The sequence below is a fragment of the Ascaphus truei genome, chromosome 3 (genome assembly GCF_040206685.1).
Source record: "Ascaphus truei isolate aAscTru1 chromosome 3, aAscTru1.hap1, whole genome shotgun sequence".
Lineage (NCBI taxonomy): Eukaryota > Metazoa > Chordata > Amphibia > Anura > Ascaphidae > Ascaphus > Ascaphus truei.
In genome coordinates, this window is record NC_134485.1 from 317,075,742 (window position 1) to 317,147,830 (window position 72,089).

At 44.1% G+C, this 72,089-nt stretch overlaps 2 protein-coding genes and 4 non-coding genes across 6 annotated transcripts in view; 1 reads left to right on the forward strand and 5 right to left on the reverse strand.

Annotated features, from left to right (window-relative positions):
- Positions 1–2,039, forward strand: part of GTF2F2 (general transcription factor IIF subunit 2) — a 196,372-nt gene extending 194,333 nt beyond the window's left edge. The window contains exon 9 of the mRNA XM_075591111.1: positions 69–2,039. Within this exon, the coding sequence (XP_075447226.1) occupies positions 69–188 (120 nt within the window). The 3' untranslated portion in view covers positions 189–2,039. The remainder of the gene's footprint in view (positions 1–68) is intronic.
- Positions 2,040–31,532: 29,493 nt separating this feature from the next.
- Positions 31,533–37,049, reverse strand: TPT1 (tumor protein, translationally-controlled 1). Its single transcript, XM_075591113.1, has 6 exons — positions 36,890–37,049; positions 35,521–35,594; positions 34,347–34,534; positions 33,269–33,374; positions 32,873–32,989; positions 31,533–32,251 (listed from the first exon to the last, which is right to left on the reverse strand). The coding sequence occupies exons 1-6, from the start codon at positions 36,915–36,917 to the stop codon at positions 32,249–32,251; spliced, it is 516 nt and encodes a 171-aa protein (XP_075447228.1). The 5' UTR covers positions 36,918–37,049; the 3' UTR covers positions 31,533–32,248.
- Positions 32,326–32,457, reverse strand: LOC142491778 (small nucleolar RNA SNORA31). Its single transcript, XR_012800529.1, has one exon. It is a non-coding gene; the product is annotated as a small nucleolar RNA SNORA31 (small nucleolar RNA).
- On the reverse strand, positions 33,056–33,127 carry LOC142491768 (small nucleolar RNA SNORD58). The gene has a single exon (XR_012800520.1). It is a non-coding gene; the product is annotated as a small nucleolar RNA SNORD58 (small nucleolar RNA).
- On the reverse strand, positions 33,489–33,560 carry LOC142491769 (small nucleolar RNA SNORD58). The gene has a single exon (XR_012800521.1). It is a non-coding gene; the product is annotated as a small nucleolar RNA SNORD58 (small nucleolar RNA).
- On the reverse strand, positions 35,001–35,132 carry LOC142491779 (small nucleolar RNA SNORA31). Its single transcript, XR_012800530.1, has one exon. It is a non-coding gene; the product is annotated as a small nucleolar RNA SNORA31 (small nucleolar RNA).
- Positions 37,050–72,089: the final 35,040 nt, after the last annotated feature.

Consider the following 72,089-nt stretch of genomic DNA (forward strand, 5'->3'; position numbering starts at 1 on the left):
TAACGTCTTATTTGTTTATTAAATCTGCTGGGTTCTAATTGAACTTTTACTGTTTTTGTTTTTTCCAGACATACCTAAAAGAAATTTTGAGAGACATTGGCATCTACAATGTTAAAGGAACTCACAAGAACACATGGGAGCTGAAACCAGAATACAGACATTACCAGGGAGGAGAGAAGAGTGACTAGCAGTAATAACTCGCATGTAACCTGGAGAACTGGCCATGCAACTGCAAATAAAATGGACATACCGTAGATTACAGACTTTTTATTTCCAACACCTCTTTCACTGTCAGAGGGGCCTGCAACACACTGAAACCAAAACCAATGCATTGCAGGTGCCTGTGCCAGCGAAGATGTTAGACCATTTGAGTATAAGAAGCTTCGTCTTTGCTAAAGATCAACATTTTGGCAATTTGTTTGCAGGGTTTCAACAGCCATTCTTCTCTTTTTTTTTTTTTTAATTTAAGATTGTATAAGATTTCATGTTACAAAAGCCAGTTTTAGTAAACCTTCCGTAAATTCATAGATCTCTTCTGCTAGCATGTTTTTTTTACACCGTTGCCCCATTTTCATTGGCTGGTCCTGAAAATACGTGGATAGTTCTTGTGATTTTGATCCACCACTCCATCGTTACAGCGATTGTATGCATTTCTTCACTTATTTAGAACTCTTACATTTGGTTCAGGTAGGAGCAATATAACCGGTGTAGAATGGTGGCGGATATTCTTTACCCCATTATACCTGATTGTACAGCATTGAATCCAGCTTAAATTAAAACAAGTTTGTTTTGTTTCCCATCTTTCCCTTCTTTCCCTTCTCCAACCGCACAAAAACATGGCAGGATATATAACATTGACACCTTTGCTACCAGAGTGGCTAGCAATGCATTGCTCTACCTCTGGAAGAGAGAGAGGAGAATTGTCCACTTTCGGCCTTCCCAGAAACCTACTAGCAAGAATGGGTGCTTTGCAGAAATGTGTTTTGTTCTTTCATTACGAATTGCTTTGGGGTATTAAAAATGCATAATAAGTTATGAGTAGTCACTGCAGTGTGTTTATATTCCCACTCCAACCTGAACCGATCCTTTTGAATGAAATCCTTTACTGTTATCTCTTAGTGCTCCAAAAAGTTAGATGAAAGTGCAATGCAATTCACTGTACATTTCAAATATATACTAATATGCTGGGGTAACTCCTTTTTTAAATCTTCATGCTTTAATATTTTGTTTTTTTAAATATGGTTTCAATGTGACTGTAAATATTTTTCTATTGCATAATGTTTTTTTGTTTGTTTTTTTGTATTATACCCGTTTTGGGTACAAAAGAATATAAAAATGTTGGTAGAAAAAAAAATTACAAAACTGAGTAGTCATGAAACAAGCTGCACTGTTATATTATAATTATTTCTTAATGAGGAAAAAAGTACATGTAAACATTCAGACGTAAAAATGGCATGCAATTATGTCCCTGAGAAAAGTGCAGTATAAGTGCAGTATAACAAAGCCAGGGATCACCGCAGAAAGCATAAAAACGTTCATTCAATGGAGACATAACATAATTTTTTTTTACATTTTATAGCGCTTCAGTGGTTGCAGCTTTAAGTATCTTTTTGTCTTTACATTTATAGTAGCTGTGACCTTTCCTGTTCATAACAATCCATTTTGAAGTATTACAGCTTTGCTTAATGATAAAAAAAAAACCATAGAAACATAAGATAAAAAAACACAATTATGCAATACAACAGATTTTTTTTTGTGAATTTATTGTATAAATGAATGGTTAAAAAAAAATCTTAACTGTAAATACTTTCTACACCCAGCGATGTCCTTCTGATGACCTAAAACAATCAGAAAGAAAGATATTTGTATTAAATAATGTTTTCTCAGTGAACAATTGTTTTTATATGTAGTAAAGTCATGTAACAACTTCATTAGGCTATCAATGTGCTCACTCTTCAGGAGCAAGGGACTCATAAAAAAAAGTACATTCACTTTTTGTCAAGGTCAAAACTATTCTAATAAAATCTTTCTTAACTTGGTTCTGTCTTTTTCTCAATCTCCTCTTTTCCAATGGTCTCATAGTTTTCCTTGCCTTAGCTCCCATCGCTCTTGAAAACTGGATTACTGTGAATCATATTGCTCAATTTATTTCTACCTGGTGATTTAGAGCCATTAGTTGGGGAAGAATATGAGCAAGGAAGAGTGTAACAGAAAAGGAATATGCTATGGGAAGAGTAATGATCTAGGAAAAGGTCATCGATTAAGCAGCGAAAGAGAGAAATGCACATGGGAGATGGAAATATCCAAAACAGCATGCAGTCTAAGAAAATGGGAAAGGAGAAATTAGAATATTAAAGAGAATCAAACCGTAATCATACAGAATGGCACTCATTAAAAGCACTTGCTATTTTTATATTTCCATGCACTGGGACACAATGGGTGCAAATATCACCACTTTTTTTTTAATGCACTGGTGTATATCCCGTGATGTTTTGGAAAAGTGGGGGAATCAAAAATCTATGAAACTGGTTCATTAGAGGTATACCACCACCATAGTGTCCGATGCTAATTAATGCTTAAATAGTGCATATTTGTGCATGTAGAATTGTTAGCAACAACAGAAAATTGTGAACGTTGGTTCTTACAGTAATGGAAATTATTCCTCATTTAACAATGTGTAGTGAACAGTGGTCACGTATTTATATACAATGAAAACCTGTGTACATATGGAAGGCTACAGAAGTATAAATGGTAGCCATATAACACCAGTCAGTACAGTATTTGTTGAGTGGAGTCACAAAGGATGTTACAGAACGTTCTGTACAAAAAAATAGAGAGAAACAAGACGTTTGAAGCGAAAGATGTGTAACACCAGTTTATTTGTTGAGGAGTTGCAAAGGTGCTTATAAGACATTAACTGGAGATGGCAATAAGTATAGACAAGCTGTGTTAGAGGATAAGAGGCTTTTCAGTATTGGTCTAGATGAGGTATAAAGTACCCTTCAATATATCTCCATTGAAACTACAGCTGGTACTTTGGTGTTACTGTTTTCAAACTGCAGTAACATTGCCCATGTTAAATATCAGAATCATTTGCAGATCGCATCAGTGTCCAAGTAGCCAGTAATTTGATTGTAAAAGCTGTCAGGCTAGCTGTAGGTGTAGCTCAGAATAAATTAATTTTAAGGTCTTTGCAAGGTTGACTGTCGCACCATACAGAACAGAGTTAAACCTTAAAATGTGGCAACACCACAAAATTACACCAGACCGACAGCGCATGTGGTGAAGGTAAAAAAAGACAAAAAAAATAAATAGAAGAAATGAACCCAATAATCTTGCAGAGAGGGGGAGTGGGTGACGAGACCTCAAATTGCAAAGTTAGAATCAATATAAAAAGATAAACAAATATAGTAACAACAAATATGCTTGGCTGGCCCCTTTTTTTTCAGTAAAGTGATACAAACCTCATTACGGCTTTAGGTGAATAATAAAGTGCAACCTACAACTTAGCGAGAAATCTTTTCATAATAATATCTAAAAGAAAACGAATTTAAGAAGAGAGTCTGAGAACATTGTGATAAACAAAAGCACAACTGGGTAAAGACATTGTTAGGGGAAGTATATAACGGGATAATCAAACAAAAAGAAGAATATAAATCATTCTAATAAAGTAATGCAGAAAAAAATGATGTAGCAAAACACTGTGTTGATAGGGACAGAGTTCATTTGACATTGCAGTTATATACTGAGGCACAATTCAAACGTCATGAAGAGGTTTTTTTTTCCCTCTATCGTAAAACCATCAATCTCATAGCTGATTTACGACAAAGGGTGGATTTATGTGGTTTACATGGGAAGGGAATATTTAAATCTGGGAAAAGATTATGTAAATCCGATCTCATCAGAGGTGTATTTGGGACCAAACACATGCGACCTCATCTTCTGTACCAGTGACCTCTCTGAGAGAAAACCTACAACATTTGGTATTGTACTTTATAAGGATTTCTATTCGATATTTTATCCTTTTATTTTAAGAAGCTGTTCTGCATTTATTTTTAACTGTCTGTTTCTTGTAATCCTTTTTTGTGTAACCTAAGCACTGTATTTTTTTATATATAGATATATACAGTGCTCGACAAATTCAATCGCCCAGTCGCCAACGACGATCGTATTTAGCCTCCTGGCGTCTTACAATTCCCCTGCTCGGAAAAAAAAATCCCCCTGCCTGATTGGCTGACACGTGTTGGCGCGCTGTCAGGACTTTTTTTTTTTTTGCGTGCAGCCAGCCCTCTTGAGCTGAGCAGTCAAGCCCGCCCTTTTCTGCACAGAGGTACCGGTAAGTACTCTCTCCCTGCCACCCGGCGCACGGCGCTCCCTTGCATCCCGGCGCTCCCTTGCCTCCCATGGGCACACCGCCTGGGTTGCGGAGGGGGGGTTGTGTTGCCCGCTCCATGCGGGCGGCGCATGGCTGTGCACATGTGGGGTGGTGGTGGTTCCCATGCTTGCCCGCTCCATGTGGGCGGACTGTGAGGGGGAAGCTGGTGAGGGACGAGTTTTGGTGCTTCCCCCCCGTACTGCAGTGTGTGTGTGTGTGTGTGTGTGTGTGTGTGTGTGTGTGTGTGTCACCAGAAGTAGTCAGTCAGTCACCCACCCAGGCTCTGTGTCTGTCTCTCACACTCTCAGTGCGGGAATGAGGGTACCTGGATATTGAGGGACTGCGGATCAGGAAAAGATCCCAGGCGGGATTGCTGCTTTAGATATTGTGAAGCGGGGGGGCTTCCAGGCACTGGTTAAGGAGTTCAGGAAACTAGTCATTCACATCTGGCTTTTTTTTTTTTCTAGATCCGACATTTACACACGCACACTTGCACACACGCACACGTAATTATGTAACAAGGACTAATTGTAGTAAAGTATAAATGTAATACAATAAATAAACTGTTATGTCAAAAACGAATGTTATTAGTTCTTACTGGGAATTTTCAATTAGTTTTTTTTTAAAGCGGGGCTAGGTGGCGAGTAGATTTTTTTGGTTCGGTGAGTAGATTTTTGGGTGATTTGTGAAGCACTGGATAGATATATAGACTGTGTTCGACAATCCTATACATTTACACGCCCGGGGCGGGTGGATTTAACCTCCGGGCGAGTAAATATTGGCCCAAGCAGCACATGTGTTTGTTTTTTTAAATTGCCCTGCTCACTGGCTGAAAAAAAAAACTCCCCCTACCTGACAGCTGATTAGCGCGGGCTCCAAGGCTTTGTGGGCGCGTGGCCAGGCTCTATATGAGCCCGCCCCCAACGAGCGGCCATTCTTTCTGGCCGGAGATCTGTTGGAGAGTAAGTACTCTCCAATCCTCCATCTTGCGGCCCCTCTGTTCCTTCCCTGCAAGCCCCCTTACTCCCCGCGCAGGGCAGGAGATGGTAGTGGGGGTGTTCCCCCCTTCTCTCCCTGTCCTCGCTTGCACCGACTTCCCGCCGATCCCCGTGGGGGGCAGGAGATGGTCACGGAGGGGGGGGCAGTGGTGGTGCTCGGTCGCGCGTCCTTTCCTCTTCTTCCCCCTGTCGTGTGTGTGTGTATGCGTGGGTTTGTGTGTGTGTGTGTGTGTGTGTGTGTGTGTGTGTGTGTGTGTGTGTGTGTGTATATGCATGCATGGGTGTGTATGTGTATGCATGTGTGTGTATGTATGGGTGTGTGTGTGTGTGTGTGTATGTATGGGTGTGTGTGTGTGCATGGGAGAGTGTGCCTCCCCCCCACCCTGCCGCCTCCCCCCCACCCTGCCGCCTCCCCAAAGATTACACTAAGCCCAGCTATCTTCATGACGGCGCAGCCGCCACATGAGGTGTGGGGGGGGGGGTGATGCCGGTCTGCCCGCCCGACCACTAGCTTCATGCCGTGCGGGACATGCCGGCGAGGGGAGCAGGTCAGTGGCGGCCACGGCAGGGCTGACTGTCCCCTGGGGCGCCCGCTGGGGGACACCTCGCCACGTAAGCCACCTCCCCAAAGCTTCCACTATGCCCGTGTCTGTGTGTCTCTCTCTCTCTCTCTGTCTCTCTCTGTGTGTGTCTCACCCACACTCTCTCACACTCTGGATCTCTTATTTACCCTATATATCTTAACTGCCCTATACTACACCGAAATAACCTATACTGCTTTCTTCCAGATCTGACTCAAGCTTCACACGGAAGACATCGGAATCCCCCCTAACCCAGAAGACAGGTAGGGTGTGTGTGTGTGTGTGTGTGTGTGTGTGTGTGTGTGTGTGTGTGTGTGTGTGTGTGTGTGTGTGTGTATAAATTTGTAAAGAGCCCACAGTGTATACATCGCTTTACAAAAGTATGTGTGGAGTGAGAGTGTATGTCTATGATGTGGGTAGGTGAGGAAGTGTAAGAGGGTGCAGCATTACTCAGTGTGTGTAGATACTATGTGGTCCCAATTGGTATATAGGGATGGAATTACATAGAGTATTTGTATGTGTAAGAGAATAAAAATACAAACCAGCGCCCACAGTGTAAGATAATGTCCAATACAGTAAGTCCAATGGGGGGAAAAGTCCAATGGGTCCAATAGGATGTGGAAATTCCAATCAATGGGTCTGTCACGGGAGACTCCTGTGGCGGGTAGGATCTCAGTGGCCGGAACAGCAGGAGCGTAGTAGGGGTCACAAGCAGAGATCAGAGGTAGGCAGCAGATAGCGAAGTCAGGTAACAAGCAGAGGTCGGCAACGAGGAGACTGGAACAGGACAGGCGAGCAGGGACAGGACAGGTGAGCAGGGACAGGTCTGGAAGCAGGGACTGAGAACGGGAACAAACAGGGACAAGCCAGATTACCAGCAAGGGCTTTTACTGTGAACAGACTCAAATACAGGTACAGGAACAGATCAGGATCAGAGGCATGTGCATAGGAGTCTGACTTGAAACAGAGGCAAGGGAGGAACAGGAAAGGGAGATTTATATATGCAGGCTGAGAGGTGGAGCACAGGTGCAGAGGTGTCAGGTATCAGAGTCTGGAATGTTCCTTAGTTTAGCAGCAGCAATCCCGGTGGACAAGTAGAGGTACTGCAGGCTAGAACAAGACATTGAGAGTGGCAGCAGTCCCGGTGGCCAAGCATGGGTACAGCAGGCTAGAGAAAATGACATTACTCCCCCCTCCCAAGAGCGTTCTCCGGACGATCCTTGCTAGGCTTTTCTGGATATCGTCGGAACAGATTCTCTGCCTTCCTGCTTCAGCAGACCCCATCCGCTTGGAGGAAGATAAGTACTTTTTTTTGTTTTTTGAAATCCCAGTTGGGATCCTGAAGTTTTGTTGCTGCAAAGGTTTCTGCAGGGTTTTTTGTGCCACTTTCTCCCTGAGAAGAATTCCCTTTTACAAAAAAAAAACCCTCCCTGCAGTACCTGTTTTTGCCATTTTCAGACTTTCATTACCTGGACAAGAATTGTCTCTGCATTGTGGGTGGGCCACTGCAGATTTTCAGACTCACATTTCTATTTAAGACGGTTACCTTGATTTACTGCTTTCCCTGGTTTGAAAACTGCTGTTCAGAGGGTCCCCATTTCAAAAGACAAAAGTGCTCCCATTATTTTGTTACTGCATGCTGTGATTTTTCCTGCAATCTGTAGTTCTTCCTATGATGGCTCTAAGGTTTCAGGTTTACCTGCAAGTTCCCCTAAAGTTTGTTTCTCTGCAACCTGTGATATCCCTACGCCTGATATCAAAAGTTTCAGATTTAACTGCAGGGTTCTCTTTCTGATATCCCTATGTCTGATGTCAAAAGTTTCAGATCTAACTGCAAGTTTTCTCTGTAGTAGTTTCCTGCTGTCTATGATATTTATATGTATCCAAAGCCAGGGTGTGCAGCGCACAGCAGTAATGAAAGAGCAGGTCTTGCAGAAAAATGAGTCTTTTATTAACAATTCATAATGGTGTGGGACAGCAGCAAACCTTCAACGCGTTTCGTTCAAAGGAACCCACCCCAACCTTCAGGGTACCTTATGCCCTCTTAAGGCTCAGTACTAATCATTTATTTGTGGATTACCCAGTTATTGCTCCCTTCCTTTAAATACAGTCCCAGCACTTTTTGAGCACCATTCCAAACACAGATATTTATATGCCTGATTTCTATAGTTTCAGATTTAACTGCAGGGTTCTCTGTCTGATATCCCTACGCCTGATATCTAAAGTTTCAGAATTAACTGCAGGTTTCTGTTTATTTTATTTTTTTCCCCTTGCATTTATGATATCTCCGTGACTGATGCTAAGGTCTCAAAAGGGTCAGCTCTCCTATTTTGTCTCTCTGTGTCTAATATTTCTCTTGTTCATTCTTGTGCTTCTGCTTTAAAGACACATTTCCTCTTTACTGGTTTCTTGGGAAGTGTGGTTTCCCCATGTCTGAAATTATGGCTCCCACTCAAAAAACAGCCTTGAGCAGTAAATGTGAACACAGTACCACTGATTCTTCAGAACTTCTCAAAGCAAGGAAGAATAAGAAAAAGAAGGGAGGTATTACTGTGGAAGTTGAAATTAAGGATGAACCTTTAACCCCAGAGTCTGCATTTGATGAAAGAGATACGTTGCAGTTTAAGGCAACTCACAGACTTATCCCAAGAATAGTGGAAGAAAAGAACGATGTATTTAATCCAGGAAAAGATGCCCTAACTCAGACACTTCAATCTGCACGAAAAGAGATTGATTGTCTTCATGGACGTTTAGATAAAGCGCAAGAAGCTAAGGCTGCACTACAGAGCTGTCTATCCTCAGCAATTGCTAAGTGTGTTCTCAGGAAAAAGAAAAGCACCAGTTTGAGAGTGACCTGGATGTCATGTCAGGTGAGCTGGAGAGGGCATATGCTGATGCTGCTGAGGATCAGCGCCTCGCTTCTAAAAGTAACGAATTCCTGGAAATCTCTATGAAGGAAATTGACAGGCTTAATACAGAGCTTAAAGTCTCCCAGGAGGAGATTTGCTACTTCAAAAAAGAGATGGAAGTCGTTCGGGAGGAGAGATGCTACTTGAAAACAGAGATACATTCTATGAGAGACGCCTTCGAAGAGTTAAATAGTAGGTTTGAAACTATAAACCAAATGAGTAAGAACTTCTCTGTCCAAGCCAGTGAAGGAGATAAAAGACTCCATGAATCAGAAGAGGAGAAGAGACTATTGATTGAAGAAAAGTCAAGGATGCAATTAGCACTGGAAAAAGTAGAGGGTGACTGGGAAAAAGAAAAATATCAGTTGGAGAATGACAGGGTGATCTTGTCAAGTAAGCTGGAGAAGGCCTACGCTGATTCTGCCCAGTACCAGACTTTCATGGCTCAAGTTGACGTAGCACTGGAAGCATCTCAGAAAGAGGTTCACAGGCTTACTACAGAGCTGGAAGCCTCTAAGAAGAAGAGTTGCCACTTCAATACAGAACTATGTTCATTGAGAGAAATCTTCAAAGGGTTAAATATCAGTTTTGAAACTGTAACCCAAGAGTGCAAGAATCTCTATGTCCAAGTCAGTGAAGGAGATAAGAAACTCCATGAATTAGGAGAGGAGAAGAAACAGTTGGCCCGGGAAAAAATAGACGTGCAGACAGCACTGTAGGATGCAGAGAGAGTTCTGCAAGAAGAACGTGTCTCCCTGGAGCAGCGCACACAAGCAGAAAATATGCTATAGAGTCAGCTGCAAGAACTGCATACACATCTACAGGACACGAAAGAGAAATGGGTGAATGCTGAGGAAAAGCAGCGAGTTCTGCAGGAAGAAAGTTTCCAGACTGCCTACAAGGTAAAAATGCTGCAAGAGTATCTGAATACCCAGTGTGTCCCCAAAGAGCAGCATGAGGAGCTGAAGGCCACACTGAGCATAACCAGAGCCTTTCTGGAGGAGGAGCTTAGAGCCCAGGTAACCCTGTTTGAGAGGGAGCACAAGGCGGTCCAGAAACTGAAGCAAGACTTAGAGGAGCAGAGACACTGCTCCATCCCTAACAGCCAGTACACCCAAGAGAAAGAGACCTGGAAAAGACAAGCTGCTGAGATCATAGCAAAGGAATTTGCAGAGCTCCAAGATGTGATGAGGGATGCATGGAAGCGAGTTCAAAATGATCTCAGTGAAGAGATGAAAGTCCTGGGAAGAGAATTGCAGTATGCACTTAACCAGGGATCTCTCACTGAGGAGTGGAAATTGTAACAATACCTAAAAAAGGAAGAGCTAAAGCTGACAGCTGAACACACATCACAGCATCTCACAGCGCTGCTGATCGCTGAGCTCAAGACACAGCTTGCCAAAAATGAGAGGGAGGAGGTGTCTGTCCGTCAAATGGTTGGCCTGACACTGCTCTATCAGGTCAAGATGGCTGAGGCCTGCAAAGTGTCGAATCACACAGCCCATGAGAAGACCCGGCTGCAGCTGGAGCTGGACAAGGTCTGGGAGGAGTACCGGCAGCTACAAGTCAGAAATAAAGAAAACGAAATACATTTAAGCTTTGTTCTAAGTCAGCTGGGAGATATGGAGTCGCGACTCAACTCCAAAGAAGCTGAACTGACAACTGCTTTGAGTGGGAAAAGAAGTGCAGAAGGACAGCTTCAAGAGCCGAAAACTCAAATACCTGGTCTTTCATTCGGTGATGCCACGAAACGGCAGTCGCAAGAGGAGACCATGGAGAGCGAACTCTGTGTCCCCACTGAGTCATGTGGAAAGGCTGCACCCGTCCTTGATGCCCACGTTCCTGATGTCTCTGCCCCTGCTTTTGGGTTGAGCGCACCCATTCGGAGGTTCCCTGCAGCACTCAATGTACCTGTGGAGTACCCTCTGCCCGCTGACAAACCACCAGAGGTGGGTCACCTTGAGTCCACTTTTCATCAAGGCCTCTGTTTTCTGTCACGGGAGACTCCTGTGGCGGGTAGGATCTCAGTGGCCGGAACAGTAGGAGCGTAGTAGGGGTCACAAGCAGAGATCAGAGGTAGGCGGCAGATAGCGAAGTCAGGTAATAAGCAGGGGTCCGAGGCAGGCGGCAGGTAGCGAAGTCAGGTAACAAGCAGAGGTCGGCAACGAGGAGACTGGAACAGGACAGGCGAGCAGGGACAGGACAGGTGAGCAGGGACAGGTCTGGAAGCAGGGACTGAGAACAGGAACAAACAGGGACAAGCCAGATTACCAGCAAGGGCCTTTACTGCGAACAGACTCAAATACAGGTACAGGAACAGATCAGGATCAGAGGCATGTGCATAGGAGTCTGACTTGAAACAGAGGCAAGGGAGGAACAGGAAAGGGAGGTTTATATATGCAGGCTGAGAGGTGGAGCACAGGTGCAGAGGTGTCAGGTGTCAGAGTCTGGAATGTTCTTTAGTTTAGCAGCAGCAATCCCGGTGGACAAGTATAGGTACTGCAGGCTAGAACAAGACATTGAGAGTGGCAGCAGTCCCGGTGGCCAAGCATGGGTACAGCAGGCTAGAGAATATGACAGGGTCCATGACATGTGGACAGATAAAAAGAAAAATATCATAGTGTATACTGTTAATCATAAACTACATACAATATATACAACATGGAAGACAGACAACATGAAACTACATATAATACAGAAGCTGAAAAATAAACTATTTATTAAAACAAAAGGAGCCTGCTGCAGCGGGTCATCAAGGGGTTAAAACCCCAAACCCTACTTACAGCAGGGCCAGAAAACATGCGCGTCTGAGACCAAACAGGGGCGGTTGTTAGGTGCAGATTAAGTCTTCCGTCGACGCTCTGATGCATGGAACGGTGTCTCACAGCTCCCTCCGACTCCAGGGGATTCCCAGCTGAATTGAGGGGATGCGGAGCTAGACAGCTACTCGGCTGCACAGCAGAGTGAGGGGGACCTCTCGCACGATGACGTCACTTCCTGTAGGGGTGATCGGAAACGCAACACGTGGCCAGCTTATTCCAAAGGCGCCGTGACCTCTGACCTACGCGTTTCGTGATTACGTCACTTCCTCTGGATAATTTGGTGGAGGTGAAACCACAATATATACACCTCTCTCGGCACTGATTGGACCAGTTAGTAATCATAGTCCAATGTAGTTTAAAGGAACAGCTTCTGACAGAGACACACTTACAAACAATTCAACAGTAAAAACAAAACCTAAAAATAATCAAATAGCATAATACAGTATTATATAATGACCTAAAATATTTATTATAAAACACAACAGATAACTAGAAGATGGATCACTAGAAAGCATTGATGTTAGACACATATTGTAATCCGATACATTTAGCTTATTAGGATAGGAGGAGGGGAAAAAAGCAGTACAGAGGAACTAGTTTGTACCATGAATCATAAAAATTATGATTGGCAATACAGTCTATTCCTATTTGGTTAAAAAGACCCCTAGATCAAAGTCCAGATTTAAACCATTTGGAGAGAGGGTCCTAAGCTCATAGATCCAGAAAGCTTCCCGTCTGCTGATCTGATTGAGCCTATCGCCCCCCCCCCCCCTCCAACTGGTAGCGGCAGATTCAATTGCCTGACATCGGAGCCACTTGGGGTCCTGATTATGACACATTAAAAAATTATGGGAAACACTATGTGTTGTTAAGCCTTTCTTAATATTGTATGCATGCTCATACACTCTTATTTGAAAGGACCTCCCAGTCTGCCCTACGTATTGTAGGCCACAGGGGCAGGTAAGTAAATAAACTAGATCAAAGATGGGTGTACTTTGTTGTCTGGACAAAGTACACTAGGAGAGGTCCCTAATTATGGCACACTGCAGACCAGATTTATAGTATAATAAGGTCAAAAATACAGCTGAATATTAACAGTTAAAATAAATTTTATTAATCATCTTAGTGTAGTAATAAAAATAGATATAGCATTTATATCTATGGAAGGAATCCCTAAATACATATTATATCAACAGTAAGACCACAAAGTTCACATTTACCATTAAAAGGAATGGCTTTTCACTTACATCTCCTCCAGGAGCGATATCTGTGAACACCATAACATCCATGCGCAAGACACCCGATACAGAAGATAATGCGCATGCGCAGATCAATTCACTGGACTATGTATTAAACATACGAGAACAAGGTCTCACTGAACTGTATACTAAAAACTGATAGAGAGGGTAACCCTAAACAGACTACTACCTACATTTTCTCATGCCAATTTGATCTGTTTCAATATTTCAATAAACTGCTAACACATTGGCGATTTCAGTTTTGAGAATAAGATACATAAGATGTTACAACACCTACCAGCTACAGTCTGATTTAATATATCCCTGGAAGCATTAATCCTCTTCTCTATATAGGTACAAGCAAGCAATAGAAACATGATTAGATTATATTGAAGACACTATCTAATCATCTGATATATACTCAACGATTTAGGCACTCCTAAACACTCTGGGTGTCCTAATCACTTACCACATACGGATCTCCATCTTTAGGGATTCCTTCCATAGATATAGCATTTATATCTATTTTTATTACTACACTAAGATGATTAATAAAATTTATTTTAACTGTTAATATTCAGCTGTATTTTACCTTATTATACTATAAATCTGGTCTGCAGTGCGCCATAACTAGGGACCTCTCCTAGTGTACTTTGTCCAGGCAACAAAGTACACCCATCTTTGATCTACCCATTCCCAGGCAGCACACAGCTATCCTCATCAGGGGTTTTGAGCGAGGTTCCTGTCCTCTTTTCAAGTAAATAAACTACATACATTGAGTGGCAGTTGATAAAGGATTTTACTGAATAAACCTTAGAAGTGACATTTGATTTAAATGTTGTTCCTGCCTTGCCATAGGCACAGGCAGTACATCTTGTACACGTAAAGAAGCCTTTTACTGCAACAGATGAATGAGATTTCTTTCTGGACAGAGGACAGCTTGGTGCTACCAAAGATTTCAAATTATTAGCTTTAGTAAAGATAATATTCGGAGTGGGGGTAAGTACCTGTGCCAGAGTGTTATCTCTTAACAGAATAGGCCAATACTTCTTTATAGTATGTCTAATACATGGTGCCATTTGATTATATTGAGTAACAAAGGCTATATGATCATCCCCACTGGATCTAGATTTTTTATGATACTCCAAGAGGGCAGATCTGTCGATTAAATCCACCTGTCCCATAACATGATCGAGTTGGCCAACAGAATATTTTCTCTGAATAAATTTTTGTTTCAGCTCTTCCGCCTGACACGCAAAGGTCTGAGGATCGGAACAGTTGAGTTTCAGGCGGACAAACTGCCCCTTGGGTATATTTCTGATCCACTGGGGATTATGATGGCTATCTGCCATTAGATAGTTATTGGCCGGGACAGGTTTAAAGAAGGTCTTTGTTTGAATTATATCGTTTACAATATATAGATTCAGATCTAGAAAATTGATCTGTTGTTCATCAGAATGACATGTAAATTTAAAATTTCTGTCGTCGTTAAGATATAAGATGAACTCATCTAGTATTTGAAAACCCCCAGACCAAATAAACACCACATCGTCGATGTAGCGACGCCATAGCACTAAATTTGCACCAAGTGGGCAGTTGTTCCATATATAATCCTCTTCTCACATGCCCATGAAGAGGTTGGCCTAACTTGGTGCAAATTTCATGCCCATAGCCGTCCCACATACCTGTAGAAAAATTTGTGAATCAAAACAAAAATAGTTGTGGGTGAGGATGTGACGAATACTTTCTAACAAAAACTGTTTCAAACCTGGTGTCTGTGTATTTGTATGTGTAAGAGACAGCTGTGTGTGCATACATGTAGCGCAGTATGTACAGATATTTCGATTTGAAATTAAATGTTAATTTTTATCCCACTTCTACCAAACTATTCATTGACTGAGTGCAGCATACAGTGCTTTTTTCTTTTGTTGCTTTATACATTATCCCTGTTTATTGCACCGTCAATTAGTAAATTGCTAATATTTATTACTGTACTACTAACTAGCTGAGCTTGGAGAGCTTCCCTTATGTTATATAAAAGTGTTGAAGAATATTAATTTGTATGCCTTAAATGTATTCAATATTACATTATCATTCACTTGTGGACATTCTGCCACATTTTGTTCTGCACCTGTACTGTTGGAAAACTGGTTGAAGAGCTCTGCTCTAACTGTTTAAAGCCACATACATATAGCTAAAGGGAACTGTTGGCAGTAACATCTTATCGGTTAAATGTAGGTGATTGGTACTTATATAAATACATAATTTAAGTATTTTTCAATGTTTAGGTGCTTTCAAATTGTTTGGATCTTTCTTTAGTGTCTTTCATGATAAGACTGTGTTGTGTCTTTGTTAAATAGTCAATACCGTCGTTTGTTTCTGCTCTTTGTAAAGTAGAATGCATTTATTAGTTAACTGTGAGGCAAAATAAATATCTGGTATTCATTTCCTAGGACCCCGCCCAAAATGAGATTTGTTCACAGGAAACATATACGTAAATGTTTTATTTTAATAGTGACGGCATTTCGTAGATAGTCATTTAAAAATGTATGCCTGTTACTTGGAACTGCCCTATTAGATACACTTGGCCGAGTGCTTTCATTTTGCTTTGCAACCGCTATAAACAATATCACACTTGCACATATGTACTTGTCTGCGTAGTGAAGAGCATTGATAACAAACTACTGTAGAGATAGCGGCGAGGCAATGTTTGTTGGTATGGAGATCATTATTCCTTCTGCTTTCAGTGGACACCAGACTGAAAAGTCAATAGATACATTCAGTAGAGGATTCTGTGCTTAGTGCTGAAGGGAAATTGTTAGCAGAGGCTATATACAGTACTGTAGCACTAGACTGAAAAGAATATGCGATAATGAATGAGACAGAAACAATGAGACGTGGAAGCAACAGAAAACTCTCAGGCCTCGGATATAGTGCAGGCGCGTGACGTTACGCGCGTCAGTACTAGGAGCGATCTGTGGCCTGCAGGGTTGGCAGGTGGGGGGCGTGGCAAGGGTGTGCCAGGGGGCGTGCCTGTGACGTCAAGTGAACGGTCCGCCCTCATTGGCTGAATCGCGCACGTGACCCGGCCGTTGCACGGCAAATTCAAACAAATTTGTCTCGCCACACATCGGCCGCCGCGGCGGCGCTCACGTGCATGCGCGGTCTATGGCCATGCGCATTGCTTCCTGTCTTTTGTAGCTCTTACTATGGCACGGCCTTAAAGAGGCAAAATGTAAGTGAGAAAATAAGATTTCTGCAGTTTTCCACCATCTCATTGGTTTATGCCCAACTGTACATACCCTAACACCCGCATTATGTCTGTGAGTGGTTGTGGCCCTCCTATAGTGGAATGTGAACTATTTTCAGCGGGTGATTTATTATTGGGTATGGGTTGTTCGAACACAGAGAGAACAGAACCCCACTGGAGAGCACTCAAACATAAATCACAGCAGACGTGAAATGGATAGGTATGTATGTAAGGTGAAGAGTGAGTGGATTAAAATAATTTAATGGGAGTAGTTACTCAACTAAAATAGGTAGAACACTAAGTTCCCAGAAATAATTAGACTCAGTAATGAGCCACAAAAGCGCAGCGAAATAAAATTACTTGTAATATATAGGATGCAGCCATATAGATATATGCCGAGGTAGCCTATGTCTGATAGATATAACACAGGTACATCCACTCTGAGGTAGCTGTGACAGATAGAGCAAGGTAAGGGTACTCTCACTCAGGTAAGTATAAGTGAGTCAGCCTACCCATGTAATCTTGTGGCAAATACAGACAGATAGAACACTGCAAGTGTCAGTGTCAGTAGCTATCAAGGAAACCGCAATCTCAGCAGTGTGTAACAAAGTACCCACACTGGATTAATCACTGAGGTTTGGAGAACCCCTGATTACATCCCCTCCACATCAAACCTACTGACCTCCTCAAAACATTCATTGATGGACTGAACAAGAACTCTAACAATCTGAAACTAACGTACGAAATTGGTCCTGACAAAATCAACTTTCTCGATCTCACCATACAAATTGAACCTACAGGGATGATCAGTACCACCATTTATAGGAAGAGTACTGCTACTAAAAGCATCCTTAAGGCTACAAGCCATCACCCACCCAACCTTATCAAAGGCATCCCTGTAGGCCAGTTTCTGCGAATAAAGCGAAACTGTACTAACAATCTAGAGTTCGAGAAACAGGCCTCGCTCATGAGGGATAGATTTCTGGCGCGAGGTTACAGTAGAAACATGGTTCAGAAGGCTTATAAGAGAGCTAAAAACACCCCGAGAATAGATCTACTCAAAGAGAGAGTAGAGAATAGACCTACCAACACGATTAGGTTTATCGGCACTTACAATGAACAATGGAACCAAGCTAGGTATGCCTTCAATAAACATTGGCACATCCTCAGAGCCGATGAGGATCTGAAGGAAGTACTTAAGCCGTATCCTGAGATGACCAGCAGTAGGTCTAAGAACCTACGTGACCGGTTGGTGAGGAGCCATTTTGAGGCTCCCGTCAACAAAACCTGGCTTCCAAATAAACCACCAGGCTACTTCAGCTGCCATAATTGCAAAGCTTGTTCTGTCATAATTAACGCAAAAACATTTAAAAATTGGGACAACACACGCACGTTTGATATACGAAAGTTTATTAACTGCAGAACCTCAGGCGTTATATATATGGCAGAATGCATTTGCACTAAGAAATATATAGGGAAGACAAGACGCCCTTTTGGGACACGTGTCCTTGAACATCTGGGCAGCATTAGAAATGGCCTGGACACTCCGGTAGCCAGGCATGTGAATGACAACCACCGGGGTGACCACACTGTACTTACCTTCAAAGGCATAGACCAGCTCTCTATGGGCATCAGAAAGGGGAACTCGGATCAGGATCTATTAAAAATAGAGTCCCGTTGGATTTATACACTCCAAACCCTATCCCCTAATGGCTTGAATGAGGGATTTCTTTTTAGCCCCTTTATTAAGCCATGTTCCATTTAGCCTATTAGTGCTTTACACTTACCATCAATGGGTCTCTGTGACCTCGTGCCACCTATTGCGCTATCCCCATTGCTTCTCCCTAGTTCAATGCAACTTGCTGTCAACCCTTAAGTTTGCATTGGGTGTTCATGTGCAGCTCTGTGGTTATACCTAACATGAACACTACCCACGCTGTTTGCTTATCTTCAGTCCTTGAATAGGACACATACCAACCAATCAGAGCTCACGCTCTCTGTCAAATACTGGGGGCTGTACACACGCTCCTACCCAGCCTTGAGAAAGCATACCTTGCGAAACGTACGTCGGCAGTGACGTCATCACGTCAAAGGGGCGGGACTAGCGCTCGTGATCGGAGCGCGACTGCCTCACACTAGCTCCCTGCACGGAACTATGTATATGCACTAAGCAAGTTCATTTTTAATCATAGCAGTACCCGTGGCATACTTTAAAGCACCCAGCAATAGCAAGTAGGTGCATAGCTAATAAGCGCTACCATAGGGTCTGCTACTATTTTGCCGGATATTTGTTTTGTTTTTACCTACCGAGGTGTAAGTAGACACTACTTGTGTACTACTGTTCAGTGTTCTCTACCTACCTATCCTGGCAACAGCCACCTCCTGTGTCTGTAACAGCTCCAAACCTCAGTGATTTATCCAGTGTGGGTACTTTGTTACACACTGCTGAGACTGCGGTTTCCTTGATAGCTACTGACACTTGCAGTGTTCTATCTGTCTGTATTTGCCACAAGATTACATGGGTAGGCTGACTCACTTATACTTACCTGAGTGAGAGTACCCTTACCTTGCTCTATCTGTCACAGCTACCTCAGAATGGATGAACCTGTGTTATATCTATCAGACATAGGCTACCTTGGCATATATCTATATGGCTGCATCCTATATATTACAAGGATGGTAGCCCACATTCTATGCCCAATATCCGGCTAATTTTATTTCACTGCGCTTTTGTGGCTCATTACTGAGTCTAATTATTTCTGGGAACTTAGTGTTCTACCTATTTTAGTTGAGTACCTACTCCCATTAAAATATTTTAATCCACTCACTCCTCACCCTACATACATTCTTATCCATTTCACGTCTGCTGTGATTTATGTTTGAGTGCTCTCCAGTGGGGTTCTGTTCTCTCTGTGTTCTTTCTATATTATCACCCCAGATAGCAGCACCACATAATAATACTCTAGCAGCAGCGAGGGTTCCCTTCCCTACCCTCCCCCCCCCCACACCCCCTCTCCCCAGAGTTCGCTATGGGTTGTTCGGTAATGTTTTTGAGGGAGAAAAGGCTGATCCCTTGGTAAATAAATAGTCCAAGGGGACTTTGAATTTGGTGAACAGGGATAATGCAAATACCAGACGGGATGTTTTATTAGATAGACTAATTGTCCAGCCTGTAGCTTGGGGTCGAGTGTCCCTTCATTATAAGTATTTGTTATGAATGTAACAGGAATGTAAGCATCTGGGGGAATAGACCTAAGAATGAATGTTTGTCATTCATTTGGAGGAGAGCCACATTGGTCCTGGAGAAATGTAAATTCATTGTAGGTTGTGATGCATTTTAGAGGAGCAACTTAACGGTTTTTCATAGATATTTATCAAATGTTTTACCAGGAAGTAATACATTGAGAGTTACGTCTCGTTTTCAAGTATGTCCTGGGCATAGAGTTATGATGGCAAAATACATGGTTACAAATACATAGTTACATTAAGTGAACAGGGTTATACATTATATACAAGAGTCAAGATGTACTTATAATGTGCATAACGTTTTGTGCAACGGCAAAAAAATCTGAGGTTTAAATCTGTATAATTGAATCTATGAAGAATCCTTCTGTTGTTCCCCTAAAAGGTATCACAATCTACATAAAATGTATCAAAAAGAATCCAAACAAGGGGATGTGAAAGGAGCTATGTTGTCTTAAAGCTGCAGTTCAGTCTTTTTTTTATTTATTTTTTTACTTCAATAGTTTCATGTGTGCAATCTCTAATTACCTAAAGAACTGTATAGCTGCAGGTCAATTCATTCTCCATGTATTGATAGGCGAAATTTGGTGACATAATTAGAGCTGGCATATGTTTATATTCTGCCTCTGTCAGTCAGTGGAAGCTCATGAATATTCATGAGCACTCCTGCACTGACATGTACTAGAGGGAGGGCAGGGCTGACAAAGGGGTGTGCCAGAGCTTATGGCTGTTAAAATAGAATACAAGAAAATTGGTCTTTCAAAGTCGTTTTTTTAAAAACAGAAAATGCTAAAAGTATTTTTTCTTACTACAGAACTGATTTATTAAAAAAACCACACATGCAGGATATTGCCTGAACTGCAGCTTTAACACGGTTGGCTTGTTACACAAATCGCATGCTGCACATAAAAAGAGGTAGTCATTGCTTGTCGTCTTTGTAAAATAAAATATAGATCCACGGCGAGTCACCCAGGTTGCTAAAGCTGCCAAATGTTGCTCAGTCGGAAATGCTTCCAACAAGCGGAGTAAGCATATCAGTCATTCTGCATTAATCTCCCTGCTTCACTAGAGAATCAGCCGATCTATTTGCTGGCATTTTTAATGTCTACAACAAGACAAAACTCCATCTTTGTGGAAAGAGGACGGAAACAGATTAGGACAAACAAAAAAAAAGGAAATAGCCTTTGCATTTTCATAGAATACCTGTCTGACTACAGCAAACAGCTCTGCAAATGCAAGAATGCTTAACTAATTCAGTGCCAAACGGCCCTGCAACATAATGCGTTGCCGGCCCCAAAAGCATTTGAAGGGGTTAGAGGAATGTTTCTCCTTGGTAAGTTTAAAAATATACATTTATGTTAATGTCAATTTTTTTTTAACAAGCCATTTTATGCTTTGATACAGAGACGAGACCTGTGTGATGATCTGCTTATTTGAGGATTTTTGAGGACTGTTGAGAATAAATACAAAACAATATGAACTTCATATATTGAAAGTGCTTCAATTTTTACTTTCCCCAATTGTGTTTGGTGAACCAATTAGCGACATAATTACGTGGAAGAGGAAGGCGACAACCATTCAAGAAATATTGGGAAACAATTTCCACATCAATATATCTTTCCTAAAATGTTTGGAAGCAAAATAATTAGTATACAGTTTTTCAGCCTTTCAAGAGCTGTGGATCCCTTACAACATTTTTTTTTTATAATTTTTTCCATGTAACACCTGAAAATAAAAATGCATTGTGACTTAAAATAAATGAGCAGATTTTACTTTATGTAGAAAACATGGTAAGCCGTAAAATGATAAAATTATTGCGTCTTAATGTCCACCATTACCAAAAAATTTTTCTCAGGGATGCCTTAGTTACTTCCTGCAGAACCAGAACAGAACCCAGCTTGAAAAGCACAGTGTGTACCACATTCAGTTTATAACCAGACAAGCTCAGAGCAGTGCATTCCCACAGGCCAATCCTCCCCGTGTTTGAGGTACCCTTCCTCATAATTTGCTGAAAATGTATAATTCTTTCAATTTGTGCATGAGACAATGTTCCCCAGTCTATTAAAAGTGAATAGAACATGAAGACATCTGCTATGTCTTTTCCGGTTCACATTGGTGGAAGTGCATCAGCAAATTACAATACACAGTGACCTCTCCCTCCTTGTACCTCACTCCTCCTGTAACTGCTGGGGCATGTTTATATTGCAGGGAAGTGGCTGAAGGTTTCATGCACAATGTTATCTCCATTTTTCTTCAATGTAATGCTCTGCTGGCATTTACAGTAGAAAAGGCTTTCATCACTTTGTTTCAGATGTGTGGCTGTACTAATGTAACAAATTGTGTCCACGATTCACACAATCGGCAACACTCACACTTGGGTGTTTGACAGTATTTATATCCGCACAGTTCACACATTGTACTGCATAATGCGATGCCTGATGAAGATACAGTACTAAAACCAGATACATTCAATAATTAAATGACTCATTATTTCATGATATATGATGTGCCAAGCTTCTACTGGCTAGTTCATTGTATAAAGCACAGCACGTTTGCAGTGGATTCAATTAGGTCAGTTTGTGTTGCACAGAATTACAATATAAGGACACTGAGTGACAGATTTCAGAAGTGAAATGTCACCTTTGGCCCCGTGTTTCATAGTATTCTATTAAATGATATACTCTAATAAATGAATTCACAAGTGTTGTGTAGTTTTGATTGTGTAACATTTCTTTGCTGTTCAAGAGAACGCCACTAAACTCCGTGTATCCATCTTGCACTGAACCACAAGAGATGCCCATGCTCGTGGTGTCTGCGCAATGTAGCTGCATCATGCTCTCGTTTCAAAGCTTCGAGAGCCTTTGATTTACATCGGCCATGAGGTTGCCTGGCAACATCTTGAGATCTGCTGCATAACACATGAACCCAGTCATCCGTGTGCCTGAAATTCTCTCTATAGAGACTATATGGAACGAAGCACCACAGTAATTAGCCAAATACTTGGCAGCTTGTGCATTGTAATGTGGTGTGTGGCACTTCCCACCCATTTATTATTTCTTACTAAATTAAAGCAGGTACTCTCAGCATTTGTACAAAAGGAGTAAATTTACAGTTCACTCTACCTAATGCAACAGCCATCATCAATACACTCAGACAATCACTGTTAAGGCATCAGTACAATACCTTCCCCATTTCCTCCTTAAATCCCTTTCCTAGCTCCCCATCAAGTTCAGGTCACCTAAAAAGTTATCCTCCAGAGTTAAGCAAATGGAAGTTGACAGCATGGTTGCGGAGTGGAAAATCCTAACAGCTCACAGGTTCTATGCAAGAGTTAGGCCAAGTCCATAGTGCAGGTGTGCGACAGAGCGCATGGCGTTGCGCGCACCTGTCACCCGAGCAATCTGTTGGCTTCAGATCGCTCGCGATGGGGGGCGTAGCCGTGACATCACAAGGCTGGTTCACTCTCATTGGCTGAACCGCCCAAGTGATGCAGTCATCACTCAGCCACAGCGCCAAAATGCAAAAATCTTGCCTTCTGGAAATCCTGCGGCCCTATCGCACTTCATCGCGTGCACTATGGGCGGCCTCATAGAGGAGCCGTCTCTTGTTCACGCCGAGCATGCGTGGTCACTATGGACAAGGCCTTACTGACATTTAATACACTGCCAGAAGTGTCTCAACTAGAGGAGCCTACACCTCGGCTTGGAAATGTTTATGCACTTACCAGTAGTGCTCTAGCCCCATCAACTTCAAGTAATCACAAAATAGAATCCGACATTTAAACGATTTTGATTGTGGTAAACACATCTGCTGGAATGATGAGCGGCTTGCAGGCACTTTCTATACAGGAACCATACAAGATCTTCCAGGAAAACAAGGTGGTTCTGAGACACACCCCAAGCTTCACTACCAAGGTTAAGACATTATTCCATTAAACCAAGAAATCGCTATCATAATTGTGCCCAAAGCCATCCAATTCTTAGGAGGCAAAGTTAAACAATTTGGATTTTGTCTGGTTGAAGAAGACTAGCAGTTTTAGGAAGATGGAGAAGCTGTTTTTGTTCACTTTGGAAGGCACAAGAAAGGTCATTGTGCTTCTAATCAGACAGATAAAATGGCCAAGATTGGTAATTACGGATATTTACCAGGTTCAAGGGAAGATTAAGAGACTATGGCCCACTCAGCATTGCAGCTTCATGAACAGAGGTCATGCATCAGCAGCAATGACCTTAGTCAACACGGTCATTAAACATTAGACTGGATGTGATGGCATCAGCTGATGTTTCCTTTGGGTTGCAGATTTTACAAGGCATCGCAACCTCTTAATCTCGTTAATTTAGTACTGCTGTGATATATATATTCCACAAATGTACACATTGTATGAAACTGTACATAATACCGCGCTCCTCCCTATAGAAGTTTGCTGCAGGTAAAAAGATAGGCCTTGCATATAGAAAAACAAAAAGAACGATTCCTGCGCTCCTACCAGTTAGGCTAAGATAAAATAATATTCTCATGAAAAAGTGTATTTGGTTAAACCCTTTGGCCAAAGCATTTGTAAGCCTGCATGCCACGTCCAGGCAACCCGTTTAATGCAGGTACCTACACTATACTGTATATATATATATATATATGTAATAATTGTCCCATGGACATTGTATACATGCCAGCTAGAAATATTTCCTGTCCAGCCTAGATTAGCAAATTCATAGCTGTGCACTGATAGAACTCCAAATAGTGGTGAGGAGAGAAGAGTCGGGCATATGTGTGCATTTTGGACCCAATAAACCACTTTTTGGGATTATCTCTTGTGCTGTGTTGGTATATTGGATCTCTAGGCATCCTTACAGATTATATATATATATACAGTTGTGTGAAAAAGAAAGTACACTCTCTTTGAATTCTATGGTTTTACATAGGACATAACAATTATCTGTTCCTTAGCAGGTCTTAAAATTAGGTAAATGCAAACTCAGATGAACAACAACACATGACATATTACACTGTCATGATTTATTTAACAAAAAAAATTATATATATATATATACATATACATATATATACATATATATACATATATATATATATACATATACATATATATATATATATATATATATATATACATATATATACATATATATATATATACATACATACATATATATATACATATATATATATATATATACATATATACAGAGAGATTTTACCAGATGGAGATTCAGGAAAAACGAGACAGCACACAGTCAGGGAAATCCAAAGTAGATGTATTCAGAATAAATACATAGGCACTGCATCCAACGTTTCGGTCATCAGAATGTGACCTTCCTCAGGGACGTGCCTGAGGAAGGTCACATTCTGATGACCGAAACGTTGGATGCAGTGCCTATGTATTTATTCTGAATACATCTACTTTGGATTTCCCTGACTGTGTGCGGTCTCGTTTTTCCTGGATCTCCATCTGGTAAAATCTCTCTGTGTATGTGCATATATGGGATAAGCATCAGTGAATAATCTGTTTTCAGTGTGCCAACTGCTTTTCATTTTATATATATATATATATATATAATAGAAGAAAAAAGCGCCCAATCCTAGTAAATTACTGTATAAAAAGGTATTTAATTCCCAAAAAGGCTCATAAAATGAACTCACAAACGTAAGAAGTAAAAAAGCATGTTGAGATAACACTCATGCTCCAAAGGATCAGGAAACGCTGCAGCTCTGCTACACTGCTCTGTGACTCCACTACATCTGATTTGGCCCTCGTGAATCACCGCCCGCAGGAACTCACGACATCAGGCTCTCCACAGATTTCCTTCCCCGGGAACACACCTCCAGATGATTTAGGTTCCCACCAGGGACACTCGATGTGGCGGAACAAGCGGATGACGTCACACGTTCGATAAAGATGCCGAGCAGGTCTTGGAGCGACGCTAGGAGATCCACAGCACACCTAGCCCTTATATAGATATATATGTGCAGTGGTTGACAATTCATACCAACCCAATTATTTTTTATTTCAAGAGATTTATTATTTACAGGTCTGTGGAACAGCCATAGGCACGAGATTCGCTCTAAGCTATGCCAATCTCTACATGGGCTTTTGAGAGGAGTTTGCCGTGTGGCAGTGCGCCAGGCTTGGGGAGGGTCTCGTGTACTATGGCCATTTCATTGACGATTTAATTATGATTTGGGATGGAGAGGAGGGTGAACTGAGGGAGATACTCAGATCGTTTGATCAAAATGACCTGGGTCTCAAATTCACGTTTGAAATCAGCTCCACATCCATCATATTTTTAGATCTGGTACTCATACAATATAATGTTTATTAACGCATCAATCTGTGCTGCTTAAATATACACAAAAATAGATGACATAACCCGGCGCTAAAATATGTGAAAAAACAATAAAAATAAAAAAATGAAAAATTATTGTATATAGTCCCAATTGGTGCCAAGTGATGAAATGATAGTTCAATGGTTACAACCTTAAAAGTCCGGTTGGGCACAGACTCAGTTCACAGTTCATCAAAACAGATGGTTCTTCTCATATGTTGTACTTGATCCTGCATATTAAAGATATCAAGCAGAGAACAAACATTGCGCAGTATATCGAGACAAACAATAATATTTCCAAATAGTGATGTATATCTGAATTGCCTACTTACTAGAAGTGGCTAGATCACATGCAGGGGAGAGAATCTGTTCTTTAAACCTTCCTTCCCTTGAAGCCTCTTGATGTCGCACGAACCCCTCGTGGTGTTCCTGGCCTCCGTGGGTATAGAAGAGATCCTTCTGCAGCCCCTGTCTTCAGGAATCCTGTACCTCTTACTCCGTTTAGGGAACAAAAAGAAGAAGGACAGAGGATTGCGCAGCACAATAAATCTTTAATGGCACTTGCCCAAAACCACGATGAAATACTCACAAAAGAAGGTGAGTTAAAATGCAATAAAAAGGTGCTCGGCCCAGCACACACACACAGCCGCCTGAGTCACTGGTAGTTCGCTCCGGTACCGCGTGTACCTCGCGTGTATCCGGCGCTCTAGTGTGACGTCACTATCTTCCGTAAGACTCGCGGCTGGGATGACTGGGACACTGCTCCTTAGGCTCCTCCCTACGCGTTTCGTGACGGGGAACGTCACTTCGTCAGGGGATTGTGGAGCCTCATCAATCCCTTGTCACTTTTATAGCCGTCAGATTAACCCCTTACATGCAAAGGGATCTCATAAGACTAATGGATGGCAATTAACATTCCTATTAACTGGTAATTGGTACCAGCGGGGTTTAAGGAAGCATGTGAATAAAGCACTATACATATATTAAAATAAATAATGTAAAAGAGCAATGATGATGGACTAAAAACATGAAAAAACATTAAAATAAACTGGATGGGAGCAAAAAATGTTTTTGAGTCAAAAGTTCATAAGAAGGAAGCTAAATCAAAATCAATATTTAACCCTTTGGGTTGGAGCGTACGCAGAGTGTAGATCCAGAAGGATTCCTGTTGGGATACCCTCTGCAATCTATCACCCCCTCTGACCCCTACCTTTGGGCAGTCTATGCCGATACATGTTAACCCCTCAGGGGACATGTTATGGTGTGTTCTGAAATGGTTGGACACACTGTGTGTCTCCAGCCCTTTCTTAATGTTATAAACATGTTCGGCAAATCTTCGTTTTAACGGTCTCCCTGTACGACCCACATACTGTAATTTACAGGGGCATTCTAGGAGGTAAACACAGTAGTTGGTATTACAGTTAATGAATGTGCGGATTTCAAAACTTTTTCCGGTAACATTTGATCTGAATTCTTTACATTTTATACCATAACTGCACCCAATGCATTTTTTACAGGGAAAATATCCTTTTAGCTCTTTAAGCCACATAGTGTCTCCTGGTCCTTGTTTTTTCTTAGGGCAACTAGGGGCCAGTACTGATTTTAAATTTTGGGCTTTTTATAAAAAAAAAAGAGCTAAAAGGATATTTTCCCTGTAAAAAATGCATTGGGTGCAGTTATGGTATAAAATGTAAAGAATTCAGATCAAATGTTACCGGAAAAAGTTTTGAAATCCGCACATTCATTAACTGTAATACCAACTACTGTGTTTACCTCCTAGAATGCCCCTGTAAATTACAGTATGTGGGTCGTACAGGGAGACCGTTAAAACGAAGATTTGCCGAACATGTTTATAACATTAAGAAAGGGCTGGAGACACACAGTGTGTCCAACCATTTCAGAACACACCATAACATGTCCCCTGAGGGGTTAACATGTATCGGCATAGACTGCCCAAAGGTAGGGGTCAGAGGGGGTGATAGATTGCAGAGGGTATCCCAACAGGAATCCTTCTGGATCTACACTCTGCGTACGCTCCAACCCAAAGGGTTAAATATTGATTTTGATTTAGCTTCCTTCTTATGAACTTTTGACTCAAAAACATTTTTTGCTCCCATCCAGTTTATTTTAATGTTTTTTCATGTTTTTAGTCCATCATCATTGCTCTTTTACATTATTTATTTTAATATATGTATAGTGCTTTATTCACATGCTTCCTTAAACCCCGCTGGTACCAATTACCAGTTAATAGGAATGTTAATTGCCATCCATTAGTCTTATGAGATCCCTTTGCATGTAAGGGGTTAATCTGACGGCTATAAAAGTGACAAGGGATTGATGAGGCTCCACAATCCCCTGACGAAGTGACGTTCCCCGTCACGAAACGCGTAGGGAGGAGCCTAAGGAGCAGTGTCCCAGTCATCCCAGCCGCGAGTCTTACGGAAGATAGTGACGTCACACTAGAGCGCCGGATACACGCGAGGTACACGCGGTACCGGAGCGAACTACCAGTGACTCAGGCGGCTGTGTGTGTGTGCTGGGCCGAGCACCTTTTTATTGCATTTTAACTCACCTTCTTTTGTGAGTATTTCATCGTGGTTTTGGGCAAGTGCCATTAAAGATTTATTGTGCTGCGCAATCCTCTGTCCTTCTTCTTTTTGTTCCCTAAACGGAGTAAGAGGTACAGGATTCCTGAAGACAGGGGCTGCAGAAGGATCTCTTCTATACCCACGGAGGCCAGGAACACCACGAGGGGTTCGTGCGACATCAAGAGGCTTCAAGGGAAGGAAGGTTTAAAGAACAGATTCTCTCCCCTGCATGTGATCTAGCCACTTCTAGTAAGTAGGCAATTCAGATATACATCACTATTTGGAAATATTATTGTTTGTCTCGATATACTGCGCAATGTTTGTTCTCTGCTTGATATCTTTAATATGCAGGATCAAGTACAACATATGAGAAGAACCATCTGTTTTGATGAACTGTGAACTGAGTCTGTGCCCAACCGGACTTTTAAGGTTGTAACCATTGAACTATCATTTCATCACTTGGCACCAATTGGGACTATATACAATAATTTTTCATTTTTTTATTTTTATTGTTTTTTCACATATTTTAGCGCCGGGTTATGTCATCTATTTTTGTGTATATTTAATTAGTTAGAGATAATAGAGAAGTCTCGATAGATCACCAGGCTGCTCAGTTAGTACACAGCACTGTAGTATTAGCATTAGGTTTAGCGCTTTAAACAGTATATTTGTATTTAAAATTTGTGCTGCTTAAAGCTGCAGTTTAAAAAATATTTATATTCCCATTCAATATGTGCATCAATACAATCTGCGCACCGACAAGTGATTAGCTAAGCTGCAGATCGATCTGTTCTCCTGCAATCAATTGCTTGCTGCGGGTTATTTAATTCAGTTCTTGCACAGCATTCTGGGCAATGTAGTCCTGGAATGATTGATTGTGCAGTTACTAGATACAATTGGTGCACTGCTAGAGAGAGGGCGGGGCTCAAGAGCCAGAGTCTATCAGAAGGGGAAGGGGCTGTCACTTTAGAAATGCTTCCTACATTAGAAACATTAAAAAAAAAAATACAAAATAAATGCTACTAGTATTTTCTCATAGTACAGAACATATGTATGTGTATATATATATAAATACATATATATATATATATATACATACAGTATATATATATATATAAATACATATATACATATGTATATATATATATATACACACAGTGTTCGACAAACCTATACATTTGCTCGCCCCGGGCGAGTGGATTTAACCCCCGGGCGAGTAAATATTGGCCCAAGCAGCACACGTTTGGTACTAGGTGGCGAGTAGATTTGTTTGTGTGGCGAGTAGATTTTTTGGTGATTTGTCAACCACTGTATATATATATATATATATATATATACACACATATATATATATATATATATATATATATAAATACATATGTAGGATATTGCTTGAACTGCTGCTTTAATTTTTTTCTTTAAAAAAATTATTTGAACTCACGGGCCCCACAATCAGGGGAGCAGAGCGGCTCCAGGAACCTCCCAGTAAAAATTAGCAGACTGGACCAGGCAGGGCTCACACCCACAGCCAATACAAGCAGATGTTACCTCAACACTGGGTTTCCCAAAACAAACTCTTTTTAAACAATGACAACATTGTAAACATTGTATTTGGGACCAAGGCTAAATTTATAAAGCCATCAATGACAACTTCAGATCAAAACCAACTCTAACGCCATTATTTCCAGGGCCATTAGTTTTAAATACCTGGGCATATGGCTCGGCTCCCATTCAACATATGGATACCTCGACATCCAAAACATATGCTGAACCAGGTTTACCCTATAGCAGGCCTCCACAACTCCAGTCCTCAAGGGCTGCAAACAGGCCAGGTTTTCCGGAAATCCCTACTTCAGCACAGCTGGCTCAATTAGTGGCGCAGTATGACTGAGCCCCTAATTGAGCCAGCTGTGTTGAAGTATGGATATCCTGAAAACCTGGCCTGTTTGCAGCCCTCGAGGACTGGAGTTGTGCAGGCCTGCCCTATAAGACCAAATCCTCCCTAAGCCTGCTGGTCAGCAAGCGCATCCAAAGGTTCAATAAAGAATCCGGACGTTCCTCTGGTTGCTGTGCACCTCATAACTGGAACAACCTATGAGACTCTCAAAGCCACATCAACTTTAAGTTCTTTCAAAATGCCAGCTCATACTTTAACCTCATCTGTAACTGTTGTCTGTTAAATATGCCCATAACACACATGGTGTCTGCCTATGAAATGTCTGTAAAAATAACATCTAATGATGTATTGTCAGAAGTCTGGGCCCAGGACATACTTGAAAATTATAAAACTATGTATAGTGTTTTACCAGGAAATAATACATTAACTGCCTTAACTGTAGTTTTCCCTGTTTTAATACAACAAAAATTAAGTCTCGCTGCTCCCGAACCAATCAAGCCCCTGGAGTTTGGGAGACCACAAATGAGCTCCAAGGGAAGTTTAACAAATAAAGCAGATTGCTTTTCTAAATCAGCAATTCTTATGCAACATCAATGTACACCAACTGATAATGAAGATGCTGCAGCGCACGATTATTGGATCCCAGTTCTCCAAAATACTTTTCTTCAAAATGTTGATAGGCTTTATGCCAAACACAGCCACAAGGACATGTAATCTGACTAGGAATGGGCCCACTTAACATCTCACATTAGAAATCCAAGCAGGAGACTCAAATATAAACACAAGCATGTGTCAGAGCCCATTTATTAAATGTTGCAGTATAACAGGATAATTGGTAGGATCAAGTTGTCTTGTTAAATGGCCCCTTTGAGACAAAAGATTTGTTGCAAGTAGATGGCAGAAATGAAATGTTGCCTCCATCACAGCACTTGTGTATGCAGAAAGCATTACTGCACCTGCTGGTACATTAGCTGTGTGTAGGGTTGCAGTTAATTTATTATAATGGCATTTGCTCCCCCTGGTGCATTGTTTGCATAACTGCAGTGTGCCAGCAGGAGCAATAATGGCTGCTACATCTCCATGTGCACTTTTCAGATGCCGAAACAAATAACCAGAGCCAATACCCAGTGTTTGAGGGTTGAACAATATTGTGACAGTAAATATAGGCATCTTCCATAAGCTTCAGACAACTGTATAGTTTAGTATATTGTACTGCACGAGGCTTTTCTCTTAGTAAGAGAATGATTGGCTCTTACCAGCCTCACCATTTAACACAAGAAAAACACTGCTCAGTTTCAATAGTTTAATTGTGACTTTATTTCAGGGTCAGAATTTTTTTTTTTTTAAAGAAAAAAATAATGTTCCTTCATGATGGCAAATGGCCTGTTAACAGGCAAGTCATTTTAAGTTCTCCCCAGACAGTGCATGGACCGGTGCTTAGGAGTGCAGGCCAATTCCTTTAACTAACCCCTTCATAGCCAGAGGTACTTGCAACACTGTTGAAAGGTCCTCTGGCAGTGGAGGAGTTTACCAAATTGTATGAACCCAGAGGCAGATGAAAACCCCTGTCTGTTTCCTTAACAGATGTGCAGGCTGTTCATAACTGAAGGTCCACTTTCTTTTACATCTTCACTCAACCAAAAGCAATCTGATGAAGCATGAAGCTTTCGTGCAAAAACAAACTGGTTGAACTGCGTCCTCAAATGTGTACACAGTGGGACCCAGTCTACACCCCTAGAATGATCAAGGCTAGCGAACTCAGGAAACACCAAACCAAGGAGGCATTTCCTATAGTGGCGTATAATGGACTTTATTCAACCAAAATTACAAGTTTAAAAACCTACACCTCCACTCCAATAATTCAGGGCCAAAAGAAATGAATGAAGCTCAATGGTGTCAGTCCAGTTTGAGTCTGTTTTAAGACATTGCTCAATCCTGGGTGTTGTATGGATGAGAAGCAGCAGTCGTCAGCTATGATCGGTGATCAAAGGTCCTGGTGTTCCATTTTGTTACTGCAAGAGATTAACACAATGGAGTTTAATTAAAAAAAATACATGTGTTTCTTGCTGTGGTTATGCTACATGGTATATGTATTCCTCTATTCAATCTGGACAGCCACAGAATCAGACAGGCAGAAAGCGCAAGGAAAGTTTCTCTTGCATCTTAGTGCAAACCAAAAAGCAACCAGGTTAAGCTTATGGTCTATCAATAGATGCTTAGCACAACTAAGGGCAAGCTACAGTGCACAAACTAGTGGCAACTTATCCATGGTTTCATAAATGTCACTTTAATGGCAATTTAATATCTTTCCAAGGAAGCAGATACCAACTAGAAATGTTTTTGATCTACTCCATGGGAGGATGTCAAATGGCATTTCCTTCTAAAGTTAAAACAATTAACATCATGAAATTGTGATTCACTATATTCTTAAAACATGCACCATACTGTTCCATTTGTATATACACAGCTGACTGCATGTTTGCCAGTGTGCACCTTTAAATACAGCTACTGCATTTGTCACTGCTGAACAGAAGCTTGCTTAGACAGCCTTCCACCATTACTAGCCATATAACAAGGGCTAAACATGGAGGAAATTCATTAACGTGACAAGTTTGGCTACAGGGCCAACTTACGCATTTCTCAAGCTCCAAGCCGTCCTTAAAGAAGGTCAAGAAGGGGGTGATGCCATCCTCACGAAAGTCCAGCAAAGCCACCATACCATCTGGATTCATTCCTTCTCCTGTGAAGAACTGGAGGCCAGAAGCAGATTGATATATGGATAGTTACGCAGACATTTTTTATGATAAACACACTTGGATGCTCAGACATAAAATTTGTTTCACAGGAACAAAGCCTCCAAAGGTGTCCTAAGATAGTCATCACAGCAACATCCAAAAATACTGCAACGGACTGCCCAATTACTTTTGCAGTCACATTGCTATGCCCCAAGCATAAAACACCCATCTGTTGGCTTGTCACTTCCATACCATTTCTCCCAGTAACTAGCATTTACCTCAGACACTATTTACCTGATAGTTTTTAAAGTTTCCAAGGATGGATTTGATTTTCTCTGCAGCTCCTGACATGAAGGGTTTTACTCGTTGCGGATTGGTTTCCTCAAGCTTGACTTTGATGCTAAAAATAAAAGGCAAAAACACAATTTTTGGGGAGGGGGAATGCATCTCCCATCATCTGTTGGATGGGCTTGAAAGAGCAGAAGACCGTTTGAGGGAAAAGTGGACCACTAAAGCTGCTCAGACACGAGAGTTGTTTCATAGGAACAAAGCCTCCAAAGGTGTCCTAAGATAGTCATCATAGCAACTTAAGATTGGATCATGCACATTAATGTCTGAAATAGGAAGGGCAGCAAATTAAAAAAATAAAATAAAATAAAAAAGGGACCAGATATGAAAAACAGAGCAAAAAAAGTACGTGTATAAAACAAAGCTTATTGTGGTTTTGATTTGCTACCTGCCAAGGACAACTTAAACAACAAATCATTAAGCTGGCGCCATGTTCAAAGAGTCTAGGAAACCAGCATGTGAACAAATGGCAGAAGTTAAAATAATTCAATAGACAGGAAAAATGAATGGCAATATAGATGGAATATAGACTTCTATACAAACAAGATTTATAGGTGTCTGAAAGGAGTGAGAAAAGCAGTAAATGTAACAACTTATAACCCTTCGGTTGTCCCAGGACAGTTACTATATCATGCCGACTGGACTATGGACTGGCACTGCAGGGACCCCATATAGTGACTACACCATGCCAAGGGAAGGAGTTTTAAACCAAGATTGTGCCCTCATGGACCTAACCAGTATCACACCCGGTCCTCAGAACCGATGAAGACAATGGAAAAAACTGCTGACAATCTTAATATATATATTTTTTTTTAAATAAATTATTAAGGAACTCCAGAGTAGACCGCAAAGGATAAGCAAGCTTCTTAAACTGATTTCTGAAGAAAAGTATTTATGTCACTAGCTTGTTAGGCCTTCTGATGTTTTAGTCGCAGTTGTTAGAAAGAAAGTATTCCAAGACAGGATAGAAAGCCAGGAGATTAATCTCAAGACTGGATGTGAGTGTATGTCTGCACTCACTTACGCTTTCATATAGTCCTTAATATACTGTTTGTAAGACTCCTTGGTGAAGCCAGTTTCCTGAAGTTTGTGGTTCAATACTATATCAACACCGCTGATCGATGAGGAGTCTGTTCCTTCATCCGGGCATTCAGCAGATGCATTTCCACCAATCAGAGCTTCATCAATTCCACCTTCTGTTCTGGTGACCACCTAAATTAAAGATTCAGAAGTGTTATTGACAAGAAACATGTCTTAATCACTTCAACTATACAGATCGTACCACTTTGTGAACCACCACAAGTGTCAATCATGGTGCAAATGGTACATTATCAGTGTAAATGTTTATATTACCCCCCCACCCCCCAAGTCGCACATTAATGCCCAACCTATGCAGGTGTCCAATACAGCAAGCAAGGGGTTAACTTGTATTTTTAAAATTCCCGTTTCCTTGCGTCATGGGAGGTTACTTGGGTAAACATTAATGGGCCAATAAAACAATGTTTAAAACAGTGACTGGTAACCATGTACCAGATTTGACTTGGTATATAGGTTATCTTCAAAGACTTAACAATTCCTGATACTGTTCTGGCTAGCAGACAAAGGACATGCAATTTCCTTACAAATGTAAAGACCTGAATAAAAGCTGGCGCAATCCACAAGGATAGATTTTCTGGACAACTGTTTTCCCCTATTCAATCTGGACAACCATGATAGTTTGGTAGTCAGAAAGCGCGAGGAATTTCTTATTGCATCATAGTGCAAGCGAGGAAGCAACAGTAAACTACTCCCCGCCTATCAATTGATGCATTTCATGGTTGTAAATCATGCTCATTGTGGCACATGTAGACCCCGACACCCACAGCTGTGCCAAGCGCATCCAGGGAATATTACACTGAGGGGAGTGAGAGCATCATCCGATATTACCGAAGTGTAGTGTTCCAGGATTTTTTGGTACAGTACAACAAAAAAATAATAAATAACACATGCACTTTGTAACCGCTTAAAGGTTTATAGGTTAAAGTATTATACTAAATCTTCACCTGATCATAGTGGAAGGGGCCTACATTATTTTTTGTATAGGGCTGCACCTTCTTGGCTCGGGAAAATACATAATTATCTTGCCTACAGGAGGTACATTTTAATAGCCTGTAGTTCTCCATACGAGTGTTTTGTACATGCTGTGTTAAGTGACTCACCTTGCCTTCAACTTCAAAGCAAAGCCCATTGCAGCTTTCTATGATTTTGTAGATGTCAGAGAACATTTCTTCTTCTAAAAATGAAAAATAAATAATCAGGAATGAGTTGGAAAATGCATAAATCACAGAAATCAGAAATAGCGTGGAGTTAACAGCAGAGATAAAAACCGAGGACGTTTTGCTTTAGGGCTTGTTTAAAAGTTGCATAAATGAACCCTGGGATCCGACTGCACAATACACAAGACTCGCCTCATGTTGCAATAATTACCAGTAACTTCTCCGTAAAACAGGACATACCCCGATCACGTGACCTCATAAGCGGCAGCTCGGGCGCCTCCCAGTGAGTCAGTAGTGACCCAGCCCGGGATAAGTGAGGTATTAGCCAGCCTCCGGTTCATTCTGTGTGTGTGGCGGTATCATGTTTCCTATGGTCACCCTCACACACTGCAGCGCCCCGGAGATCCGTGGGCAACTTTCTTCAGCAGCAACAGAATACCCTGATTAAAAGCCTTTAAACTATCATTAAGCACACGGCATCATTGCCGCCTGCGGTTGTTACGCGTTTATTTTATTAAACTTCCAACTGAACGCCAGTAATTTATTGCTGCCGCAAAACCCTGCAGGCGGCGGCGGCGTAACGGGGCCTCCACGGAGGCTTTAGCTGCGCTCAGCATCAGATCAATAACTAAGGAAACTGCAAAAGCCGACAACTGCTCCCCCCCCCCCCCCGGCACCGGACACGACGCCCTCATCGGGAAGTCTGCCCGGCACCCCCCCCCCCCCCGACTCCCTTCCGGGAAGTCTGCCCGGCAACACCCCCCCCCCCCCCCCGTTTCATGGTAGTGACAAGTTAACGTGGGTGCGGGTGGGGACAGATGACGTCACAATGGCGGCACCTCGAGGGGAGAACTGCTCAGGAAAATGCAAGCAACGCCGTTTACTGCAGCCTCCCACTCAATAGCTTGAGGGACTAGTTAAACACGACTTAAACGGGGGGGGGATATATCTAATAAGTAGAGCTCTGCCTCATCCGTCTACAGCCAGTCGTTACTTCGACGCCCCCCCCACCTTCCCGCCTAACAGAATGGAATGCTCCATGATAAAGCGCGCGCGTCTGCGCGAGGGGACCCAGCCCGCGAGCGCATTCCACCGGCCGGCGCCAGGACACAAACGGGGGGACGCCCTAATGTAGATAGAGGGGGAGCGCACGAACAGGAGCCACCGTCGGCGGGTGCAGCCCCCCGCGTGGACGTTAACGCGTTTAACGCCGGAGGCCCAAGCTTTGGAGTAAAAATGCTTTTCGCTGGTGAAAAAAGGGCCGATCCGGGGCTAAAATACCGTGGGCCTTGTACGGAAGAGTCCTACTCACGGGTGAGGATGTCTTTGTAGATGATCATGGCGGCGGTTGAAGAGTCAGGCCCGGAGCTGTCTCTGGGAGGCTCAGCGCGCCAGCAGAGGGTGGGGAGGAAAAAGGACAGAGTCAGCGGCTACCTCCGCTCATATAGAGGCGGCGCAGCCCTGCGACGTCAGCGGCCCCTGCGCAGTAAGGAAAAAGGGGCGGCGGACGTCGTGACGTAGGACGCTGAGCTTGTAGGGGAAGGGCTACAGAACGCCCTGTCCTGGTAGAGCCAAGGGAAGGCGACATCACGACGGCCCCGCCTACTTCGCCTGAGGCGGCACCGCCCTCTGCTGGGCAACACCCGCAGTGCAGCAGGGAGGAGGTCACTGCAGCAATCCTCTCACTACAGCAAATGAAACTATCGCTGGTGAAACATTTGCACGTCTCAGACCAGTCTGCTTTTTCACCATTATCTCCTAGCACAGCGGTGCGCCCCGCGCCTGCACTCCCCCTACCTGCTCTGCTCCTCCCCCTACCTGCTCTGCTCTTCTGTTGCGCACCCCTCCCTCTAAGGCCTGGGACATAGCCATTTAATCAGTGCGGAGGCGCACTGAGGCTCCTTTCCCTGGCCTTACATAGCGCGCCGTCTGTGGGCGGGCCAGTGACGTCACAGAGCTGGTTTGCCCTCATTGGGTGAACCGCTCACGTGACCAGCCCTGCGCTCCGGCGAGTGCCAAATTTGAAAACTTGGTGAGACACACGCTTCCCCAAGCGTGCGGACGCGTGTGCGAGCCCCTGCTAAAGCCGCTCTCATTGCGGCTGCAGGGGCTCAGTGCCGAGTGTGAGCACGGCTCAGCCTTGCTCACACTACTATGTCCTAGGCCTAAGGCCTCGTCCAGGGTGGCGCTGAGCGGGCGGGCGCGCTCATGCTGTCCGCGATGAAACACATTGCGGCAATGCGTGTGGCCAGCGTGACAAGCGCCTGCGCCCACTCGGCGCTCAGAGCAAGCAAATTTGAATTTGCCGCTCGCAAGCGCAACACGTGAGCGGTTCGCCCAATGAGGGCGAACCAGTTCCGTGACGTCATGGCTTCACCCCCAGGCGAGCGCGCACCTAGCCGGCCACGAGTCGCCCGGCCAAGCAGGGCGCAGCGCACGAGGCCTAATCTTGCATCAAATGTGTGCAGAGCTAGTACAGACAGATTTTTTTTTTTTTAACTTTCTGGGTCTCATCAGTGTGAGGCTGGTTATAATGGCTTTGCTATTTGAAGCTTGGGCTAGGTTTCCACAATCTCACCATTTTTAAATGCTGTAGTTGAATTTTGCCTACCCGTGGGTTTTAAATGTACACTGTGCATTTACACTCATTAAGACAGACTGTGGGGCATATTTTATAAGCTCAGAAAGCGCCGGTCCACAAGGTCTGCACGTAAAGCCTCATTCACACCCCTTCGCTTCAATGGGACTTGCCGTGGGGGTACGTTGAATAAGTAGGGAACTATTAAAAACTCACATAATACAAGTACAATCTCACTATTTAATAGTATAACATCTTGTTGGAGTTTGACAGGTGGCAATATTAAGGCTTAGCTGGTAGACATAACCAGAAAATGTCTAGAACTATTAAATTACATGTAATTTTGAATTTTACCAGCTAAGAACATGTGTACTTCAGTTTACAGTACATACCAAATGTGCAGAAGTAATGAGGTCACATTATTTCACAATATTTAGTCATTGGCATTTATCCCTGTAATTGGGATCTTTAACTTTTCAGGTGACACCTACTGACTCACAGCACAATGATGCACCCAGTGACGCTTTCTCTGGTTAAACACATTTGGCTTCAGGGCAAATTCTTCCTATCGTCTCTAGAACAAAATGGAATCAAATAAAATAGCAAAAGGTTTTTTAATTATACAATTTTTAAAGTATATTTGTTTACAATATTTTTAGCACACGTGAAAGCAAAGCAAAGACCTCCTGTATTAATAAATATATGCAGACAGTTTCTCTACAAATAGGTGCAACTGGGGAAAATGGAGATCAAACACAGTATAAAAAGAAAGGGATCAAAAAGGCCCCTAAACAAAACTGCACTCACTACTTGTAGTATATCGGAGCCATAGTGTCAAGAAATACAAATATTTCCAAATTGTGGCCACCAGAGAATGGAGAACTAAGGATCCCTGGTGGGAGGATCAATACAAAGAATATACTATTGTTATCTTAATTATATACCGATGCAAAGAAAAAAAGGTGATGTAAATAAAATCTTGCCTTATTCAAACTAAGATACACTTAAGGGGTGGGGGTGTACGTATGCACGCACACACACACACACTTTAACTTATGTTGGGTAAAAAAGGCGACAAAAAACCTCCGTTAGCATATAGCCAATAAAGAGTATCACTTATGAGCACATTCACATATCTTACACAGGTCTGCAAGCCCGCCTTTTAACCATTATCACCTCGCAACAGCGCTACCACTGCAGCAAGGGATTCTGGGAAATTACATGCAAATGAGCACACAATGTGTCACCTTTTGCCTGAAATCAATTTTTACATGGAACCCTTATAAGCAAATGCTCTGCTGTTCACACAGCTTTTAAGCACAGCATGGGATTAGATGCAAAGCCAGTCAAATCACTCACAGACAGCTTTTTTGTTTTGAAAATTCTTTTTTTCAACCTTTTGGGTCTCATCAGTGTGAGGTTGGTTGTACTGGCTTTGTAATTTTCAAGCTGTGTAGGTTTACCATACACATTATTTAAGTTATGGTGGGTGAAAAAGTCAACAAAAAAACTCCACCGTTAGCATATAGCCAATAAAGAAGATCCCTTGTGGGCACATTCACGTGTCTTACACAGGTCTGCACCCCTGCCTTTCACCATTTATTGGCTATATATATCTCACAAGTTAATAATACAACTATGGTCGGAGGGTCGCTATATACTTAATATGCTACTGTATATATTATTATTAATAAGAAATAATTAGGTGCACTCACTGGATTTATCTAACTGCCTCAGGTGCACAGCGATCATCCCCTGTTGGGGAGACCTATAGTACAGGACACATCCTCCTAACAGTAAAAGGAACCGGCCCTGCAGAGGTCTTCCTACAAAAAAAGAATTTTAATCCACACAGATCTGTGTGGATTCATTTTTTTTTTTTTTTGTATGGACATCTGGAGTGCCAGCACCTTTTTGTTTTAGGAGGATGTGTCCTATTGTAAATATTATTAAATATACTGTATAGTCAAAGGGAGTCACTGAAGCCCCTTCCCCCAGACTCTACGGTGGTGTCTAGGGTGCATGAGGGCAGATTACATGCGGTGTGGTGCGTACCTGTGAGGAACAGGAGGGCCTGAGCTTCCCGCGATGTTGTGGGGGAGCCAGGACCGGGCTTCTGGGGTGGTAGCCTCCATGATCTCTTAGTGGTGCAGCGCCTCCATCTTCTATACTCCCAGGAATATGGGACAGGACCTGTATAGAAGAACCCCTTGGGTCCCAGGGTAATACCTTCCAATTCACACACAGTCTTTGGTAATAACGAATAGTCTCTTTTATTGACAGATCAGCAATCTCCCAACGGTGGTGGCTTCCAGTAGCCGCAACAACAACAGCAAAGACTTGTTATTACGCCACTCTCCTTCCCCACATATAATTCCTCCTCTCCTTCCCTCCAAGCCTCTCCTCCGACAGGATGGTCTGGGCTAGGGCTTCAATACCCCGTGGCCCACCCCCGAGGTTATCCTCGTGGTGGGGCTTGAATTCTTCCCATCACCCCTGGCAGTGGGGTGAGGGCATTGGTCCACCAAGTCTATAATTCTATCAGCTCTACTAAAGGAAGCTGATCTTTCCACTCCTCTCTCTCTCTGCTCCTGCACTCTGCGCAGGGGAGACCGCGGTCTCCTCCAACTCCTCGGACCGATCCACAGGATTCTTTGACTCACGGCATACTAACGGAACTGCATACTCCCGGCATAACTAGAACTAACGCTACTACACAGGAGTTGGCTGCTAAATATAGAGCTAGCCCCGCCCTTTGTGATGTCAGCAGAACCTCCCCTCTTGCTCACGCCTGCATCTACCACTCAGGATAGAGCTAGGAAGGGGGAAAACCCATGATGATTACTGGTGCCTGATCTTAACAGGGCTTGCCACAGTAGAAGGGAGATAGGTATAGCCTGTGCTGTTTACAGGGGGCTACATATATATCAAAAAAGGAAGGTGTCCCTTTCAATCTCATTCATTGATGTAAAACTGATATCCACAGTCCCACAGCCTAACAATGCCAATGTATTTTTTATCTCCTATAAATGTCGCTAGTCCCAAGGATCTTTTAACACATTAGTGATCATGTAATCTATGCTGAGTTACACCTATCCAACTTTTACACATTTCCCCCAACCCTATAGGCACCAGCTGTGCGGCTTGATCAAAACTCCATGCTAACGCCCTCCCAACATCCACACACCTAAACCTCAATAGATGCAGCTGTGCGGCTGGACCATGCTCCACCTCATGTATACTCCACCCCACAATGAGCAGCCACTTTGCCTTTTGTTTCAACATTGCCCCTTATTCCCTGTAGATTTGTAAGTACATCACAAGCACAAGCCCTCATTACCTTCTGTATCTGGTTGTCCTTATTTGTCACTCCGTTTATGTAATGGATGTCACTCTGTACCGCGCTATGGAATATGTTGGCGACTTCAAATAAACAATAATAATACCATTCAAATACTTTTGTTTACAAAAAAAACCTCTTAAAGATAGCTGCGTTAGCCGTATATGAGATCTTCATTTGCTGACAACACATTACATACTTGAATGAAACATGTACAGTAAACACAAAGACAAGTATGAAGAGTCAGTGAACCAATGACTAGGCTGAACATCACATAGACCAGGGGCGGCCAACTCCAGTCCTCAAGGGCCACCAACAGGTCAGGTTTTAAGGATTTCCCAGCTTCGGCACAGGTGGCTCAATCAGTGATTCAGTCGTTGACTGAGCCACCTGTGCTGAAGCAGGGATATCCTTAAAACCTGACTTGATGGTGGCCCCTGAGGACTGGCGTTGGCCGCCCCTGAACGTATAGACCGAGATAAACCACCATTAAAGGCAATGGGGATTTTCGTCCGATAATGACCCGAAAGGCAGCTTTGGACAATATAAAATTACCCCTTTAGTGCAACTGCTTTAATACAGTACAATAAACAAGTTGTATTGGAAAGAGTACAGCTGACAATGTAAAGTACCAGCTCACACGGGAATCCTGAAAATGGTGATGTATGTAATTCATGTGTTTCATTCCCTTAGTTCAGGTCCTCCACATCACACATAAGGATACAGGAAGTTACATTCCTCAACCCAGTCTTGACACCATGGCCCCATGTCACCGTGAGATCGAAAGTCCTGTTCTGTTTTTCCAACTCGCTATTTTATGTGTAGATAGAAGATTACTAGTGTGACCAGAATGCGCTGTTATTACAGTTAGAAAACAAGGACTGGATCGTGATGACATATGTAGGGTGACCATACATCCCGAGTTAGACGGGACAATCCTGGATTTTCATTAAATGTCCCGGTGTCTTTTCTTAAAACTGTTCAAATGCCTCGGATTCTGCTTTTCCCTGTTTGGACTCACTTAAAACCGTAAAAATAGACACTCCATGTTTTTATATGACCGGTCATATCACAGAGTAAATATTTTACATATGCATTTTGGTAAACTCTGATTATACAATTTATTAATATAAACCACACCATCATTTTGCTGCACTCAAAAGTGTGTGTTATGTTGGGAAACGGAAATACATTTATAATACAGCAGAATTGTGGAAGCTAGACAAATACCATTATAATATTTACATTTAAGTGATGTAATTTGTTTTATAAATCATTTCTTAATGTGTCACGGTTTTTACTTTTAGAAATCTGGTCACCCTAGAGAGACTTAGTGGCTTATTCACTAAACTTCGATAAGTGACTTATAGCACTATAAGTGCCATTATAGTAAGATATTGCCTGTGTTGCTATTCACAAAGCTTCCATAACAGTGCAATATCGACCTCAAATGGGTTTTTATAGCACTATAACACTCTAGCAAAAACAAGCCGTGCTGTAAGCCAAGAAATGCCAGAATCGCATTTTTTGCCAGAAACGGCTATTCACTAAACTGTGATATGTATATCGTACTATAAAAACTTGTAATCTTTTCTCACCAGCTGCGGGCTAAGGCTAAAGGAATTGCAAGATGCATAAAAAGAGTTTCTTGTAGTTTTACTGCATAGGATTGATACCGGAGACCCCTGGAGGTCTGGGGTTCCCTGGGAGATCTCCAGAGGGACCCGCATCTCTGTGGTTTCCTGCAGGTCCCCGCAAATCTGGGGGTCCCGGCGGGTCACCAGGCATCAACGGTATCAATCCTGTGCAATAAAAATAAAACAGTTTCATTACCTTAACCGCTAAGGTAATGAAAGGGTTAAATAGTAGGCACTGATTTGTTATTGGTACAGGGGGTGGGTGAAGCTCGCAGTTGCTCCAGGGTGGGTGTTTAGGCCTTGCGGGAGAGTGTCAGTAGAAGTTAACCCCTTCATTACCTTAGTGGTTACAACCGCTACGGTAATGAAGGGATTAACCCCTCGCGCTACCCTACTGCAAGGCCTAAACACCCACACGGGGCAACTACCACCTGCACCCACCCATAGTACCAACAACACCACATAGGAATGGGTAAAAGTGCTATTAACCAAAAATGGCTAATAGCGCTTTTCCCCATTTAAAAAAAATATTACAGTGCAATACATAAAAATACAACCATCTCTCCCCTCTCCCCCAATGCACATACAATACAATAAAAATAAATACAAGTCCCCAACCCAACACCTACAGTACAGTTATAGGGAAAATAACTTTTATCCAGATATGGATAATAGTTCATTTGCCCATTAAAAATAAAACACCCAGTCGGCATAAAGTTAATTAAAGTTGCACTTACCCCTGCCAGGATGAAGGCCATCCTCGTTTTCCTCCGTGTCCTCCCTGTCCTCCGTGGGCAGTGACATTACAATAAAAAACAAACCAATAACCACTAACCCCTTAATCACCTTAGCGGTTAGTAACTGCTATAGTTAAGGGGTTAGCCCCCCTCCCCTGTTACTCACCCGGGAGGCCTAACCACCCTCCCAGGGGAAACTACCCCCACCCCCGCTACCCATTGTTTGGTACAGTGATAAACCATGCCCATAATATGAGCATGGTTTGCCACTATGACAATGAATGGGCAAGCTACAAATAAAAAAAACAAGCACTAAATAAAATACATAACATTGCAATACAAAAAAAACATTTGCCATTAAACCAATTGATTGACACATGGTACCCCATGCTCATATAATATGGGCATGGTTTGCCACTATGGCAGTCAATGGGCACCATAAAAAAAACAAGCACCAAAAATACAATACAATTAAATAAAAACAAGTATTTACCTAAAAATGCATTGTTTGTCACTGTGCTTATATATAGCCTGAAAGGGACATAGATAAACACATTGGCAGTCAATGGGTAATCTAAAAAATAAAAAATCCACAATTAAGTAAAATACAATCAATGTGTTTCTTACCTTCGATGTGTTCGGGGGGACGCAATGCTCCAAAAAATAGCCGATGCCAGAAGTCCGTGATCATATGTTGATTGAAGAGTCGTCTCCCCGGTGTGTTCTTCTTTCTTTTCTTTCCTTCTTTCTTTGTAATCCAAAAATTGCTTTTTTTTAAGGATGATGTGACATCATCAAAAGGAAGGGAAGCCAGCCAATCAGGAAGGATATGCTTCCCTCCCTTTATGATGACAACACCAAAAAAAATGGCTGCTATCACGTAGTACTCAAACCAATCTGATTGGTTGTAGTACCATGTGACAGCTTCCATTTTGTTTAAAGGATGGGACGTCATCTTAATGGGAGGGATGTCACATCCTTTAAAAACAAATGGAAGCTGTAAGGTAATGAAGCTGCTTTAATGTGATTTTTAATAATAGAGTATGGAAGCAGGGGGTATCCTGAGCTGAACCGCATTCATTTAAACCAAGGGGACCCCCTGCTTCCCGAGATACAGGCCTCGGTATGGTGTACTGGTATTCCAGCAATGTTTAAATATCACGTGACCGGGAGATTTAAATGCACAGGAGATACCGGCACCCATTAAAATTCACATTAAAACTGCACGATTGCCTGTAAGAGCTGTGTATGGAGATGCCGCTCTCTCCGTGCAGCTCTTCCAGGCTGCAGTTTAAACAAACAGTTTCAGTGCGATAACACTTAGAAAAAAAGCAAACAAACAAGTAGTGCGATCTTGCATTTTTTGACCAAACTTTTAAAAAATTGTGTTTTTTCTTGGTGAATACTGTTTTGACATACATGGTTTATACTGCGGTAAAACAATGCAAAGTCGCTCGGCAATGCACTTAATTTATCGAGGTTTAGTGAATAGGCCCCTTAATGCTGGATTGGCAATACTGCCACCAGGTGTCATTTTATTATGTGTAAAATGTTATCTTCATATAACATAGCCTCCGGCCGCTATTTCTTCTTTTGGGTCCCCAACAGTATAAGTCTTGCTAAGGACAGGCAATGGAAGGGTTAATTCCTCATGAAGGCCTAGTTTGCTATTTCAGCCTGGATATATTTACTGTATCCAGGGGCGGGCCTAGCAACAACCTCAGAGTGTCAGCCTGGGGGAGGATAGTGGCTGGGTCACATGCCATTAATATGATGCCTAGTATCAGACATGCCCTGTTATGGGGCAGGATTACAAGCCCATCCCCCAGGGTATATACTAGCACTCTCCCAGAAGTCAGTAGGTCTCTTCCCTCCCCCTGTGGAGTGGGTAACATCTACCCTTTATCCCACCAGGGGATACAGGAGGAGCTCAGGAGGAAGCCTAGATGGGCCTCAAGTCTTAAGGTGACCTTCAGGGGAATCATGGAAGTTGTGACTTCTGCTGTAAAACAATAAAGAATCATGGAACCATCTAATAAAGTGGCTTATTGTCTGGGCCATACAAGTAGTGTTAGCATGGACCATCCTGGCCCTCCAGGATCCTCGCTGACCGGAGGCGCTGCCAACTGAGAATGAAGCACCCTGAAAGCCTGTCCTGATTCTCCCCACACCACTGCGGAGCAACTCAGAGCCTCCTGGATTACCAACAGGTATGCACCGCACCAGAAAGATCCAAGTAGCGACCCAAATCTCAGATAGGGTGGGGGAATAGGTGCTACATTTACATCAGTATAAATGGTTGATTTCAGTATAAGAGGAGCAGCAGGATAAAGTCGTGTCAACTTGAATCTCTTCTAAAATGACGAGAAGATAATTTCAATGGTTGGCAAACACAAATGTTAAGGATAACATTCTATGCCACAGTGATATGTCATTAAAATAGTGCCTTGCTTCATCTACGGTATAAACATAAAATAAGACATTAAAGTCCCCAGCTGTGAAACATGGGTAAATATTGATTTTTCTTTAAATGGTGCTAAATGTATTTGAAATAAAAATGGTCTTAATATGATTTTTTTAAAATAAATATTTGATGTTTATGTAATTTCTCAATACTGCCTGGATTCAAGTAATAGAGTTGAATGTTTCAGTCAGGTGAATATGTGGAGTTTTGGACATGCGAGTGGCTGGGCGTTGGTCTGAATCCCTTCTTTTACTCTCTAATTAGGGTCAAGGTGTGTAATTGTATTCATTATTATAGACATGGCTTGGGTGACAACTAATCACATTTGCTAGTCTAAGTATGTGTTTAAGATATCTTTACATACATTTAATTGGAAAAGTGAATCTTGAATAAATAGAATAAAAAGGGAACGGGTATTTAGAGAATAGATCAAAGAGAACAAGATGCTGTCCCCTGAATTAGTCTACAACAAAGGTGTGTAATGTATCAATTAAAAACACAACTTTAGTCCAACATTGGTTAAAAATAAGGGAGAAACAATGTAATAAGTGAAATTGAAAATATAAACTAATAAAAACGAGTTCTCACACAAAGCAGAAGAGAATACGGGTGCTTTTTCTTTGTTACAGGTGTTGTTTCACGATTTCTTCATAATGTACAGTAGGATGTCTGTTTTCACCTCTGGAGTTTCTTTCCCGCTCACTGTATAACTGTGTATTTTATTAATAAAAAATAGTCAAAAACTAGATTATTATGGCTGCTGATCTCCGCTCACTGAGTGACATTAGACGATAGCAACCAACTTAATATTTGAAGATTAAGATAATATAATTTTTCTAAGACCCTTTATAGCCTGGATGGTGCACAGCTCTGTGCTGCCTGGTGAAGTGATAATAAACAGCAGTGTTGACCTGTGAACACTCTACTTTAGGCTTTGGGCCTTTCTAAATAATAATTTCAATAAAATCAAAAGCCACCAGGAAAACATTAAGATGGTATCTGCTTTAAAGCTGTAGTTTAAGCAATATCCTACATGTTTTTTTTTTTTTTTAAATAATAAATTAGTTCTGTACTATGAGAAAATACTTGTAGCATTTAAAAAAAAAAAAAAGACATTTTTAATGTTTCTAATGTAACAAACATTTTTGTTCCTATAGCAACCATTTAGAAAGTCACATCCGCTTCCTCTTCTGAGACAGGCTCTGGCTCTCGAGCCCTTCCCTCTCTCTAACAGGGCACCAATTGTATCTAGCGCCTGCCTTGTCACATGATCTTCCCCACAGAACTTTGCATCTTTGGTCCTCTTCTCCAGTAGTTACAGTGATTTAGTGAACCCCCGAGCCGAATCATCACCGATTGATCACAGGAGAATGGATCGATCGGCAGCTTAGCTAATCACTTGTCAGTGTGCAGATTGTATTGATGCACATATTTAATGGAAAAAAAATGTAAACAGCAGCTTGAACTGCAACTTTAAAGTGCATCATGTGCAGTTCACTTTTAAGATGGGTAATTTTATAGAGGGCCTGCATCCTAAACGACTTTAACCACCGGTATTAAAGAAGCAATCCTCTTTACATCACACCCCTGTCTTTTGAAGGATGGGAACCGTGGGATCGCTGGAGCTGGAAACAGCTTGGTTCTGCTCTATTGACAGATTGGTTCCCAATACACCAGCGTTACTTTCTGGTCTGTAACTCTCCAGTATCAAACGGACCAAGCGGATCACCAGTTGCGGTTTCCTATTGGCTCACGCGATGCAAGAGATTTAAACCTCCATTTTGTTACCACCTGGAGAGACTGAATCGCCAATACCTAAACCAGTAAGTATCTCGGGAACAAGGGGGCCCCCAAAGCTGAAAATAGCACAGTCCAGCTCCACGGACATTAGGATATGGTGTGAATGGTGCTCAGAATCACATGTGAACCCTATATACTGTACAACTTGTATGATGTGTTCATGTAGTTCTTGGGTGCTTCAATAGTTGTCCACAATAAGTACAGTCCATATATAATGATGGCACAGAGGAATGAGTGCCTAGTGGTGTCCTACAGTATAGGCAGTGTTCGACAAATCACCCAAAAATCTACTCGCCCAACCACAAAATCTACTCGCCACCTAGTCTCGCCCCTAACCCCGCCCCCAACCCCGCTTTAAAATAAAATATATAATTTTTTTTAATAAATTCCTAGTCAGAACAACATTCGTTTTTGACATAAATGTATTTATTGTATTACATTATACTACAATTAGTCCTTGTTACGTGTGTGTGTGTGTGTGTGTGTGTGTGTGTGTGTGTGTGTGTGTGTGTGTGTGTGTGTGTGTGTGTGTGTGTGTGTGTGTGTGTGTGTGTGTGTGTGTGTGTGTGTAAATGTCGGATCTAGAAATAAAAGCCAGGTGTGAATGACTAGTTTCCTGAACCCCTTAACCAGTGTCTGGACGTCCCCGCTTCACAATATCTAAAGCAGCAATCCCGCCTGGGATCTTACCTGATCCGCAGTCCCTCAATGTCCAGGTACCCTCATTCCCGCAATGTTATACATTGGAGGGGATGTGTTCCCTACCTGTCTTCTGGGTTAGGGGGGGTTCCGATGTCTTCCGTGTGAAGCTTGAGTCAGATCTGGAAGAAAGCAGTACAGGCTATTTCGGTGTAGTATAGGGCAGTTAAGATATATAGGGTAAATAAGAGATCCAGAAACAGAGTGAGACAGACACAGAGAGAGGGTGAGAGAGAGAGGGGGTGAGAGGGTGAGAGAGAGAGAGGGGATGAGAGGGTGAGAGAGAGAGGGGGTGAGAGAGAGAGGGGGTGAGAGAGAGAGAGAGGGGGTGAGAGAGAGAGGAGGGGTGAGAGAGAGGGGGGGGTGAGAGAGGGGATGAGAGAGAGAGAAAGAGAGAGGGGGTGAGAGAGAGAGAAAGAGAGAGGGGGTGAGAGAGAGAGAAAGAGAGAGGGGGTGAGAGAGAGAAAGAGAGAGAGGGGGTGAGAGAGAAAGGGTGAGAGAGAGGGAGAGAGAGAGGGTGAGAGAGAGGGTGAGAGAGAGAGGGCAAGAGAGAGAGAGGGCAAGAGAGAGAGAGGGCAAGAGAAAGAGAGGGCGAGAGAGAGAGAGAGAGGGGGGGTGAGAGAGAGGGGGTGAGAGAGAGAGAAAGAGAGAGGGGGTGAGAGAGAGAGAAAGAGAGAGGGGTGAGAGAGAAAGAGAGAGGGGGTGAGAGAGAGAGAAAGAGAGGGGGTGAGAGAGAGAAAGAGAGGGGGGTGAGAGAGAGAGAAAGAGAGAGGGGTGAGAGAGAGAGGGGTGAGAGAGAAAGAGAGAGAGAGAAAGAGAGAGAGGGGGTGAGAGAGAGAGGGGGTGAAAGAGAGAGAGAGAGGGTGAGAGAGAGGGAAAGAGAGAGGGTGAGAGAGAGGGTGAGAGAGAGAGAGGGCAAGAGAGAGAGAGGGGGTGAGAGAGAGAGGGGGGTGAGAGAGAGAGGGGGGTGAGAGAGAGGGGGGGTGAGAGAGAGAGGGGGGTGAGAGAGAGAGAGAAAGAGAGGGGGTGAGAGAGAGAGAGAAAGAGAGAGGGGTGAGAGAGAGAAAGAGAGGGGGTGAGAGAGAGAGAAAGAGAGAGGGGTGAGAGAGAGAGAAAGAGAGAGAGGGGGTGAGAGAGAGCGAAAGAGAGAGAGGGGGTGAGAGGGAGAGAGAGAAGGTGAGAGAGAGGGTGAGAGAGAGAGAGGGTGAGAGAGAGAGAGGGTGAGAGAGAGAGGGTGAGATAGAGAGAGAGAGGGTGAGAGAGGGAGAGAGGGAAAGAGAGAGGGGTGAGAGAGAAAGAGAGAGGGGGTGAGAGAGAGAGAGAAAGAGAGAGAGGTGAGAGAGAGAGAAAGAGAGAGAGGGGGTGAGAGAGAGAGAGAGAGGGTGAAAGAGAGAGAGAGGGTGAGAGAGAGGGAAAGAGAGAGGGTGAGAGAGAGGGAGGGAGAGGGTGAGAGAGAGAGAGGGCAAGAGAGAGAGAGGGGGGGTGAGAGAGAGGGGGGGTGAGAGAGAGAGAGAGGGGGGCGAGAGAGAGGGGGGGTGAGAGAGAGAGGGGGGTGAGAGAGAGAGAAAGAGAGGGGGTGAGAGAGAGAGAAAGAGAGAGGGGTGAGAGAGAGAGAAAGAGAGAGAGGGGGTGAGAGAGAGAGAAAGAGAGAGGGGGTGAGAGGGGGTGAGAGGGAGAGAGAGGGTGAGAGGGAGAGAGAGGGTGAGAGAGAGAGAGGGTGAGAGAGAGAGAGGGTGAGAGAGAGAGAGGGTGAGAGAGAGAGAGGGTGAGAGAGGGAGAGAGGGTGAGAGAGGGAGAGAGGGTGAGAGAGAGAGAGAGGGCGAGAGAGAGAGAGGGTGAGAGGGCAAGAGAGAGAGAGGGCGAGAGAGAGAGAGAGGGCGAGAGAGAGAGGGCGAGAGAGAGAGAGAGGGCGAGAGAGAGAGAGGGCGAGAGAGAGAGAGAGCGCGAGAGAGAGGGCGAGAGAGAGAGGGCGAGAGAGAGAGGGCGAGAGAGAGAGGGAGAGAGAGAGAGGGCGAGAGACTGGGGGGTTGATTGGGTGATTGGGTGATGGGGTGATTGGGTGACGGGGTGATTGGGTGACGGGGTGACGGGGTGATGGGGTGGGGTGATTGGGTGGGTGATTGGGTGGGGGGGTGGTGGGGTGATTGTGGGGTGATTGGGTGGGGGGTGGTGAGGTGATTGGGTGGGGTGATTGGGTAGGGGGGTGGTGAGGTGATTGGGTGGGGGGGTGATGTGACACGTCTGGTATCCTACACACACACACACACACACACACACACACACACACACGCACGCACGCACGCACGCACACACACACACACACACACTCCCATGCACACACACACACTCCCATGCACACACACTCCCATGCACACACACACACACACACACACACACAAATCTCACACACACATACACACACACACCTTCCTGTGCACTCGCTGTGCCTCTCCTGGGTCTCTCACCCCGCGTCACTCCTCCGCTCCCACATTCCTCTATGCTCAGGGCCTCTGACATAACTTGTTACCTCTCAGAGGCCTCTCTGCTCTCTGGTGTCCGGGCCTCTCCTCGGGGGGCTGGCGGGTTTGCGGTCCACGGACCCGCGGCGGGGAGGCAGTACCGGCCTGGTCCCCGGGGGCGGCTCCATGTCCCGGTGCCTCGCGTGCTCCCACTCGCTCTCTGAACCGTCTGAGGCAGCGGGGACGCGCACCTGCACAGAGAGACAGTGGCCAATCCGCGCGCGAACCAGCGGCCAATCCGCGCAGAGCAGGGAGCACACCAATGACAGCTCGAGCAGGGGCGGGACCAGGGGGAGGGAACCCACCAATCACAGTGCGGGGCACGGCGTGGGGATGCAATGCGAGGCGGCGATTGGCTTGGGCGCAAGACTTGGAACACAACGCTGGCGGGCAATCAGCGGACGGGTGACTGTGCATGTGTGCAAGGTGGGGCCCAGAACTGAAAATGGGAAAGAGCCACCGGATAACATAGCGGAGCACAGCAATCAGTGGCGAGCAGGGGCCTTAACCAATCACAAGGGAGGCCACTTGTTAGGGGCGGGCTCATATAGAGCCAATCAGCAGTCGGGTAGGGGAGTTTTTTTGTTTTTTTTTCAGCGCGAGCAGGGAAAATTTCAGCGTGAGCAGGGAAATTTAAAAAAACACACGTGTGCTGGTTAGGCCAATATTTACTCGGCCGGAGGTTAAATCCACTCGCCCCAGGCGTATAAATGTATATGATTGTCGAACACTGCCTATAGGTACCCACAAAGTATGGCCCAGTTTTAAATCCTCTCCACAATGTAAAATAATTTTAGTAGGAGGAGGACAAAGTAACTAAACTTAGGGCTGAAGCCCATTACCTTTCAGCCTCCTTCATCGGACAGTCCAATCACTCCAGGGCGTGCAGTCCGTAGGCTGTGATAATCAGGAAGAGAGATGTGGAACCAGAGCACAGCAAAAAGATCCAAAGATCCAGGGCAACTCCAGATAAAATAGTTTATTGGAAAGCTCTGATGGGATACATATGGATAACGCACCTACGCGTTCCGTGCACACGAAATGCGTAGGTGCGTTATCATCTGTATTCCATCAGAGCTTTCCATTAAACTATTCTATCTGGAGTTGCCATGGATCTTTCGATTTTTTTGCTATGCTCCGATTCAACATCTCTTTTCCAGCTCCACGGACAACCTGGTTACCATCTTGTAAAGAAAAAAAAAAGAGGGAGGCTTTAAAAAAAAATGAGCTTTAGAAGGTAGAGAACAGTGGGTAGCCGTATTTGTCATTTTCTTCCATGTGGTAAAATAAGAAAGGAGATCAACCTGATGAAGAACCCAGAGAGGTTCCAAAGCTTAGAACAAACGCTAGATGGCGCTCTACTTAACCCAAAAAAACAGTGAAGTGAATAAATAAAATAGTGATAAATATTCAATGTGTATAAACAACAGTGAACAGTGAATCATATAAATAATAAAATAAGTGAAATACAAAGGCAAAAACCACTTATCACTCGACCCTGTAGAAAAGATTGTTTCAAAAGTCTGGAAGGTGCACTGCTGATCGAAATCCAGGGGAGCGTCGCGGATGCCCAAAAAAGAAGAAATGTGGATAGTGTAATACAGTAACAACGTGTCAATAAAAATATTGCTTCCAAATTCCTACTCACAAACAAAGTAGAAAAATGAATGAGCATAGGTGCCAATCTGGAACTGTGAATCATCCCAGTCTGGATGGTGTGGTATAAACGGTCAGCAATCTCAGAGAAAAGAAAGAACAGCCATGGTGCAGATAGAATAACAAAATTTATCAATAAAAAGGTCACAAGTGGAGGCTTACATAGGTCTAAAAAGTAAATGTAGTAAAATGATGGGTCTTTCAGTGTGTCGCAACTCTCACCGCCCGGTACACACTGCTCACAGCTCTCGCATGCGTCTGGACACCGTGACGTCACTTCCGGATCGTGTCGTCACAGCTCGCCGGAACGGAGGACACCACCAGGAATCCCTCTGCTTCTCTTCCTCCTCTAAGATGGCTAACAAGCCAAACTCTATGCGTTTCGACGTGATGACGTCTTCATCAGGAGTGGCTAATACATGCTAATAGCTTGGTGAAAGCCAGCACTGCTCCCTGCCGGTGTGAGGTAAAGGAAGAAGAGAAGCAGAGGGATTCCTGGTGGTGTCCTCCGTTCCGGCGAGCTGTAACGACACGATCCGGAAGTGACGTCACGGTGTCCAGACGCACGCGAGAGCTGTGAGCAGTGTCTACCGGGCGGTGAGAGTTGCGACACACTGAAAGACCCATCTGTTTACTGCCTTTACTTTTTAGACCTATGTAAGCCTCCACTTGTGACCTTTTTATTGATAAATTTTGTTATTCTATCTGCACCATGGCTGTTCTCTCTTTTCTCTGAGATTGCTGACCGTTTATATCACACCATCCAGACTGGGATGATTCACAGTTCCAGATCGGCACCTATGCTCATTTTTCCACTTCGTTTGTGAGTAGGAATTTGGAAGCCCTTTATATTTTTATTGACACGTTGTTACTGTATTACACTATCCACATTTCTTCTTTTTTGGGCATCCGCGACGCTCCCCTGGATTTCGATCAGCAGGTTCCAAAGCTTGTAACATATCAACTACCGGTATTTGTTGATCTAAAAAAAGATATCACACCACCATCTCCTTCCTCTCCTACTCCTTGTTACTTTACTGCTTTAGAAGATAAGAAGTGATCCTCTAAGTAAAAGATAAGAGACAATGCCTTATCACAGACGGGAGGGGTATTCGTTTCCCTTGGCTCCTAATTTACACTTCTTTACAATGGCCGCTTGGTCAGTGTTTGCTGCCTGCATTGTAGTAAATAGCTGTCCTCATGAAGCTGATTGTTACATTACCATCCCACTGAATGTGAGAATAATTAGCATCATGCCTGGCCTTGTTTTAAGGTAAATACAGGTAAGTTTCAATGTCATCAGTGTAAACAGCAGAGCATAGTTCACACAATTGTCTAACAGGAAAGGGACTGCCTAGCAGGAATAGGGACATCTATTTGCCATTTGTTTAAACTACCTAGATTAAACTGGGTATATTTTGGTTCCAGTGTAATAAAACCAAAAATCCCTTGCAGCAGCCGGTTGGATTCCCCTCCCTTTTCTTTCCGTTCTCCTCTCTTCTTCCCTCTTCTCTCTCTCTAGTCATGAGAGATTGTCAATTATATTTGGCTTTTGGAAAAAATATTGCCTTGCAGTATTTTTGCTTATTTAACCACTATGTCACTCACAATGATACTGTACATGCATGATACCTATGCATTGCTGATTTAATTTGCATGTAGGAGTTTGACTATAATGGAAGAAATCAGCGGTAGTCTTTACCGCAATTTCCTCCATTAACACTCAAAGTCCACAAAGTGGTCAACTTTGCTACTATACCGTAATGTAATAATAATCAGTACAGTAACCTTTGTCAGAACATGGATTAAGGCTCTTCATTACAGAAGGGCTACCATTACCATTAAATACACCCCCTCTCCTCCAGCAATACACATAACTAAACATTATGGTCTTAATAGTCCAAAATGGATAGCTGGGATTGGTAACCCCATGGTTAGCTGGGATTGGTAACCCCATGGTTAGCTGGGATTGGTAACCCCATGGCTAGCTGGCCCCAAAGGTCTACTGGGGAGTTAATATAGTCACTAACAAACAACTCTCCCATAGGAGATGTTTTTTCCTAAAATCAGGGAGGGGATACAGAAAACCAAAAGGGAGGGGGGGGGGGTAGACAAAGGTTATAATCAGGCACTCTTTATATGGTACATAACTGTGAGATGCTATCTATACTGCACCGACACACTTTATTCGAGCAAATACCCAGTATGTACCTGGCAGATACCTGGAATGCGCCGCTCCTCACCTCTGACAAGCCCCGTTGCGTTTGCCTTCCCAGCCTGGGTTCATGCCTGGCTGACGGGCGGCTGATCTGTTAAATGATAATGATTAGGATTTAATAGGCTGCAATGCTTCGCGTGTCTACCAGATGGCATAAATTCATGAATTGTAATGCAGTATATATATATATATACTGTGCAGTATTGCAGCCAGCGGGAATAAAATGCTTCAATCCCTGCCTGGAAAATACCTCAATGCACTCGGGCAGAAAACAGTCACAAACCTCAATACACCCGGGTATACCCGAATTCGTGGGACTAGCCGAGCTCGAATAAAGTGTGTCGCCAGTGTATATCTTTTGACAACAAAACATAATTCCTATTGCTCCAGCCATCCATAATACCATTGCTCCTAAGCAACCTGACAACAAGAGGCTACAAGCAAATATAGCTTGTTGTTTATAAGAGCAGATGGGTTGGAGGAAGTCTGGGGTAATTCATATAGCTCTTCCAGGGTACCCATGTCTTCTGAAACATTGCACACATGTCATTCAAGAGACTAGTGAGTTTTTCAATCTGGTGCATATACTAGATTTTCTCTTTTATCTGTCGAACCAGGGCTGCCAATAGAAATATTGGGACCCAGGACAAATTAAAAGGAGTTCCCCAGTTAGCCCCCACGCCCCCAGGGGGAGAATGAGATATGGGCCGGGGGTGGGTGGGTAGGGGAGGACATAAGGGACGAAAAGGTGTAGTTATCGACCTGGGGGAGGGGAGGAAAGAAAGGAGGGGATTGAGGGAGGGAAGATAGGGGGAAAGGGTGGAGAGCGAGGGTAGGATAGGGGGAAGAGGGGGAGGATAGGGGGGGAAAGAGGGGATGAAGGGGAAAGATAGGGGAGGTGGAGGGAAAGAGATTGGGTGGAAGAGAGAGAGGGGGAGAGACAGAGGAGAGAGGGTGGGAGAGAGGAAAGGGGGGAGAGATGGGGAAAGAGAGTTGGGAAGCAATGTGGTGATAGTGAGATAGAGAAGAGGTGGAGGGAGAGAGGGGAGAGAGAGGAGGGAGAGAGAAAGGAAGATAGGGGGAATAGGGGAGAGAAGGGGGAGGAGAGAGGGAGAGCCTCCAAAAGGCACCTCCAAAGACACCCTCCAACCGACCCCCTCTTTAACAAGTTCCAGAAGGACCTCTACAAGGTTTGCTAGCAGGGGGCCTGACCCTTTTATTCACCAGGGTGTGGGTAACCGGTGCATCAAAGAAAAACAAGTCCCCTTAATAAATGATGAATTCTTCCATTAGGACCACTCCAATTACATTGTGAGCAACAATGAAACACCCTAATAGGGCTAAGGGACTAGTACCTAGTGCTAACCAGCACAATAAACAGTACATAGATTGTCCCATAAAATATGACACCTTTTATTCACCAGGCCTGGGACAGGAATTCTGGCTGTCACCCTCCTCCTTCTCGACTGCCCACTGTCAAACGGTTGGGATTTGTTGTTTGTTCCACAGTTTCACAATCACGCATCTCGTGGCTGTAATGATGTGGTCTGCTAAACTTACTGAAGTGTCTCCTTATGAATTGGCTTATTTAGAAAAGTGGTCCATGATTCTATAGCTCCAAATTATATCTGTCATGGGAGACCAGGACTATCGCACCAGGGATCAATTCGCCAGACAGAAACGCAGAGTAATAAAATTGAATTTATTGGAAAAAAATATCCACAACTATGCACAGGTAAACAACACACAAATGGGAAACTGGGGTTACCCTATAGACCTGGGTGCAGGAACCTCCCTAAAGAGATTTCCCCTGTTCTTTCTTCCCTGCAGTGTCCTCTGGAACAGGACTCCAGGCCTTGCACCAGCACTGGAGTTGACACTGCAGCTCGAATCCCAACTGGAACATCAATTTTGAGCTAAATCTGAAAGCTAACAGCTACTCACAGCTAACTAGAAGTCTCCCTCACTACCTTTAATACCCCATGGCATAACATGGTTACATAAAAAAAGGAGTTGTGGCCAGGTGTTTTCAATATGACAACCCCTGATTGGTGGGTAAAAATTCAACAACAAAAATAGTAACATGAAGAATGTTACATGGAAAGGTCACAGACAACTTTGCAACATTTCTCCTGAACATAACATTAACCCCTGGTCCCTGATGTGCTGAAACCAGGCTACATAATACATAAATATACATACACATAATACAGCTGTATTATTGACAGGTAGGGGTAATGGCGGACTTAACCTTTATTTAAAGCAGTCACATTTACCTCTACCGTCACAATATCAGCTACTAGTCTATTAATTTTGGTCCATAGAGGTGTGGTTTTAGGGCACAACCACCACATATGAAAGTAATCGCCTTGTTGTCCGCTTCCGCCCGTGCAAAGGATTGAGGATCCTGTGAACATTATGGAAAGACTAACCGGGGCGAGATGCTGTCGTTATCGAAGCTGTACCAAGTGTAAATAGTTTAAGCCTATATGTACACTTATTCTCAAACACGCTCATACTTTGAGCCCGTATGATAGCGGTCTTGCTATCCCCCCCATTCTCACCACCCTCTATTTCTCTCCCTCTTCTCACACTCCCCCTCATTGTTTCCATCCATTCACTGTCCCCCTCTCTATGCCCCCTCTGTCTCTCCCCAATCTATCTCCCCATTTCTATCACTCTCCTCCCTCTCTTTCACTCCCCACTCCTGCTCACTCCCCCTTCTCACCCTGTCTCTCTTCCTTTCACTCTGCCTCCTCTCAGCCCCACTCCTCTCACTCAATCCTATCTCATTTCTCACTCAATCACCTTCCTCTAACATTCAATCCTCCCTCATCACACTCAATCCCCCTACCCCCCCGCCAACAAACCCAATCCCTCGCCCTCTCAAAACACACACATTTCCTCCCCCAACCCCTACAATAATCTTACCCTGTGTGAGAGGGGAGGCATTGGGTCCCATTTTGGTGGATGCAGAAGTCGGGCCCAATTTCTGGCGCTGACCAGTGAAGGCGTAGGGATTGGGGTGATGGTCCAGCTGCAGCAGCTAGGGCCTGGCAGCAAACAGAGGCCCCCTGCGAACCAACAGGTGAAGCACCACAGCCGTGAGGTAATGCACCCACTTCCTCACACTGGTCCCTAAGTGAGGTTGGGGGGGGGGGGGGAAACACGTGTTACATACAGAACTGGAAATAAATTATACATATGTAGCCCATGTTGTCCCCCACCCCCCTCTGGGAGATTACACTGCTGCTACATAGAGTGTGGTGCACACCTGCTGGCTCACAGTGGATCTGAGTCTCCCGCATGATGGTAGGGGATGTCAGAACAGGCTTCTTGGGCATAACTGATTCGTACTCACGGTGACAGAGCCTCCATCTCTTGCAGCCCCCTGGGATGAGGGGAGAAATCCCTGCAGGAGAACTTCTTTACTCTTCTCCCTGATAGATTTCAGTCTCAGGCAAGAAGGTATGGTAAAGAACAGGAACACTTTATTAGCACACTTCAATGGTACAGCAACAGCAGAGCTTAGGGCCTCCACCTTCAGGATGTCCCTGGACCTTGCACTCCTGGCCTAGGGCACCAGAAGCAGTCCTAGCCCTTCCCTTACTCCCTGGTGGAGTAAGGGGAATGATCTCCCTCCACTCCCCTAAGGGAGGGCCACAGATTGGCAGAGCCCTGCACAATTGTTATGGGTAGACCAGCCTCTCTCAAGGTAGAGGCAACTGACTAAATCAAGGAAGTGCAGCTCATTAAGTACAGGCAAAGCAAGAACCACCCCCGTGCCCCTGATTGGACACAAGCTTGGTTGCACCACCTTCTCTGTGACTCACTAAGGCTGCATAGAAGTGGGGAAAACCCATGATTACTCCTGGCAGGCCTGATTTTACTAGGGCTTACCACCAGGAGGAGGGCAGACTGGTAGCCCAAAACCAGACATGGCTACATTCATATCAAATATTAGTTCAAATTTACCAGTTTTGTCCAATATCTCTGGATTACACAAGAGGGATTCATTACATTTCCAATTAGCCAAGGTTTTTGAGGGACTCGTTATTTAAATCTTTAATTCTAGTGTAACGGTTTTACGGGCCCCCACCCAATCTCACATTGGCCCCTGTGGTCTACTAGCCCCATTACATGTATGTATAGTGTGTGGTGCACCTGCTGGCTTACAGGACTCCTGAGTCTCCAGCTTGGTTGGTATGGGGATATCTGCACGACAGGCATCTGACGTAGTGTGATCAGAGTCTTACTCACATACGATGCAGCGCCTCCACCTCATCAGGATCTCTGCGGCTGCAGGGAGAAGTGTCTGATGGGGACCTCCTTCTGTGTAAGAACTTCACTCACACACAGGAAGGGTCTTGTGAAACTGGGCATCTTTATTGCACGTTCAGGCAGACTGCCCCTCATAGCGGTCAGTCTAGCCGCTCATTTTGGTGAAGTGCATCCCTCTCAGAATGTTCCTCCTTTTCCTAATGGAGTTGGATCACCTCTCCCCTAAGGGAGATCACCACCTGTGTCAGATCCCTGAACACAGTGTAGGCCAACTATTAATTGTATCTGACAGCCTTAACTGCTGCAGACCTCCCAAACTTAATCATAACTGAACCCCTGATTCACACTAACTTTAGGCAGTGCTGTGTCTTATATAGACTCAGAAAACAGCCACACCTCTGGTGTCACTAACAGTGGACACTGAGCATGTTGCCACTCCCCTTGTGTACATATGACACCTCACTAGGTTGTGAGGGCAAACCTCCATGATTGTTGCTGGCAATCCTGCATACTTACCAGGCTTTATTGCCAGCATGAGAAAGAGCTGTATACCATTTTTATACATGGCTACGCTAGTAAAACTGAATCGTAATCTGACAAAGATGTGGGGATGAGCATAGAATTTAATCTATTCATACACTACTGGCTTTTAAAGAGTGACTACAATCTGAGTTTTCTCCAAATGACCTTTCCATTGCTTCATGCTTAGATTAAACTTTCTCCATTTATGTGCATACCTCCTTGATATATTAATCTGAAAGCAATACATTTTAAGTAGGCATTCTGTTCTTTCAGGGTTTAAACTGTTCTAATAGAAACACAGTGTTGGCCAAGAAATTGTAAAAAATTTTTTTAACAACAATGAATGCAAGACTCTGGATGCCTCTAACAGACTATTAGTTACTTGTACTCTTAAAGCAGCTAATAAATCAGTTCTGTAGTTTTAGATCACAGGTGGGCAACCTATTTTTCAGTGTAGCCACAGGTGTGGCGAATGCGAATTGAAATTTGCCAAACCATGTAAAAATTCCTCCTCCCCCAATATCAGTCTCTGGCGCCGGCACTGGGGTCTGGGCTCCGCCCCTGCCGTTCTCTGATTGGTCATCCTCCGCTCAGCACTCGCCTCCTCACTGCTTCAAGCCACCGTCCACGGCCCACCCCCTCAGCACCAGCACTTCCATTGGACGCCGCCGCTGCCGCTGCCGCACTCACGCTTGCCACCATCGCCGTGCTTCCCGCCTAGACACATTTTAATCCGGACACGCTGGCAAACTCAAATTCGCCACACCTTCATGGTCAATGCGCCCCTTGTGGCAATTGGCGACAGGGTTGCCCACCTCGGTTTGAGATAATACTGTCTGCTTTTCTTTTAAATTCCTAATGTCATTCTAATGATTTTGTTTAATGTACTGGTCATTCTTTGGTTGCTGCAGCAAACATTGAGAAAGCCACACCCACTTCCTCTTTTGAAAGACTCTCAGACACATCTTTTTGAGCTCTGCCCTTTGGCAACAAAATATCACAAACATACCTGTTGCTGTGTTCCAAACAGCAGACTGTCTATCACTCTGAAAGCTGTAACAATAATGTATTACACGTAGTAATATAATGTTACAGATCAGCTGCAGCATTTCACAAACTACAGCACAAAGCTAGAAGGCGGCCATTATGTTAGGCACACAATCAGGATTTTGACAGATTTATAACAGGAGCACCAAACGATTGCCAACTTAGGTAAGAATGCAGAATTATACATTATCACTTGCTTTACATATAAAAAAAGAAAAAAACAAGGGGAGGATGTAGTATTGCTGCTTTAAATTTTTACCCTGTTTAGAACCCTTGTATGCATTCTGTGTCACTTTCGGTAAACCCCGTTATTCTATCCTTCCTCCCCACCTGCCTGGGCCTCCATTCTCACAGGGAAGCATCACATCAAATGATATTCCTGTACAATACGGCCGTATGCAAACACTTCATCACACACATAACTTGTATACATTATACACACATAACTTCATTGACATGTTTGAAGTGATAGGAAAAATACATATGTATGTATTAATATTATCATACCTATTATATTTCAGCATCTTCTTTGTTGACTGACAGACCAATACATCCATTGGATATCACGGTTGTGTATTGGATTGACAGAGACTCCATGGGGAAAAAAAACTATGCAAATCAGTCTATTTCAAATGATAAAGTGCAAATGAGGGGCCTCATTAGAACTGATATTTGTGATGGTAGATGGGTTAACCAGGCTCCAAATAAAGGTTAAAGCCGTTTGGTTACCCCTGATTTGTAAAAAGAGTTCAAGAAGTGTCAGCTCTTGGACCCAGTGTTGTATATGCATAACCTGTAATTGTGCGGTAATAAAGTATTTGATGTGTTTTTACCTTTCCAAGTGTGCCAGCAAGCAGAGATTGCTGTGGTATGAGTTTCAAGGGGGGGTTTGCGGAGAAAATGCTGTAGAATGTGCCAAGCTTGTAAGGGTGAGAGTTGCTGGTTCCCCTAAAAATGTACCCAGGAATCAGGTCTAATTCCTGGATACATTAGGTACATGTCCCGGCAATATCTCCCCTTGAAAACACGTTTGCAACTCACCACTAGGGGTTCCCTGCTTCAGCACAGACCAGATAGATAAAAGGGGCCTAGGGATGTGAGGTGTCCCTGAACCAGTCAAGGGGCCCCTAGGTTAATCGGGATACCCTGTAAATGCCCAGGTCACCCAGACCCTATATAGAGGTTCATGGGTTGGTTCCCTGCTTCAGCGCAGACCAGGAAAGTAAAAGGGGCATAGGGATGTGAGGTGTCCCTGAAAAAGTCAAGGGGTCCCTAGGTTAATGGGGATGCCCAGGTCACCCAGAACCAGTATAGGGGTTCAGAGGTACTCCAATCATCTAAGGTTGTGAGGGGCGGGGTCTTATAATCCATACTAAGTCTATGCAACAGTGTGCAGGGAATATGGCTGGTGAAAAGTGGAGTGCAACTTTTTATTCTGTTTCCCATACCAGAAAGACTTAGGATTGTTAAAGTGTATACAGTATTTTATTAACAAAGTGTGTTAAGTACATGTATGCTTTGTACACAGTAAAATTAGGCACAGGGATGAAATGTGTTCCTGTAGCTGCGGGGATCCCTAGATAACATAGGGGTACCCCAGTTAGTGCCAAGGTGTCCCCCAGAACCGGTACTGGGTTTGTGGGTTATGGAAGTCCCTTGTAAAGTATAGAAAAACCTGATCTGTTTAGGGGTGTTTGGGTTTCCCTGTGTTGTAGGAACTCCAGATTTTGGGAGTGCAGGTTTTAGGTGGGATATTGGGGCGAAATGTATTCCTTTTGTTTGCAGGAGTTCGCGGGGCCCAACTACTGGTGGTTCCCCGATTCTCCCCTGCATACAGGCACTATTTGTGGGTTCGCGGGTTGAATTACATTGGGTCTACACCGTGTCTCCCAGACTCCTGCTTTTCGAGCCCAGATGTTCCCAACTAATTTCCCACATGTATATAAGGTTCTCCAAGGTTTATACTTTATTAAAGTATGGTTCAGAGGGTGTTATACTGTATATATAAAAATCCATGCAGTCAGCCTAAAGCATTTGCATAGGAGACATGATGGCTACCCCACCCTCTGGCCTCAAAGGGAATCCAGGATATGGAGGTGTCAAGACCATTTGGTAGCAAGGAGGGGAAGAGGAAAATGCCCCAACAGCCATATGGGTTCTGTCAGACTCTGCAGGGCCTTCCCAGCAGATAGCCATACCTCTTTCTCTGACATCATCAGCCAGGTGAGCCCTGCTCTGATTAGCTCCTGAGAAATTTCACAGGCTTTTTGATTGGGCCATAGTAATTTGGGAATGAAACACCAGAGGTATTATAAACCGCTGCGCAACTCAGATTTTCAGTTCTCTAAGGTTCTCAAAGTTTTCTAAGATTCTACGCAGCAAGTGAACTCCAGCCCTTGGGAGAGAGAGGGGAGCTGTGGCGTTTGGAACTGCCCTAGCCCTACTACCTCCTTCCACATTACTGTTGGAACTACGATCATTCACCCAGTAGCCCAAGCACGCTGCCTTGGGGTCACACTCGACTCCTCTCTCACATTTGCCCCTCACATTCAAAACATTTCTAAAACCTGTCGCTTTTTCCTCCGCAATATAACAAAGATACGCCCTTTCCTCTGTTGCTTGACTGCTAAAAATCTGACTCAGGCCCTCATTCTCTCCCGTCTTGATTACTGTAACCTCCTGCTGTCCGGCCTTCCTGCCTCTCACCTGTCTCCCCTACAATCTATCCTAAACGCTGCTGCCAGAATCACTCTACTCTTTCCTAGATCTGTCTCAGCATCTCCCCTCATGAAATCCCTCTCCTGGCTTCCGATCAAATCCCGCATCTCACACTCCATTCTTCTCCTCACTTTTAAAGCTTTACACTCTTCTGCCCCTCCTTACATCTCAGCCCTAATTTCTCGTTATGCACCATCCAGACTCTTGCGTTCTTCTCAAGGATGTCTTCTTTCTACCCCCTTGGTATCTAAAGCCCTCTCCCGCCTTAAACCTTTTTCATTGACTGCCCCTCACCTCTGGAATGCCCTTCCCCTCAGTACCCGACTAGCACCCTCTCTATCCACCTTTAAGACCCACCTTAAGACACACTTGCTTAAAGAAGCATATAAATAGCACTGTGGCTATTCTGAACACATGACACATAAAGCTTGGCCCCCTGCAGACGCACTTACCAGAACTCCCTCCTACTGTCTCTGTACGTTCTCCCTACCTACCAATTAGACTGTAAGCTCCTCGGAGCAGGGACTCCTCTTCCTTAATGTCTAAAGCACTTATTTCCATGATCTGTTATTTATATTATCTGTTATTTATTGGATTACCACATGTATGACTGCTGTGAAGCGCTATGTACATTAATGGCGCTATATAAATAAAGACATACAATACAATACATACAGGTAGATTTCAGTTCCAAGACTTTTGTTAGGGTAAGCATTGGATTGGTAAACCCCTACACCTAGGAAAGTATAGATTTTATACCCCAGTCCCAAGTAAGTGTGTTTTTTTGCCTGTATTTGCATATTTCCAGTGAATAAACTACTATTTATTTCATTATCTTGTTTTGCTCAATGTATGATCCGGATAAAAAGGTGTAAATGGCCTGGTTTCCTGTGACAATATTACTTTAATTTAAAAGTGAATGCATTTAACAGATTCCTATAGATCCTTATATCAAGCAAACTATATAAACAAAATCATATAAAGCACTCAAAAAAAGATCTTGAAACTTGGTCAAAGTACAACATTTCGTGGCTTTGAAGAATCCATTCTGGAAAGATGACCCTGTTCCCTTTTCAGGACTCTCCTCATTCTGTTAGCTGCCAAAGACTTGAAAGTTATACAGAATGCTATCAGTTCTTTCATATGGGCAGGAAAAAAAGCAAGCACTAATAAACATATTCTGTCCAGACCAACATCCGAGGAGGGACTGTCGGTTCCATGCTTATGGACTTACTATCTAGCAGCTCAGGCTTCCCAATTGACACAGTGGAATGTCCACCCAAGATTTATCAGATGGGAATAGACACAGATTATGTAGCACCAATGCACATTGAATGCCTATTATGGGCACCAAAAGAGGTGCGGTGCCACACAATAGAAAATAATCCAATCATTAGCCATTGGATATGGGACCTAATTAAATGTACAAAAAAATACTATACTATACTACTATAATTCAGATGGAGGTGCTATGATTAGAGATGGGCGAATTCGTCCAAATCCGTTTCCCGGATTTTCTCACATTTTATCCCCGAAATCCGTTAGCGATTTGGTCGGTTTAAATCCGAGCGGATTCATCAAGATCCGCCATTGGATACAATCTGTTGACTGATTTGTAGAATCCAATCAGCAGATCCACCTGATTCTGTTGGTCCATTCTTAAGAATCCGCCAACGGATTGCTAAATCCAAAGATTGGATTCTGCAAATCTGTCCACGGGTTGCGGAATCCACAGAGTATATTGGTAATAATAATAAAAAACTAACTTTAGATAGTTGCCCAAGCACAATATCAGGAGAGAGTCATTGGCAACCACATTAAAACCCTTGCTGTGCTTAAAGAACAGCTCAATATTTCAGATGCTGAATTATTCTTCTATATGCAGTTGCGGTAGTGTAAGGATTCGGGGGCACGGCGGTCGCAGCGTGACCCCACCTTACCTCTCGTTGTGCCCGCTGCCACGGGACGCCCCCCTCGCCGGTCCCGTCCGGTCCCCATGGTTGTGGGACTCCCCCTTCGTCCCCGGCGGCCGCCGCTGTTCCGCGGGCAGCTGGGGCTCCGGCGGCTGTGATATCTCACGGGCGCGCGCTCCCCCTCGTTACGGAGCGTGCGCCAGAGCAAGTTAATTTATTCACTGCTCCTGCAGTGAAGCCACGCCCCCAGCTCACACACAGGCAACAATTATGCCTCAAAGCTGCTCACCTGCATCTTCCTCAAGGCAGCCTATCCAGGACAGCTCCATGCACTCCTCCAGGTCTGCCCCCTCTGCCTATTCGCCAGCCGCACTATTTAATGTCTGTCTTGCCATTCCAGTGGGCCCTTAATATAGAATAAAACCGGACATAGTGCAGACTGTACAAGAAATGTTATAAAATTTCTTGTACAGTCTGCACTATGTCCGGTTTTATTCTATATTAAGGGCCCACTGGAAAGATTTATCTGATCGAGAGTGCTGTGCCCACTTGACTACATTGCTGCTACTACACCATTTAAAGATACCATTACGTGTCCAGTTACATCTCACGTTTGAGTATTCTGACCATAGACTTTGCCATCATCTATTCACGTTATTGTTACAATACTGCACCATCAGTTTATGTTTTTGTTTTCACATGTTTGCGCTTCCTGATGATCCTTACCTTCCACTTGTTCACGAGGATTGAGAGAGCAGTCCTACACCAGGTTACAGCGGCATTTACTACATGTGTTTGTATAAGTATCACTATTGTTTTTTATTCAGTTGATTTTGCACTACACTGTGGGTTTATATCATTCACTATTATTACCTTATAGACAGAGCGCCATCATTGATAAGTTTTTTGCTTTGTCTTGCCATTCCCACATCGCTCAACATAGTTTCTTCTAGCGGATGTCTATGCTGGCTCTCTCTCTTCTCTTCGTTATTCAGGTTACGACCCGGCTTGGGGGACTTCACTCTCTGGCTCTGGACCTCGGCTCTCACTTGACCTCGCTGCTTCTCACGCCCCTCCATCTCAGCTTGGACACCGACCTTCCGGATCTCTCCTCTCCCTGACCTTGGCTAACGGCTACACGACGTCTCTTCTTGTACCGGTACCGGCAAGTATTGCTACAGCTATTTTCACCTGGCCTGGCAATGCCAAAACACCACACTCCGGACACGCTCCTTCTGCTGCGGGTGCATGCACATATACGTCCCCACCTCAGTATAAGGGACCGGCGTAACATTATGTCGAGCCCACAAGACGCCGACCAGACTGATCTGGCCTCTATGATGACGGCCATGTACCAACAAGTCCAGGCCTTAACTGATCAGATGGCTCTCCTCACTCAACAGGTACAGGAACTGTCATTTCAGGCACCACCTGTGGCCGCACCTCCGGCGCAGGTAGAACCGGTGCCCGCCATGTCTACAGGCCCGAAGATTCCGGCAACCAAGCCGGCAACCAAGCCATCCAAGATCTGCACACCTGTCATGGATTTCTTAATCAATGCGAGATCCAGTTTGAGATGGCCCCGCAGCAGTATTCCACTGGTCGTAAGAAGGTGGTATGTGTTTACAGCCTGATAACTGGAAATGCGCTTACATGGGCCTCCCCGATCTGGGAACTACGTCCCGAAATCACCCAAGATTATGCTGCCTTTAGACGAGACTTTCGACAGGTATTCGATACCCCCGCACGCCAAGAAACTGCTTATGACTCTTTGCTTCAGCTTTCACAGGGACATCGGTCCGTGGCCCAGTCCCAGTACGCCTTGGAGTTCAGGACCATAGCGGCCGAGACACGATGGGACCAGGAGGCCTTAGTCTCAGTCTTCTGGCGTGGATTAACGAATTCTGTGAAGGACGAACTCGCCGCACAACCCAGGCCAGGACTTCTGGAAGAACTCATCTTCCACGCCACTCGTGTGGATCAACGTCTTCAGATACGCCGCGCTGAACGCCAACACCCCCGGTTCATGCATTTTCGTGCCCCCTTTCCCAGGTTCTCTTCTACCACGGGACCTGCCATCTCCCCGCTCCCCTCTCTGGAGGCTCTCGACCCGATGCAACTTGGAGTCCAGCGTACCCGCGCATCGATGCGACAGTTTCGCCAAGCCGTTGGCTCATGTTACTACTGTGGATCCTCCGAGCATCTGGCCCGTGAATGTCCACTACGTCCGGGAAACGACCAAGCCCAGTGAGTACGAAGGGGCCCTCCCTGGGTGCTAAATCTCCTTGTCCTCTTTCCAGGAAGGAACTTCCCAAGAAATTGACCATTCCCGTCTCCCTCTGTGGCCCTACCTTCCGCACCTCCACAGCAGCATTTATCGATTTCGGCGCAGGAGGAAATTTCGTGGACCAGACCTTATCTGAACAGAACCAGATTCCACTCGTTAGGAAGAAGTCTCCCGTTGCCTTGGTCGGGATTGACGACCTTCCGCTCACCCCGGCATATATCTCCTTGGAGACTTGCCCCCTCACCCTTTCTTCTGATTCCCTCGAGGAAACCCTGGCCTTTGATGTAATCCATGCTCCTGGAACACCGGTCACCCTTGGCTTACCTTGGTTGCAGAAACACAACCCGCACATCAATTGGACATCCCAAGATCCCATTGTCTGGAGGTCGAGGTCAGAGGAGTCTTCCCCACCAGCTCTATTTCCGCCTCAACTGCTGGCTAATACATCCAACCCTAAGGGAGGTATATCCGCCCCGTACGCAGATTTTCTGGATGTCTTCAGCAAAACTCAATCCGAGCTACCTCCACACCGATCATACGATTGTCTGATAGACTTGGTACCTGGATACACATTGCCCAAGTCTAAATCCTACCCCCTCTCTCTGCCTGAGATGGAAGCCATGGACGAATAAATTCGCGACAACTTGAAGCGAGGCTTCATACGGCACTCCAATTCGCCCGCTGGGGCTGGATTCTTTTTCGTTAAAAAGAAAGACGGTACTCTAAGACCATGTATAGACTACCGGGGACTGAACCGCATTACGGTGAAGAACCGCTACCCACTCCCATTCATCTCTGAACTCTTCGACAGACTTCAAGGTGCTAACCTGTTTACCAAGCTCGATCTTCGCGGTGCTTATAATCTCATTCGCATCCGGAAGGGCCAACGAGTGGAAGACCGCCTTCAACACCCGTAGCGGCCACTATGAATATCTTGTGATGCCCTTCGACTTATGCAACACTCCAGCGGTCTTTCAGGACTTTATCAATGACATTTTTCGGGATATCTTGGTCACCTGAGGCAATCATGGCTTTCAAGGCATTGAAACAAGCATTTGTCTCAGATCCCATCCTCCTACAGCCGAATAACAATTTTCCATTCACCCTAGAGGTAGAGGCTTCGGACTGCGGGGCCGGTGCAGTCCTATCCCAGAGATTTTCTCCTCAGGATAAACTTCACCCTTGTGGTTTTTTCTCTAGGAAGTTTTCTCCAGCTGAGAGAAACTATGACGTGGGCAATAGGGAACTTTTGGCCGTCAAGTTGGCTCTTTAGGAGTGGAGGCATCTACTGGAGGGGTCAAAAGAGCCATTCACGATTCTCATGGACCATAAAAATCTGTTATACATCGAGAGTGCCCGCCACTTAGGTCCCCGCCAAGCACGCTGGTCGTTATTTTTCTCCAGGTTTAATTTTATTTTGTCCTACATTCCCGGCACCAAGAACGTCAAGGCGGATGCCCTCTCTAGGCAATATTCTTCTGAAGAGAGACCGGAGAAGACTACCGAATCCATCCTTCCCAAGCAAAAGATCCTCGCCGTCGCTGCATTCAAGAATCTTGAAAAAATCATCAAGTCTCAAAGACACCTTCCTAGTGATCTCGAGGTACTGAAGGACACCTTGTACATAGAGGCCAAGTTTATTCCTGAGATTCTGGATTGGGGGCACACTTCCCATTCGGCAGGACATCCGGGATTCAAAAAGACATTGGACCTCATCCGTCGCACCTTCTGGTGGCCCAATATGGCCAAGACCATCCTTGAATTTACTCGGGCCTGTCCGGTATGTGCGCGCAATAAGATTCCTCGTCAGAGACCCCATGGTCTTCTCTTGCCTTTACCCATCCTGGAGCGCCCCTGGTCCCACATATCCATGGACTTTATCGTCGAATGGCCTAGGTCAAATGGCATGAACAACATTCTAGTAGTGGGGGATCGGTTTTCCAAAATGGCACATTTCGTTCCTCTCAAAGGATTGCCCTCCTCGCCCGCCCTAGCCTATATTTTCTCCAAAGAGATTTTCCGGATCCATGGCATTCCCACATCCATCGTATCGGATCGTGGCTCTCAATTCGTTTCCAGATTCTTGAGAACCTTCACCAAAAGACTGGATATTTCATCTTCTTTTTCTTCAGGATATCACCCTCAATCTAATGGGCAGACCGAGAGGGTTAATCAATCTTTCGAGAAGTATTTAAGGTGCTTCGTCTCTGACTCCCAGGATGACTGGGCGGAATTACTTCCCTGGGCTGAGTATGCCTTTAATTCCTCCAGGAATGAATCCACTCGTGAGACGTCCTTCTTTATTAACTACGGATTCCACCCGGCTCGCCTAATTATTTCCAATATCTCCTCTGGAGTACCAGCCTTGGATGAACACATCTCCCTCCTACAGGACTCTTGGGCTAGAATTCTATCGGCACTTCAAAAGACCTCCTTGACTTCGAAAATCCAGGCTGACCGTCACCGCCGACCTGCACTCAATTACAAGCCAGGGGATAAGGTTTGGTTGTCTTCCAAGAATATCCATCTCAAAACCCCTTCCCCTAAATTGGCACCTAGGTTTCTGGGTCCTTTTCCCATCTTGGAGCAGGTAAACACGGTGGCCTTCCGTCTTCAACTACCTCAAAGCATGAGAATTCCTAATGTTTTTCATACATCTCTTCTAAAGCCGTTCATCTCCAGTCCTCTCTTTCCGGACCACTCTCTTAAACCAGATCCAGTGATCTTACAGGGCAACGAAGAGTACGAGGTCCAAGCTATACTAGATTCCCGTCTCTCGAGGGGTAAGGTCCAATTCTTGGTCCATTGGAAAGGCTTTGGAGCCGAAGAAAGGTCTTGGGTACCTATCAAAGACATTCACGCACCTGGACTTCTCAAACGCTTCCGTAAGAAGTTCTCATCCAAACCGTGGGAGGATCGTCCTGAGGCCGACCCTGAAGGGGGGGTACTGTAAGGATTCGGGGTCACAGCGGTTGCAGCGTGACCCCCCCATACCTCTCGTTGTGCCCGCTGCCGCGGGACGCCCCCCTCGCCGGCCCCCGTGGTTGGGGGACTCCCCCTTCATCCCCGGCGGGCAGCCGCTGTTCCGCGGGCAGCTGGGGTCTGGCGGCTGTGATGTCTCACGGCGCGCGCGCCCCCTCATTACGGAGAGCGCGCCAGAGCAAGTTAATTTATTCACTGCTCCTGCAGTGAAGCCACGCCCCCAGCTCACACACAGGCAGCAATTATGCCTCAAAGCTGCTCACCTGCATCTTCCTCAAGGCAGCCTATCCAGGACAGCTCCATGCACTCCTCCAGGTCTGCCCCCTCTGCCTATTCGCCAGCTGCACTATTTAATGCCTGTCTTGCCATTCCCACATCGCTCAACATAGTTTCTTCTAGCGGATGTCTATGCTGGCTCTCTCTCTCTTCTCTTCATTAATTCAGGTTACGACCCGGCTTGGCGGACTTCACTCTCTGGCTCTGGACCTAGGCTCTCACTTGACCTCGCTGCTTCTCACGCCCCTCGACCTCAGTGTGGACAAGACCTTCCAGGATCTCTTCTCTCCCTGACCTTGGCTAACGGCTACACGAAGTCTCTTCTTGTACCGGTACCGGCAAGTATTGCTACAGCTATTTTCACCTGGCCTGGCAACGCCAAAACACCACACTCCGGACACGCTCCTTCTGCTGCGGGTGCGTGCATATATACGTCCCCACCTCAGTATAAGGGACGAGTGTGGTCTGCGGGCAGCACCGGCGTAACAGGCAGTTCATCACCCAATACCTAGACAATAAGGTTAATAACTTAGTATTAAATAAAGTATTTTGAGCACTTTTGCAGAACATCTCCTCTTGGGAAATGGTTTGCACCTTTCGTATATCAACATATGCTCAGGCTTGATCCAGAAGTAAAACACTGATATATGTTGCAGTGTGATAGAGACCTAGGCGAGTCCCTTGACTACAAAATACAAAAATATCCAATGCTACATCGAATATGACAAAACATGTATAGTTAAATACTTAACTCTCATAAATAAGGGTCATTTAGTTTAACTCTTTGACCAATGCGTTATAAGCCTGCAGCCACGTCACGGCATGACCACTATGCAGG

Excerpts from the sequence above, each read along its gene's own strand:
- TPT1 (XM_075591113.1), bottom strand. The coding sequence starts at position 36,917 with ATGATCATCTACAAAGACATCCTCACCC. Across the intron at positions 35,595-36,889 it reads CTACAAAGACATCCTCACCC|AAGAAGAAATGTTCTCTGAC; the intron begins GTGAGTAGGACT and ends TTTCATTTTTAG. Across the intron at positions 34,535-35,520 it reads GCTTTGAAGTTGAAGGCAAG|GTGGTCACCAGAACAGAAGG; the intron begins GTGAGTCACTTA and ends TCTTTAATTTAG.